The 72,089-nt window shown below is 37.4% G+C and overlaps 1 protein-coding gene across 3 annotated transcripts; it reads left to right on the forward strand.

The window, feature by feature from the left end:
* The first annotated feature begins 31,440 nt into the window (after positions 1 to 31,440).
* Positions 31,441 to 47,076, forward strand: LOC122015791 (rRNA-processing protein FCF1 homolog). Of its 3 annotated transcripts, none has more exons than XM_042572825.1 (11): positions 31,441 to 31,683; positions 31,742 to 31,830; positions 43,106 to 43,188; positions 43,257 to 43,322; positions 43,405 to 43,510; positions 45,408 to 45,450; positions 45,571 to 45,643; positions 45,738 to 45,825; positions 46,498 to 46,554; positions 46,630 to 46,708; positions 46,791 to 47,076. In XM_042572825.1, exons 3-11 carry the CDS (start codon positions 43,118 to 43,120, stop codon positions 46,802 to 46,804), a joined length of 597 nt encoding a protein of 198 aa, XP_042428759.1. In that variant the 5' UTR covers positions 31,441 to 31,683; positions 31,742 to 31,830; positions 43,106 to 43,117; the 3' UTR covers positions 46,805 to 47,076. The 3 variants fall into 3 exon arrangements, with proteins under 3 accessions (XP_042428759.1, XP_042428761.1, XP_042428760.1); XM_042572827.1 differs by having other exon boundaries at positions 31,774 to 31,830; XM_042572826.1 differs by lacking the exon at positions 31,742 to 31,830.
* The last annotated feature ends 25,013 nt before the right edge of the window (positions 47,077 to 72,089 follow it).

Here is a 72,089-nt window from a genome sequence, read left to right on the forward strand (position 1 = left end):
CAACTGTGCTATCGAGCATGGTCATGTTAGCTTCTGAGTATATGAGTCGTCTTTTCAACAATTTCTACCTTGACAAATATTCACCCCTTCAGAGAAACACAACCTTCTGAGAAGAACTCCATATGGAACGTCGAGTTCGAATTGCCTCCCTTTAACAACTAGAGATATAAATCAAGTTCAAGCAATGATTGAACTTCTTTGTAGTAACTAGTTTTATCAACATATCTGCAACATTTTCAGAAATGTGGGCCTTCTCAAGTAGTATTTTCTCGGAAGATATCAACTATCTGATCTTGTTGAATCTCACATCAATATGTTTGGTCCTTGCATGATACGCTTGATTCTTTGTCAAATATATAACACTCTCACTATCACAATACAACTTGACTCTATCTTGTTGAGCATCCAGTTTTCTGACTAACCATGTAAGCCATAATGCTTCTTTTGCCACTTCAGCTACTATAAGCCACAATACTTCCTTTGCTACTTCAGCTACTATAACTCATGAAAATCACCCAAGTTGTCGTTGATGAATTTCGTTTGTTTCTTGTGAAATAAGAAAAGAAGCATCACTTTAATTTATATAGATGGGTACCCGATCAAGTTTCGGGTAGGAAAAATTCTACCGAGCCATACCTGACAACAACAAATTACTTGAACCTAACTTTTTAAAATAATTACTCGACCCGTCAGAGTAATACCCGATCGAATCAGGTCAGGTTTTAAATACCCAAATCCGAATTTTCACCACTAACTATGGGTTGTATTATTTACTTCTAACAAATAGGTCATCATGTCATAGTAAACATATACCTGTAGCAGACATTCTGTCATCAATACCCTCTGCATAGTCTGCATCTATATATCCTATAACTGAATGATCACCTTGTTGTCTGTTGAACATAATGTCATAATATATAGTATTCCTCAAGTATTTAAAAATTCATTTGATTGCATCTCAATGTTATCGATCAGAATTTGAAGAAACTTGTTCATCATACTAACAGCTTACACCAAATCAGATCTTGTGCAAACTATGACATACATCAGACAATCAACTACACTAGCATATAGAACCTTTAACATGTCTTGGATCTCCTCATCTATCCTTGGGAATAATGCAAGAGATAATTTGAAATGATGAACTAGCTAAAAGTGTACTTACAAACTTCACATTACCCATGTTGAATATGTTCAATACCTTCACAATGTAACTCCATTCAGATAGGCATAATCTCTTAGAGATTCTGCCTCTATGTATCTTGATCCTAAGAATCTTTTTCGTCACACTCAAATCTTTCGTGTCAAATTCCTTACTCAATAGATTTAACTTGTTGACATCTTTCATACTCTTCGCAACAATCATCATATCATTCACATATAGTAACAAGAAGATAAATGAATCATTGTCAAGACTCTTCATATAAATGCATCGGTCATACTCACATCTTCTATATCCATTCTGAATCATTTATGAGTCAAAACGCGTGTTCCACTTGTATAATCGTTTGCATGTGAGAGGGGGTGAATCACGTAAAAATTTAAAATTCTCTTTTTTCAGTTTTAAAATCACTTATCTAAAATCGAGTGTGTAACGAAAGAAAATAGAGTAAGAAAAAACATAAAAGCAGCACACAATCAGTTACTTGGTAGGCTCATGCTCCCTTGGGGCATTTCTGTTTGACAATCCACTAAAATTCTCTTTCGAAGAAACTTCGAACATAGATGTCGAATACAAGGATGAGGAAACTATAACAATCTATACTTTCCTTTATAAAAATAATAATAATTTAACAATTAAATTTTTACTGACACTAGGAGCTCAATGTCATTATGGTTCTTGTTGTAGAAGCTTGCTCGAGCATAAATTCGACGTAATAGCAGTTATAAGGAGATGATATAGTAGAGTCGAGTTGAAGCTTGTAATAGAATGGATAATCAGAGTTGTAGGTAGGGGTGAGCAAAAGTTCAGTTAAACCGAATAAATCGACTGAACCGATCAAAATTAAAAGTATGGTTTGGTTAATTAAAAAATTTAATTTTTTCCCTTAAAATATCGAGTACATCAATTTAATCGATTCAACTTCAGTTTTGAAAATCAAAATTCAGTTAAATCGATTGAATCAATATTATAAGTGTCCAATCGATCAATTAGTGATAGTTCCTTCGCCACGACAAACCACGAATGGAGGCATCCCCCCCAATCAATTGGGGGCATTCCCTAATATGTCCCAAATCTATTGGGGCTAGTTCTTTCTCGATTCCTTCATGACAAATTCATTCCCAATCGATTGTGATGTCGGAATCGATTGCCTAATCTATTCTGAATAAAAAAAATTCGGTTATTTCGATCGAAAATCAAATTAATCGATGTTTTATCGGTTCGGTAGGTTTAGTTTTCTTTTTTTTTTTTGAAAAGTTTAGTTGGTTCGAAACAAATTCGATTTGTTTGATTATTGGTTTAATCAGTTTGGTTTCAACTGATTACATAACCCTAGCTGTGGCCAAAGACTTTTCTTATAAGGCATTGGGGAGGGGGGTGCATTAGTTCATTCGGGGCACCTCCATGCATGCTCATATGATCTGAAACTTCGACATTTATCCTCTTTAGGACGCATCCAATGGAGCTAAGACACCTCCAATGCGTCGAAGCTCATCCTTCATGCTTATCACCTTCGGGTTGCCTCTACTCATCTGAGGCACCTCCACTACTTTCTCTTCAGGGCGCCCTCCTTCACTTGAGGTGCCTCTAGTCATCTGAGGCGCCTCTAATCATCTTAGGTGTCTCTAATGAATTTTCTTGCATTTGTTAACTTAAAAATAATATATCCCTGCAACACATAGTTAGAAGCACAAATGCATGAAAATGTATTATGTTTGTGAATTAGATTCTATCTAACCAAGACCAGGATCTAGTCTTAGTCTCAACTTAATTTCTAGGTTAGATCTAAGTTGGACCAACGTCTATAGTCCCACTAGGACTTATTCTCACTAGAACTCTCTATTAGAATTTGATGGATATCCTAAGGCAATCGCCTTATGGTTTACTATTTATTGGATAAATATAGATTCACTTTTTGAGTGCATATTATATGTTTGAAGGTATTAAACTCTTTTACTGAATGTCTGCAATACAATTCATAGCATGAGAGAATTTATGATTGGATCACAACTTGTGATTATCTCTATATGTGTAATTATGAACGTATTGAAATTTTCTTAGTCGTCGAATTGATGCATTTAGACATTAATAATTCTGTAAGACTAGTACAGGTTATACTCTTTGGTTCGGCCAAGCAGCTATTTTCTCACTAGCTAAAGACATTGGGATGTTGAGAATTAAACGTGGATGCTAGTTATGGTAACTAGTTCATTGGAGTGATTTGCTGTAAGACTTCATATGGTTATCTGCATATATGGATATGTTTGTGAAGCTCTTACTGCAGCTTGAGTGCAAGTTTCCTTCGACTTGAGGTATACAAGTCATCTTGGTCATGGAGACTTATAATTTGACATTTTAAGCAAGCATCTCATTGAGGTGTGGATCCGGGATGATTGGGTATAAGTTAAAGTACCCGAAGGTGTTTGGATAGCCCACAGAGGATTCACTGCTCCTTGCAAGGAGGCGTATATCCTATGACCACTCGTTAAGATTATTACTCAAAGTCTTTGCCCAAAGCATCACATGTAAAGAGTATGAGACTCTTGTACACATGTACGAGTAATTTGAATCTGCAACAAGGAAGTATTACTTGGGCTAGGTGTAATATAGTTAGTCTAGTGGAGACAGACTCATAGGTCATGTCCTGAACCAAGTGGGTATAAAACGAGTGAAAGGAATGAGGCATGACTCACTGTAGCTGCTGAAGGGTTCGGAAGTAATTCTAAAATCAACTATGATTTTCCGACTAATTAGGGATCATGATGTACTACTAGGTGCCACTCATGATCGTTCCATAATTAAGTAGTTAATTATGAATGACCAAAATAAACTAGAAACCTATTGGGTCATACACACTAATGAGTCTATAAAAGACGTAAAACAAGTTAAAGAATGAGATTCTTAGATCAAGAGATAAATATTTGGTTGGATCATTCATAAGACAAATATGAAAATATTTATCATAGTAGAAGTGCGGATGGGTCACATCTCTTATGGAAGAGTTGGACCATGTTTGGTTTAACATGAATTAGTTATGAACCAATTTAATTTAGTTGTGAATCAAACCAAGGAGTTGATGAGCTAATTTTTTTATTAAGGCATAATAGGTTGGATTTGGACTTTCTAATCCAACTCATTAATAAGGGTTATATATTGATATGGTTAAGAGAGAAACATACATAAGCATCATTATTTAGTTGATTGAGTTTTGGAAACCTAATCCTCCTCTCCCTCTCCCCTCTCTTTGCCGCCAACAAGAGGGGCTTCCCTCTTATTGTCGTGACCACCACAAGGGAGAAAATCTCTCCCTTGTGTGCTTCTCTTTTTCTTCCTCTCGATCCCTTTTCTTCGCTCGTGGCTAGTAACTTCTGAATCAGAGGCTTGTACTCAAGAAGTTATCTTGAAGAGCTCGGCGTGGATACGAATAGAGGCGAGGTTTGACAACGTCGCTTACGGTTGATGCTCTTCTTGTTACAGGTCATCCGTAAGGTACATCTAGCATAAATTTACTTTTCGTAAAAATTTTAATTATGTGATAATGTTTGGCATGATGTTGTATCCTTGTATGTGTGTGGTATGTGTTTTGTAATAAATTAGTTTATTTACATTTTTCTTCCACTGCGTATATTTATGGAACGTGTTTTAGCACACACCGACATCGGACATATCCCAACAGTGGTATCAGAGCCTGATCGTGCTTCGACATGATTGTAAAATTTTTTTACGATTTGTAATTAGTGTTGTAATTAATTTTAGATTTTTTCTAGAATTATTAAGTTTTTTTATTTTTAGAAAGTTTCCTAAATTGTCTGGAAATTCCACTTTTGGAAAGTTTCTGATATAATTTCGAAAAATTAAATTTAGAAATATTCCGTTAATTTAGAAATTAACATTTCTGAAATTTTTTTAAATTAAAAAAATTCTATTTTTAGAAAATTTTCTAATTTGTTAGGTAATACCAAATATAGAAAGATTCTGAATTTTTTAAAAAATACATATTTGAGATATTCTAAATTAAATTATAGAATTAATCTTTTCTAGAATTTTTGGATTTATTAAAATATTTTATTTTTGAAAAATTTCCTAAATTTTTAGGAAATATCAAATTTGGAAAGATTTAAAAATCATAAAAAAATTCAGATTTGAGATATTCTAAATTAAATTATAGAACTAATCTTTTCTGAAATTTTTAGATTTATTAAAATATTCTTTTTTTTCGAAAGTTTCCTAAATTATGAGGAAATATCAAATTTGGAAAGATTTAAAAAAATCATAAAAAATCTAGATTTGAATTATTCTATAATAAATTAAGAAATATTAATTATTTATTTCTTAATTTTTAGGAAATTAATTTGAAAATTTATTTTCAAAATAATTAAAGATTTTTTATTAATAGAAAGATTCTAGATGAGATATGTTAATTAAATTTGAAAATTGGTTTCCTAATTTGATTAGATAAATCTTTAATTATTACAATCATATTTATAACATATATTAATTTCTAAAATAAAATTATAACATGTATAAATTTATGTCATGTTCATATCATATTGTATCTCATGTAGATGCATTAATTATGACATGATTAGATTTTGTCATGCGTATGATGTGATTAGATCTTACCATATGTGTGATGTGTCATACTATGCCATACATGTGATGTGTCATGTCATCATTTATGTCATGTGTGCAACGTGTCATGTCATCATTTATGACATGCATGTGATGTCATGTAGATAGAATTTTGCATGATGTAGATAAGACATAAATCTCTTACTTAATATTAAAACTTACACCTTTCGTTAATATGGTAAGAACCAAAGTTTTTCTTGTTTGAGTTATTAGCCAAAGTCAAGCTCAACTTGAAATTAAATATGTTCAAACCATTGAGATGCAATCTCATGATTAACGGGTCGATTTTAAACTTGAAGCATTGATTTGTTGTGCCAACACCATGATCAATGTGAATAGAGGTGAAGTTGGGGGGCATGCATTCGATGTATACTTGTTAATGTGTTAACAACCCGATGTTTATGCGAAGATCAATTATTTGTTAGCATAATGTGATAGTTACATATAAGTGATATGCAATCGATAAACATGTTACCTACCACTAAGCTAGGAATGACTTGTTGACCAAAGTCAAGGTTGTTCTTATCTATGGTGGATATCAACCCACTTGGAGAAAATCTACCATCTCCCAAATTCAAAATAAGGGTGTTTGAATTTGATAAATAAGCGAGCTTTTATTACATATAAATTGTTTACATAAATAAAATTGTGTCTCTTATGCATTCTCATTTTTTGTATTTCTAAGTTAATCATTTGATTATGACTTTTGTTAATTTGCGTTCGATTTTGGACTCGAACAAACTGACTGAGCTGAACTTCTTGGACTGGTTTCGATGTTTGAGAATTATTCTCAAAGTTGAGAAACTAGCTTATGTTCTTAATCAACCTCTTCCCACAAGTCTTGGTGTCGATGCAACTACGAACCAATTGTTGGTCCTTCAGAAACATAAGGATGATTCAGTACTTGCAAGTTGCATCATGCTAACGACTACATAGAGCGTTTAGCATCACTCGATTTTATGATGGATCATGAGCTAAGTATTGACTTAATTCTATAAAATTTGCCGAAAAGTCATTCACAATTTGTGATGAACTATCGGATGAACAATTTAGAATCGACCATCCCCGAGATGATTAACATACTCAAGACTGTGGAGCCTTCTATTAAAGGTGAACAAAAAACTATGATGTTAGTAGACTCCTCCAAGAAAGGTTCTAAGTGGAAGTGAAAATATCATGCTAAAGGGAAGAACAAAAAAGCCAAGATAGTAGAATCGACACAAAAGGGTCCATGCCATTATTATGGCAAGATGGGACACTGGCGAAGAAATTGCAAGATTTATCTTGAGTCTGTGAAGAAGAATAAGGCATCCCATGCCCATCCTCTTAAGGTATTTTTGTTATTGATTGTCATATTATTTCCTTAGACACTTGGATATTAGATACGGATGTGACTCATATATATGTAATGACATACAGGGGCTAAGGAATATCAAAAAACTCGTCGAGGGAGAAACAAGTCTGCGAGATGAAAATGGAGTAAAGGTTGCTACAGTCGCTATCGGAACATACTTGTTAAAACTTCTTAGTGGACTTATCTTAGAACTAGATAATTATTATTTTTTTATTTCTATATTAATAAAGAACATTATTTCTATTTCTTACTTAAATAGAAAATATTTTCATTTGACTTTTAATAATAATTGTTGTTATATAACTTTAAATAGCATTCTTTATGGCACTGGAACTTTATGCAATGGTACCTACGTATTAGATATATCTAGTGATGTACTCAATATCTAAATGAGCAATAAACATACCCAATTAGATAATCAATTAACCTCTTACTCGTGGCATTGTCGCCTTGGCCATATAAGCAAGACACGTATGCCCGAATTGCAAATGATTTTAGTTCTCGAATCATTTGAATTAGATACATTTGATATATGTGATTCATGTTTGAAAGACAAGATGACAAAGTTACCTTTTTCTGGAAAGGGTGAACAAGTTGATGAATTACTTGATTTCATACATACCAATGTATGTGGACCAATGTCAACTCATGCATTAGGAGGTTATAGCTACTTCATTACTTTCATTGATGACTACTCTTGTTATGGGTATGTGTATCTAATGAAACACAAATCTAAAGCATTTGAAAAGTTTAAAGAATTCAGAAATGAAGTAGAGAAATAATTTAGTAAAGATATTAAGATATTTTAATCCGATCGAGGTGGTGAATATTTATGCCAAGAATTTCAAGATTATCTAAGGGATAATGGCATATTGTCACAATGGACTCCGCCTTATACACCACAATATAATGGTGTATCTGAAAGGCATAATCAAACCTTGTTAGACATAGTTAGATCAATGATGGATCGTGCAAATCTTCCCAAAATCTTTTGGGGTTATGCACTCATGATAGTTGTTTACTTGCTAAATAGAGTTCCGACGAAGGTAATCTCAACTACTCCATATAAGGTATGGACTAGTAAGAAACCCCTCGTATCTTATTTGAAGATATGGGATTGTTCTGTTTATGTGAAGAGGACTGTATCAGACAACTTAGACACTAAGTCTGATAAGTGTTTATTTGTTGGATAGCCTAAGAAAACTAAGAATTATCAATTCTATCATCCCTTGAAACAAAAGATGTTTGTTTCAAGGTATGCTACCTTCTTAGAGAAAGAATTTCTCTTACAGAAAGTGAGTGGGAGTATAGTTGAATTTGATGAAGTTCAAGAGATTCCAATAGACACTAATGAGATGTCAAGTCAAGAAACACAACTGATTATGACACAATCTCCTCATAAATCGGGTAGAACACACAATATTCCTAAGAGATATGGATCTTTTGTAAGAGAATTGAATGACATGCTACTCATTAAGGATGAGGAATCTACTGGTTACGAAGAGACTCTGAATAGTTCAAAAAAGGACAAGTGGCTTATAGCCATGAAATCGAAAATGAATTCCATGCATGAAAACCAAGTTTAGAATTTAGTGGACCCACCTAAAGGTATTACGCCTATAGGGTGCAAGTGAGTTTTCAAGAAGAAAACCGACATGGATGGCAATGTAATTACCTACAAAGCTAGGTTAGTGGCGAAAGGCTATCGTCAAAGGCAAGGTATTAACTATGACGAAACCTTCTCACCTGTAGCCATGCTTAAATCCATTCGGATACTCCTGGCCATATCAGCTCATCATGATTATGAGATATGACAAATGGATGTAAAAATAACATTTCTTAATAGGAATCTACTTGAGGATGTGTATATGACACAACCTGAAGGTTTTACATCTGTTAACAAAAATAAAGTATGCAAGCTTCAACGATCCATTTTTGGACTAAAGTAAGCATCCAGGAGTTAGAATATCCATTTTGATAAGGCAATCAAACAGTTTGATTTCTCACAAAATCCAGACGAGCCTTGTGTGTATCAAAAGGTTAGTGAGAGTGTGGTTGTATTACTAATATTATATGTTAATGACATATTACTTAAAGGAAACGATGTGCCAGTTCTACAGTCAGTTAAATTTTAGTTGTCCATGACGTTCTCCATGAAAGATATGGGAGAAACAACTTACATCCTCGGTATGAAAATGTATAGAGATAGATTTAAAAGGTTGCTTGGTCTTTCACAATCGATATATATAGACAGAGTGCTAAAATGGTTTAGCATGTCTGAATCCAAGAAAGGTTTCATACCTATGAGGCATGGAATTCACCTTTCGAAGTCTATGTGTCCATATACAGAAAACGAGAGGATTTGTATGGATAAGATATCTTATGCGTCCGTAATATGATTTATCATATATGATATGTTATATATTATACCCGATGTATCGTATGCTCTGAGTGTTACGAGAAGATACCAGTCTGATTCAGGAATGGATCATTGGGCGGCTGTCAAGACGATCCTTAAGTACTTAAGAAGAACTAAGAATATGTTCTTAGTATATGGAGATGGTGATATGATCATACGTAGGTATACATATGCAAGTTTTTAGATAGACAATGATGATTCCAAGTCACAGTCTGGATTCATGTTCATATTAAATGGAGGCACGGTTAGTTGGAAAAGTTTCAAGCAAGATGTTGTTGTAGATTCTACCTGTAAGGCAGAATACATTGCAACTTCAGAAGCAGCAAAAGAAGCAGTTTAGATCAAGAAGTTCGTTATCGAACTTAGTGTGGTTCCATCTATTATTGAAGCATTACCTGTTTACTATGGCAACACTGGAGCCATTGCACAAGCAAAGGAACCTAGGTCTCATCAGTGATCAAAACATGTGCTTTACCGCTATCATTTGATCAGGGAGATCATTAGTAGGAAAGAAATACAACCCGAGAAAATTCCCACTGAAAGGAACCTAGCGGGTCCTTTGACAAAGGCTCTATGACAAAGCAAGTTTGAGAGTCACGTCTGTGCTTACGGTTTAGGACACCGTGGTGATTGGCTTTAGGCCAAGTGGAATTGTTAAAATTTGAGGGATGTTCTAAGGCAAAATCACCTTATGGTTTTATTATTTATTGGATAAATATATATTCACTTTTTGAGTGTATATTATATGTTTAAATGTCTTAAACTCATTTACTGAATGTCCGTAATACAATTATAGCATGAGCGAATTTGTGATTGGATCACAACTTGTGATTATCTCTACATGTGCAATTATGAACGTATTGAAATTTTCTTAGTTGTTGAATTGATGTATTTGGACATCATCAATACTGTAAGACTAGCACGGGTTATACTCCTTGGTTCAGCCAAGAAGCTGTTTTCTCACTAGCTGGAGACATTGGGATGTTGAGAGTTAAACGTGGATGCTAGTTATGGTAACTAGTTCATTGGAGTGACTCGCTGTAAGACTTCATATGGTTATCTACATATATGGATATGTTTGTGAAGCTCTTACTGCAGCTCGAGTGTAAGTTTACTTCGACTTGAGGTATACAAGTCATCTTAGTCATGAAGACTTATACTTTGACATCTTAAACAAGCATCTCATTGAGGTGTGGACCCGGGATGATTGGGTAAAAGTCGAAGTGTCCGAAGGTGTTTAGATAGTCCACCGAGGATTCATCGCTCCTTACGAGGAGACGTATATCCTATGGCCACTCGTTATGATTATTACTCAAGGTCTTTGGCCAAAGCATCACATGTTAAGAGTGTGAGACTCTTATACACATGTACGAGTAATTTGAATCTGCAGAACGAGGAAGTATTACTTGGGCTAGGTGTGACGTAGTCAAGCTAGTGGGGATAAGACACATAGACCATGTCCTGAACCAAGTGGGTATAAGATGAGTGAAAGAAATGAGACATGACTCACTATAGCTGCTGAAGGATTCAGAAGTAATTCTGAAATCAACTATAATTTTTCGGCTAATTTGGGAGCATGATGTACCACTAGGTGTCACTCATGATAGTTCCATAATTAAGTAGTTAATTATGGACGGTCAAAATAAATCGAGATCACACGCACTAACGAGTCTTTAAAATACATAAAACAAGTTAAAGAATAAGATTCTTAGATCAAGAGATAAATATTTGGTTGGATCATTCATAAGACAAATATGAAAATATTTATCATAGTGGAAGTGCGGATGGGTCACATCTCTTATGGAAGAGTTGGACCATGTTTGGTTTAACATGAATTAGTCATGAACCAATTTAATTTAATTGTGAATCAAACCAAGGAGTTAATGAGCTAATTTTTGATTAAGACATAATAGGTTGGATTTGGGCTTTCTAATCCAACTCATTAATAAGGGATATATATTGATATGGTTAAGAGATAAACATACATAAGCTTCATTATTTAGTTGATTGAGTTTTGGAAACCTAATCCTCCTCTCCCTCTCCCCTCTCTTTGCCACCAACAAGAGGGACTTCCCTCTTGTTGTCGTGACCACCACAAGGGAGAAAATCTAGCCCTTGTGTGCTTCTCTTCTTCTTCCTCTTGATCCCTTTTCTTCGCTCATGGCTAGTAACTTCTGAATGAGAGGCTTGTACTCAAGGAGTTATCTTGAAGAGCTCAGCGTGGATACAAATAGAGGCGAGGTTCGACAACGTCACTTACGGTTGATGTCCTTCTCGTTACAGGTCATCTGTAAGGTACATCTAGCATAAATTTACTTTTCGTAAAAATTTTAATTATGCGATCATGTTTAGCATGTTGTATCCTTGTATGTGTTTGGTGTGTGTGTTGTAATAAATTAGTTTATTTACATTTTTCTTTCACTGCGCATATTTACGAAACGTGTTTTAGCACAAACCGACATCGGGCATATCCCAACACTCTCTCCTCTAGTTGCTTACCTAACTTAGCATTTGTAGAATTACTTTATTTGACGTCTGATCTCCTGACCTACTAGCTTTTTCTGTCAGATGTCTGATCTAGACTTTAATCAGTTGTCTGGTCCTGCAAACCTAAATGGATTTCCTGCCAGATATCTAGTCCCTCTAACCTATCTGGGCTTATTGCCAGTTATCTGGCCTTCTTGATCTAACTGAACTTCAGTATGGTGTCTAGTCCTCTAGACTCGTCAAGTCCTTTAGTTTGCACACTTGGTAAACATATTACACACAACATGACTTAACTTTGAACTTTTAACAATATCAAAACATAAGTTTAATTTTGGAGTTTCTTACACCAACAATCTTTCCCTTTTTTATATTTGACAATCTAGTTCAAAGTTAAGTTTAAATAATTACAACTTCTTATTAAAATATCTCCCCCTCAAATTTAAACTCTCCTATTTTTAAGAATACAAAAATATTTCAAAACTTAACTTTTAACCCTCATTTCTCTCCTTTAACACATGAAAGAATGAGATTATTGTTTATAATTTTCAAAGCAAATTAGAAACAAACAATGTGTTTTCAGGGATAAGAGTGCAAAGTATTTTCAAGATTTTAATATATTTTCAAAAATGTTTTTCAAACTTTTTATCAAGATGTATTATTTCAAAATATTTTTTAAAATAATAATTTTTTTCAAAAACAGTTTTTCAAAAGAGATTTCTAGATTTTTTTTTTCAAAAATATGCTAGGTAAAAAAATCTATTTTTCCAAAAAGATATTTTGGGTATATTTTGAAAAGAGTGCTTTCAAAATATTTTCCAAAGGATTTTTAAAATATCTTTCAATAGAAATTTTTCAATAGAAATTTCAAAATGTTTTTTAAAAAGTATTTATTTTCAAAAAACAAACTATTTCTGTTTTGAAAACTTTTAAAAATAAATCTTTGAAGGTATTATTTTTAAACATAATTTTGAAAATATTTTCTTAAATTTTTTTAAAAATTTTTTTTGTATTTTTTTAAAAGGAATTTGAAAATAAAAATTTTCAAATATATTTTTAAAAATATTTTATTTTGAACCTTTTTAAAAAATATATATTTCAATAGAATTTCTCCCTTAACACACTTTCTTAGGAAATCCTTGTTAACCATAATCAAGATATACCAATGTGTATGGATTAGAAATTCATGATTAACATAAAGGATCAAATACTAGTTGTTGGTTAACAATTACTCTCAAAAAACATATTGATTTTTGAAAGGTATATAGATAATTGTACTAAATCAATCATTAATTAAGTATCAGAATTTTGAAAATAATTTTAAGAAAGTAGATTTATGATTTTTTTAAAAAATATTTTCATTTATTTTTCCAAATATCTCACCCATATAAATATGGTAACTTTATGTATTTTGAGAGATGCCGGATTTGTTAGATTGATTTTTAATTAATTTTGAATTATTTAAAATTGTTTGTTAATTTTGGTTAAAATTAATTTTGGACTATTTAAGTAAGAATTAAATTTGGATTATTTAAAATTAGAATTTTTTATTAACTTAGAATTAAGTTTGATTAACTTATTTCGTATTAATTTAGTTAAAATAAAACTATTTAAATTAATCATTAATTAATTATTAATTATTTAAATTAATTTAGGATTGAATTATGACTGATTGATTAATTTTGGATTAATTAATAATGATTAGTTATTAGTTTATTATCAATTAAATTAAGTCATTTGATTAGTAATTTTGAATTAAATTGATTGATTTGAATTAATTGAAATGAGATTGATTTGGATTAATTAGGTTAAGTTAAACATTAATTATTTTCTGATTTTATATTAATTATTATTCAGATTTATATTAATTATTAATCACGTTAATATTTCTTGAATTTTGGATTAATTGATTAATTAAATTAAGATTGATTAATTAATTATTAAATTTAGATTAATTAGGGTGCGTTTGGTACGCACGTTTTTCATTTTCATTTTCTGAAAAACACGTATTTTTTGAAAAATGGTATTTGGTTTGCGTTTTTCGTGCTTGTTTTCTAAAAAAATAGTTAGTGTTTTCTAGGAAAACAGAAAATGATAAAAAGTCGTTTTCTAGAAAACGCGCGTTTTCTAGAAAATAAAAATGAAAAACGCACGTATCAAACGCATCCTAAGTTTGATAATTAATTATTGAATTTCAAATTAATTATGTTGATTAATTAATTTAGAATTATTTAGATTAAGATTGATTAATTTTTTTTATTAAATTTCAAATTAATTAGGTTGATTAATTAATTTAGAATTTTTCCACATTTGTTAATTTAAAAAAATATATCCCTGCAACACATAGTTAGAAATACATATACATGAAAATGTAATATATTTGTGAAGTAGATCCTGTCTAAGTAAAATCAGGATCTAGAGTTAGTCTAAACTTAAATTTTCAAGTTGGATCTAAGTTGGATCAATGCCTACAGTTCCAATGGGACTCGTCCTCACTAGAATTCTCTCCTTTCGTTGCTTACCCGACTTACCATTTGTAGAATTATTTTACTTGACGTATGATCTCCTGACCCACCAAGTTTTCCTATTAGATGTCTCATATGGACTTTAACCAGTTGTCTAGTCCTGCTAATCCAATTAGACTTCTTACTAGATATCTAGTCCTCCCTGACCTATTTAACTTCCTGTTAGTTATCTGGTCCTCTTGACATAACTAGATTTTAGCCTAGTGTCTGATCCTCTAAATTGGTCAAGTCTTTTAATTAGTTTGCACACTTGGCAAACATATTAGATCACAACAGGATTTATCTTTGGACCTTTGATAACTCAAAATATAGGTTCAATTATGGTGTTCCTTGTACTAACACTACTGTCTTGGAGATTGTTTTAACTCATAAAGTACTTCTTTAATTTAGAGACCAAGTGGTCCTACTCGAGCTAACTAAAACCTTGTGATTATGACATGTAAATCTACTCCTCTAAATCACTATTAAGAAATATTATCTTCACATCTATTTGCTCCGACTGTAAATCATAATGTGCTACCAAAGTAACACTGCCCTGATAGATACATGATTGATCACTGGAGAAAATATCTCATCATATTCAATCTTCTTCCTCTGTAAGTAACTCTTCGCTACTACCCAGGCCTTGAAATTCTCTTCCTCCCTTTATGAAATGACTTCTTTTTTCTCGCATACCCACTTACGTCCTATCATAGTTTGTAAAATCGTGATCTAGATCTTAGGATCGTACGATCCTATGATCCGGAAACCCAAAATCGATCCAAGATCGTGCAGAATCACTTTTTACAGTAGGATCGATAGGATTAGTAGGATCGGAACACGATCGGTGGAAGCTTTAAGAGGTTATAACTTTTCACTTGGATTGAACCACGTGCACTACAAGAAAAAAGCTAAACAACAACGCTTTTTTGGCGTTGTCGTATGTACTTAAAAAGTGATGTTGTAGATGGTGTTGTAGAAAGTCATATCAAAGACAACGCTTTAAAAGCGTTGTGGTTGGTCACAAAGACAACGCTTTTTAAGCGTTGTCTTTTCGTTCTTAAAAAGCGTTGTTATAGATGCTGTTGTAAAAATGCACATATCAAAGACAACGCTTTAAAAGCGTTGTGGTTGGTCACAAAGACAACGCTTTTTAAGCGTTGTCTATTCGTTCTTAAAAAGCGTTGTTAAAGATGCTGTTGTAAAAATGCCCATATCAAAGACAACGCTTTAAAAGCGTTGTGGTTGGTCTCAAAGACATTATTTTTTAAGCGTTGTCTTTTATTACTTAAAAACGTTGTCTTTTTAAATTTATAAAAATAGTGTTTTTCTTAATTAAATAGCAAAAATTATAAAAAATACTCAAAATTTACATATAATTGAATATCCACAACCACAATCATTTTTATAAGAAGACTATTTAACAAATAAATAAAACTTTATATTATACAAACAAAATGTATACATATTGATCCACAAATTAAATTTGTATCATACAAGTTATCCTTAACTTCATGACAATAATTTTTCAAACACACAAGTTTTACAAAACCTCATCATTGACTAACCCCTGTTGTTGGTGTCCATCGCATGGAATTGCTTCTTTAAGTCCAGCAATCTCTTCTTCTGAAAGGCTTTCAGCTATCACTCTTAGAGCCATCTTCTTCAACTTGTCATCAGCACACCTGGGGTTGTAGGCAATCAAGAAATTTTGTATGAAAACTTTCATACATGTAAATCTCGTACTAAATAATATGTCAATGTTATATATACATGTAATTCATACCGTAAGTGTGTTTATATCGTAACTGACAAGTTTTCTTTAGGGCCAACTTCTACTCAAGCTCTTTAAACACTGTATCAAAATAAAAAAATTGGCATTAGTTCTGTGCTAAATGAAAATCATATTTAAAGGAAAAAGCGGGAGTGCTGTAGATGGATATATTAACCAAGCATATTAATGTTTGACCTGTCTTTACAAGTTCTAAGCATATATATTAACCAAGCGAGAGTGCTAGCTGTAGACTCCGAACCAAGTAAAAATAAACTATGTTAGCAATTGTTTTTACTTAACTTATATTCTGCTGCATTTTACTCAATTGTTTTTAAACGAACGTGAAAAAGCAACGAGTGCTATTGACATTAATTTTGAACTAGAATTAATTTTGAACTAGAATTTCTGTAATAGAATCTAACTTAAGTTATACCATGAGATTGACAATTATTTACACAATTGAGCTGAAGCAAGGTAAAAGTTCAACTTGACATGACACATTCACAGTCCCAAAATCGAGGACGACATTCTATTCCCTTCCAACACCCATGCGTCATGGAAATATATATATTAACAAACTGTAGACATTATCCTACTATCAAATTCTCAGAAGTCAGAAGTTGGCAATGGAAATGTGAATGCAATTCAATTTATGAATAGCTAATGATCAACTAAGTTGATTTTGGTTAGCTTTCCAGCGAGAGCTTGAATAAGAAATCGCATGCAGTGTACAAGATTCTTAGTTCACGAAATTCCATAAAAACGGGTTAATTATAACAACATTAACTACCCATATTAAAAGATATATTGCATCTTTCAAAATAGGTTCACAAGAAACAAATCATCTAAAGAGGTCAATGCATGAAAACAAAATTCAAACAGCACACACCTAAGTTCGCTAACCATTGAACCAAGTGTACAATAAGCAAGTGGATTACATTTGTTATTTCAATTTTTATTCAAAAATACGATAATGATGAATAAGGAGAAATGAATGAAGTGCTGATAAAGATTTACAACTAGGCTTTTTTACCAAAAAAAAACTTTTAATTAAATGGATTTGCCTCGTACAGTAAAAAAAATCTTATTAAAAGGTTTTTCAAAAATAATCTTAACCATGGTAAATTACATTCACAATAACTTTCTAAATAATGAAAGTATGATACCTGATCCTCAAGGAATAATCTTGGCGGAGTACACCATGCACCGCGATGGAATTGATTGAAAGAACTGGTGCTGCTTAGTCCAGTAAAAGAGCTCACTTGGGACATTTGCGGACTTTGCTGCCCACCAACAGCAAGTTGCTCCTGCTCCTGATCTTGCTTCCTCAAAGCAATAATGTAATCATAGGTGCTGATTCCCTGTAAGCGCATCCATGTAGAGTAGCATGAGCTAGTTAAAGTGTCAATTTTCTCCAGAATTGATGAATAAACAACACCATATCGTTCAAATTCTACTATTTGTTTTCCACTATGGAAAATCTATCAGTTAAATAACAAGATGTAATAGTTCAGTTGGATAATAAGTTTCAGTAATGCTCAGTGTATGGATGAATGCAAAGAATTTGAAAATATAAAAGATATATTCCTTGAAATAGAGATATTTGACCGGATACATAGGTTTGTTTTATATAAATGTAGGAGCTGTGTAACTGGTAGTGTTTGCTGTGTCACAAGTAGAAATATGAAAGTAGTGTACCTTTTTTATTAAAAGAATATGGAAGAAGAAAAGTTGTGCAACTGGAAGAGTAGCAACCATGGCTAATAAAGTGCACACAGCCTGCATTATAGAGACATTATCAAATTAGTATCAGAACCTTGAAAAATCCTCATTATGATGTGTGATTTTCATTCATTTTCTCTTCTGAGTACTCACCACCACAATGATAAAGGGTGCCAAGGAAAAGCTACTACCCAGCTTTGAAACAATTTCAGCAGAAAATCTCCTTCTCTCAACAAAACACAGTATCAGCACAAGCATCCCAACAGCCCACTGCAGAATAAGCTGGCCCAAGGTGCACAAAGCATGGAGACCAATCAATAGTCAATCAGAATGAAAAGGACCTGACATAAAATGAATTCTATGTATCAGGTCCTTCACGTACTAAGAAAATAGTATCTTCTAAGTTGATGCACACAGATGATAAATCTACACTAAGAAAATAGTGTCAATCACTATGCATGATTAATGAATACAACTATTGGAATGGTAGGAAATATTTGTGCTTACCAAGAGAAGAGCAAACACCATGAGGATGAAGAACCTTTTGTAATTTTTTCTTCCTATGCAGTTATTGATCCACTACAAGGAAAGATGAATACTGCATATTACTACAAGATAACAAAACATATAAGGTTGTGAATGGAGAAAACCCTCACCCTGCAATGATGATCAAAGCCATCAACGCATTTGTCACAGACTCTACAATGCTTACTATATTTTAGAACCTGCAATACAAACAGATAGAAATCATTAGAGAAAAACCAAGTTAATATAAAGCACATAAGAACTTTATTTTCTTGAAAAGATTGTGTGGCTCATCGTAAATGAGATCTCTATCACCTTTCTCCCTAATAACCAATATTCTGAATTATCCATCTTTTATGGTTATGCATAATCCATCCCTAATCCATCCCTAATGCAGATAAGCTTTTCTTTGCATCATACAGAGATAAAGGCAATTTATTGTCATCTGGAAGTATTTCTCCTAACAAACTGAGTAGGTCAGTGAAACTTTTATCACTCCAACTATATTTGGCCTTCAAGTTGAATAATTTCACAATTGCAGATAACCTTGTAAATTTAGTGCATCCCGGATATAAAGGTGTCTCGGCATCTTCAAGAAGCTTATTGAATTGGGTTAGATTCTCAGCATAACTATCATATGCATCATGAATCATATTTATTGGTTCCTCACGAACATATTCATTTGGCCCTACTTGGTCACTTTCATTTTGTGAAATCCCTATCGTAGATCTTTCGCCGTGCCATATCCATGTATGATATGTCATATCTATACCGTTACAATACAGATGTGCCCTGATAGTTTGTATATTTTTCTTCTTTAGATTGCCACATTTTGCACATGGGCAAGATATTCCCATATTCGGATCATTAGTGTTTTCCATTGCAAATTGCAAGAAAGACTCAACTCCATTCTCATATTCACGTGATAGTCTATCCTTTGACATCCAATCTTTGTCCATTCTTTATAACTAATCAATCAACAATGAGCTAATACCTAAAAATATTAACACAAACAATAGTGTGAAACTATAACAAAATATTTAAACAATTAATCAAAATTGTATTTCTACCTGAAAATTTTTGACCATACAGGTTTCTCATCAAAATGCAATCCCAATAGCAATTTTCTCACTTGGGGAGATAACCTAGTTATCTATATTATCCATATGTACATGTTTGTTAGAGTCTACGTATAGGTAGTTAGGTACTTTTGCCTTGGTATAAATTGTAGAGTCATATAATATTGGAGCATTCACCAAAACATATTCTCTATTGAAACATGTTAACCTTTAGTTGAAAAATGAAACCATTCCAGGAAAATGCTTGAATTATAACTTATAATAAGCAACTTTGTTTCTTTAGCACTTGAGAATCTGCAACTTCCTCAAAGGGACATCAACATAAGCAACTCAATGCAATAGTGCATGATGTATTAAATCATACTTAAGCCATTAAGCTCTTAGAAGGCATGTGACATAAATATAACAATAGTAGTTGATATAAATTCAACAAACTGAGTAGGCACAAGTCACTGCCCAGAATTAAGATGAGATAATGCAGAACACAAGTTTTAGATACAATAAAAATGAGAGATATTCTCTGCGCATTAAGGGTACACAATAAAAATAATAGTAGAATAACACTAGAGATTGATTAATTTCAAGTTGCACATTATACCTGACGACAAAGAAAGGCTGGAATGTGAATAATATCTGCAACTTGGCCAACAGCTTCACACTGAATTTGAGAAAAAAGGATAGCATGTTATATGCTTCATGCTATTTTTAAGGATTAATACCTACTGCCAAAGTCTATAGCTAAACGTTTAAAAATTCCAGATTAAATCATGAGAAAATACAATCAGGGGAGGGGGAAAATTGATGCAGTATGAATCCGGCAAAATGGCTAGTTCGGAAAATAATCAAAAATAAACAAAATCTTATTCTAGAGGGATGGAAGAAATTTTACCTTTCTTTCTTCCGTTCCTCCTACTCTCGAATCTGCTCTGCGAGGAAGGAACTAAGATCGAAGGGTTCAGAGGAGTTGAGGAGCCGTGAGAAGATTAGGAAGGATAAGCTGACTTTGATTGAGGAGATGGGGAAATGCGAGATTAGGGATCTCGACTTGGAGGAGTTGGGCCGGCGTGAGGAGTTTTGCGTGAGGAGTTTGGGTCGAGATTAGGGTTCAGAGGAGATCACGCGGCAAGGAGAGGAGAAGGCGCTCGTGGAGAGGAGAAGGCGCTCGTGGAGAGGAGTGGAGAGGAGAAGGCGCTCGTGGAGAGGAGAAGGAGAGGAGAAGGCACTCGTGGAGACGCCATTACGAAGGGATGAGAGAGCGAAGTCGAGAACGAGCAGTGAAGGTAAGGAAGAGCAGAGAGAGGGAGGAACAGTGAGGGCAAGAGCAAAGATATCGAGGAGCCGGATCGAAGAACCGCGTGGCAGTGCTACGGCTCCGTCGGATAGTAGAAGAAATTGAGGGATCTCGGCTCCGTCGGCTCCGCCGTGAGAAGATTAGGAAGGGTAAGCTGACTTTGATTGAGGAGATGGGGAAATGCGAGATTAGGGATCTCGACTTGGAGGAGTTGGGCCGGCGTGAGGAGTTTTGCGTGAGGAGTTTGGGTCGAGATTAGGGTTCAGAGGAGATCACGCGGCAAGGAGAGGAGAAGGCGCTCGTGGAGAGGAGAAGGCGCTCGTGGAGAGGAGTGGAGAGGAGAAGGCGCTCGTGGAGAGGAGAAGGAGAGGAGAAGGCACTCGTGGAGAGGAGTGGAGAGGAGAACTCGTGGAGAGGAGTGGTGAGGAGAAGGCGCGCGCGCGTTGAGGGTTTAGAGTTTAGCAAAGCGAGGGCTGCGAATTTATTTTAAGTGAGTTTAGGGGAAACATACACAACACTTTAAAAAACGTTTTTTAAAAAAATGTTGTCTTTGACCATAAACAACAACACTAAAGACAACACTTCATTAAAAACCGTTGTCTTTAGTAAAAAGTAAATACCATAGACAACGCTTTTCACTAAAAGCGTTGTAAAACAAAGAACGACAACGTTTTTATTAAAAAGCGTTGTCTATTGGGTGTTGTTGAATGCAAAAATTCTTGTAGTGGTGGCCTATAATATATCAAATCAAAGTTTATTCAGAGATTTTTAATAAATTTCAAAGTTTATCCATAACCACCTTATTTCAAACTCAAAAAATATCATTTAAATCATTTTCGGATGTCTAGAAGATTTTATCTTTTTTTCATCTTATTAGAGTTTTAAACTATTTAAACATATTTTTAATTATTTTTGAGTTAGTTTTTTTATCAATAATATTCTGTCATTTCTTTTCCCCAAAATAATAAGTTTTTGGATGCATATTGTCTAGTATTGTGTGACATCAATCAATTTTATAAGATTATTTCTAACATTCATATTTGAATCAAATGATTCAGTAGCTTCTGTTATATACGTTAGGTGCTTTGTTGACTTTTAAATTGAATTATCTTATAAACCAAGAAAATATTTTTGACATTGAATGTGTTATTATTATTGTGTTAATAGAAATTTTATATTCTTTCATTTTATGATATGAAAATATAAATATTATTACTATACGAGAATGATAGTTGAATTACAAGTTAATTTAAATTTGTATATGTAGTAATGTAATTTGAGGTGTTGAGTGTAAATGATTGCATATATATATATAATTAGTTATTTATTTATATGTAAATGAGTTTTTTAGGTATTTTTCTAATTATTAATCATGTATGATAAGATTTTAAGGATTTTTGGTAGGATCGTACAATTCTACGATCCGATCCTGACCGATCCAATCCTGACCCTAAATCAATTCTGTGTAGAATCGCAATTCTACAAACTATGCATCATATAGTCCTCTTCTCTTCATAAAGTTTCACCAAATCTCATGTTTGGTTCTTATGTAACGAATCTCCTTCACCATATCACACATCCACTTGTCCTTCTCTGAGTTATGTACTGCCTCATGAAAAGTAGTTGGATCTTTGCTACTAGTGATAAGTGTATAAGATACCAAATCCTCAAAATCATACTTTCTAGGTGGTTTGATTGTACACCTAGTTCTCTCACCAGCTATAGTTTGATGTTCCATGTCCTTTGACCTACCATCATCAAAACCATAGTTTCTAGTTCCACCTACACAACATCCTTATCGTTGTTGCAATTTTTTAGATTTGTTTCTCTTACCCCTGAATACACTGTAATATGACTCTTTCATCAAATACGACATCATTGTTGATCACCACCTTGCTTGTCTTAGGATTCCAAAGTTTGAAGTCTTTCATCCCTTTTTGATAACCTAGAAAAATACATTGTCTAAACTTCGCATCCTACTTCGATATGTCTTCACTAGAATTCTATAAATATTCATGTAGATTGGACATCGAAATACTCTCGGACTAGAGTAATCAATTGGATTACATGTCTATACCTCTTCTAACATTTTGCCATCTAGTACTGCTCTTGGTGATCAATTGATTAGGAAACACGTTGATGTGGGTATCTAGTGGAGCGATCTGGAATGGGAATAATCTAGACCCTCCATCCAAATCTGAGTGATCTAGACCCTCCGTCCATATTTGGGATGATCTTGACCGTTGAATGTCATTAAGGAGGAGAAGAAGCCCTAGGTTTCTTCTCCTTCTCGATGGTAGACCATGGAGCAAGCTCCTTTGTCATCTCCGCCTATCGTCGGATCTCACGTAGCCACCTCCATCGGAGTTTCCTCCCGGATTTGGGAGGAATCATTCCTTATGCTTTTCCAATCGAGAGGGGCATCATGGTCGAAGCTCTCATCGATTGGAAGAGCTCTCCACCCATAAGTCATCTCCACCAACTATCGAATCTCACGCAGCCACCTCCATCAGAGTTCCCTCCCAGATCCAGAGGGATCATTCCTTATCCTTTATCGATCGGGAGGGGCATCATTGTCGAAGATCTCATCTAATTAGAAGAGCTCTCCACTTGCAAGTTATCTCCTTCAACTATCTTCATCGCTGCCCTCACCGAACACTCCACTCCTCCCCCCTCAGCCTTTCGGCCAACTGGATGCTCAACTCCTCTCCACTCAGCTCTATCGATCTAACACCTAGCTCATTTCTGATTAGCCCTACTATTAAGACTCTCTGACTCACCTCCACTTTAATCTGACTCCCCTTTACAAGTCAAACCCTCTGGCCAATTCATCCTAGTTGGTCAATTGCACATAGATTGTCAAAACATGTGGAGCAGCATGGTTGACTTAACGTGATTCCACACGATCTGCTATAATGCAGAATGTGGGCGACATAACCTTTTGATATGATGTGACATCTTAGCAATTAATACTTGAAGAGAGATACCATACTTTTCTCCTACATCAGTGATACATATAAAAAAGACCTGCTCCCACTGACAAAGGTACACGTACATATTTGTATACATCCATTTCCATTAATTTACTATCGTTTATCTTCTTCATTTCTCCCCCGTCGGAAACTAATTTGAGTGTCGGAGTGGCTAAGCCATGGTACCCTCTTAGTCTCCATCCTCTCTTTCCCTTTCTTTCCCTCTTACGACTGGCGAGCATCCTAAACGACCACTTTTGTTGGATCGAAAGCCCTAGGGGGGGGGGTGAATAGCGCTCGTGTCTTTCACTTTCGTTTCGAAAGAATCAGAAATAAACATGTAGCAGAAAAGTAATAACAATCACACGAACACCAAGATTTACTTGGTTCGGAGCTTGGGGCGACTCTTACTCCAAGGCCCAAGCTCGTTGAGCGTTTACTTTGGGCAATCACTATAAGCAAGGAAATTCTTTACAATTTAAGTACGATATTAGAGCAATAGTAAAATTTATACCGATAACAAAAAATAATAAGTTTGAAGCTCCTGGTCGTTGGGGTCTTGCTATAACTTTTCTGGATCATCTTTTGAGCAACACGGAGAAGACATATTGCAATTTCGTTGTTGTTCCAAGTTGCTGCTCGTGACTGCCTTTTATAACCTATGGAGGGCGCCCTCAAGCTCCATGAGGGTGCCTCCAACCCGTCGAGTCAACCACGTGCAGATAAGCTTCTGACCTTCGTTACTTATCCGCTCGAGGGCGCCTCCAGCCGCATGGAGGGCGCCCTCGTGCCAGTGTCCATGGTGCCCTCAAGCTCTACGAGGGCGCCCTCGCACCTTGCTGCGAGGTTGCTTCTCCAGGTTACTTGAGGCAAACACATTCAATTGACTTCCTACAAAATATGTTAGTCCAACATATCCTGCAAAACAAAGTTAGGATATAAAAGATAAAGAATTTGACAGTCATCAGACTATCCGGTTCTAACTTCGGATTCCCGATCGGAAACCCTAGGTCGAACCGACACTGTTCTCTCACTGGGGAACGCGTCCTCACATACTCCACTCAGGAGAATTTATCTGTTGCTAGTTGATCCTTCAGACCAACTTGACTTTTACTCAATGCCCGAGGCTCCAAGACTTTTCGCTGGACGTCCGCTGCACGACCCGCCCAGTCTTTCACCTGGTTCACGACACCAGGACTTTCCACCTAGAGTCTTCGACTCTAGGACTTTTGCCCGAAGCCCTCAACCTGCTAAGACTTTCCACCTAGGGTTACCACCCCCTAAGACCTAGGGTTACCTCCCCTTAGGATTTTCCACCTGCCTAATCACAGCTAGGACTTTAGCCTAAGTACACTTAGGACTTTCCTATAAGCTCATTCAAACACGTTAGATAACAAATAATCTTAACTTTGAACCCTTTGTCATTTTCAAAACTTAGGTTCGATCGTCGGATGCTTTCCGCACCAACAATCTTCCCTTTTTTGATTATGGTAACAAAATTCAAAGTTAAGTAAAACAAAAGTACTTAAAAAGTATAAATGCAATATTAAGAATCAAGTAATTGCAATAACTAGAACATGTTAAGTAATTATAGCAAATTGAACAAAATGTTCTAGTTTTCGCTTTAATTCATTTTTACTTTAACTTTCTTAATTTTCACTTTCCTCTCCCCCTTTGTCATATATCAAAAATATATAAAGTAGAGAAAGGGATGTAAAAAAAGATAATCTGCTCCCCCGAAAGATAGCTTGGAGTTAAAATATATCAAAAATATTCACCTGTTTGGATTTTTGAAAATGACTTATACATTTGAAAAACATTTAAGGAAGCTTTAAATCTTAGTAAAGTACTTAAATTTTTTAAACGATGGGAAAGAGAAGTTCAAATAAGTACTTTACTCAAAAGATATTTAAGATTTTTGATAATACTAAAAAATTTGATCATAATTTTGATTTTAGCTTAAAGAATCTTAAAATCCAAGAAAAACTTTAGTAAGATGTAGTAAAAATTCCAAAATAATTTTAAAAGGGTATTTTTAAGCTGAGTCAAAAATATTTATTTCAGAAATAAAAAATTCCAATACTCAGTAAAAAGTTGAGAAAAAACTATAAAAATGTTTTCAACACTAAGTAACATAATAATTTTTAATTCGAAAACTAAGTCAAAAGAAAATATCAATTTAGTTTTTTAAAAAATCCCTTGGTCACTCCCCCTTAATTAATGTCAAAATAATAAAAAATCCTAAAGTCCAAGCATGAGTAACTAACTTATTTACTAACAAACAACTGTCTAACCTTTAGTTACTAGCTGTTTACTAAGAGGTAGTAGCTTTCACTTGGTTAGTCAAATTAGGTAAATGGTCCAGTTAGTTTTGACTAAACATGGATACTTAATTTGATCAATATAAAATTTATATTTATTGCCCAGACTTATGTCGATGCACAGACATAAGCATTCTGAAGTCCAGGCAGTACCTTATGCATCTCACACCATTCTAAGTGTTTTTCATACACAAGCAGGGTAAACCTAGTGTGCTTATGAGATGCTCTGGCTAAGAATTAGGGGTACATGCTTTCTAGGGGGTAAATTTCTAGGCTAAATCCAATATTTTGAAAAACTAATAAAATTAGGATTTTAAAAATATTTTTCCTAGAATTTGAAACTGAGTAACAGACTGAAATAGCTATTTTAGAAAGTAGAACAAATCCAAGTCTATAAAGGATGTTTATCAAACAGACTAGAATAAACTGTCTATAGATAGGATGTCAAACATATACAAAGCATAGAGAAATATAAGGACTAATCAAGTCGGAGCATCGTCAGTAGGTGGTGGTAATGGTCGCTCAGGGCCCCGGAGCTAGAGTCTGAAGAATCTGGTCAAGTCTGGAAGTCACGTCATCCTGGAGAGCAGTCATCTCTCCCCGGAGTGTGCTGAAGCCATCCGAGACTGACTCTGTAAATGCGTGGAGGACTCCTTGAGATGAGTGAGGCGATCCTCGACGGACAGTGAAGTCGAGGGTTGGGTCGAAGTCGAGGGTCGGGTCGAGGTCGAGGGTTGTGCCGGAGGAGGATCCTCAAAGAGATCTGTCTCTATAAACTCTGACCACTCCTCTCCCTCGGCAGGAGTATAAAAATCATCTCCTACTAGAGCAGCTGTCTATGGCCCACCTCTCCAGGCTAGGATCCCCTGAGCGGTAATATCACATGCATTAGGGCTAACTGATGCTGTCCGAACTCATCGTAAGGACTAAGGGAAGTAACCCTCCCCTGGACCCGCCAAGACTTTCTGCATAGGGTTACCGCCCCCTATGACCTAGGGTTACCACCCCCTAGGGTTTTCCACCTGCCTAACCGCAGCTAGGACTTTTGCCTAAGTACCACTTAGGACTTTCCTGCAAGCTCCATGAACCTTGTTAGATAACAACATAACCTTAACTTTGAATTCCTTTGTCATTATCAAAACAACGGTTCGATCGTCGGATGCTTCCCGCACCAACAATCTCCCCCTTTTTGAATATAGCAACTGAGATTCAAAGTTAAGTGAAATAGATGCATAAATATTTTTCAAAATTTAAGCAAGTTAAAAAAAAATTAAATGCAAGCATAGTTAAGCTAAAACTAACTTAAACTTTATAAGGCTCTCTTTATAAATTTTACTTTTGAATTTTTCTACTTTGAATTTCCCTACTCTCCCCCTTTGCAATTTATAAAAAATGAGCAAGTTTGAATAATTCTAACTTTTCAAACAGATTTTATAGTTAGAAAAATAGAGAATTAAATAAACATTAGACTTTAAAGAGGGATAAAGATACTTTGATAACACTTAGCTTTTTGAAATTAATTGTAAAATTCTTAGTTAAGTGAAATAAGGGTCTAAAGAAATATTTTTCTTTCAACTGAGTTTAAAAGACTAATAAAATGTTGACTTTGAAAGATAATGTTAGCCAATTTTTGAAACTTAGTTGAACTCTTTGAAAAATATGTTGTAAAATTTGGAAAACATATTGAGGCATATTTCAGGTAAGTTGAAATACTTTGAAAGTCTTAGCTAAATTGGGAAAATTTGTTTAGAAGAATACTTAGCGAAATTTTGAAAATCTATTAAGAGATACTTAGTAAATTTTTTAAAAGCTATTGAAAGACTTAAATGAATTCGAAAGGTTTTGTTGGTAAATATTTTCTTAATTTTGAAAAAGCTTTTTGAACAAGAATTTTGAAAGAGAGAAAATTAAGAAAGGCTAAGGCCATTTAACAAAATATTTAACCGAATAAAGAATTCCAAGATACTTAAAGGCAAAGGAGGATTAGTAACCTTAAAATCTTAATGTCCAAGCATGCGCTGAGTTAAAGAGATTGCAAATTAATTAATTTCTTTTAGTAAGGTATCAGAGCCCTAATGTCTAAGCATGAACAAAAAAATTTAAAATCAAACACTTAAGTTCTTGGCCACATGTCTAACCATCTAGCTACTAGCTGATTACCTAGAGGACAACAACTTTCACTTGGTTAGTCAAGTTAAGTCAATAGATCCAGTTAGATTTGATTAGGGCTGGATGATTTAGCTTGATTAATGTATATAAAATATTTTAATGCCCAGACTCATTATGATGCACAGGAATAAGCATTTTGGAGTCCAGGCTAAACCCTATACATCTCACACCGTTCTAAGTTTTGCAAACACAGACAAGTTAAGCCTAGTGTGTTTGTGAGATGCTCTAACTGAAACTAGGGGAACATGATATCTAGGGGGAAGATCCTAGGCTAAGTCAAAATTTTGAAAAACTAATAAAACTGGGATTTTGAAAACAGTATTTTTCCTAGAATTTCTTAAAGATAATTTTGAAATCAAGTAAAACGTTTAGGAACAAGGTAGGGAATTGATTTGAAAATCAAGATCTATTCTACCCAACATATTCCTATTTGGTAGAATTAAGCAAATAAATCTGGTAAGCAGAAATAAGTAGAGTAACTGAGTTCTACTAAGCACTAGTACAACTAGACTAGAAAATGGAAGTGTCTGAGTAATATCCAAGGTACATGAAATGATAGTGTCAAAAAGCAGGATCATCAGCTGGAGGGTCGTCAGTTGAAGGTGGTACAAGGGGCTGCTCGGGTGCAAGCTATCCCTGACGACGTATCTCACCCCAGAGGGAAGCGAATCCTGCAACTATCTCGGATCGTAGGGATCGGAGGAAGCGATGACTATCTAGAACAGCCCGTCGCGTCTGAATGGACTAAATCTCGAGTCGAGCGATTAGGAATTCATTCCAATTCTCACGTTTGTATAGAAAATATACAAAATCTATATGCAAATAAGAAAAAAATTTAATTTTCTTTATTCGAGGAGCTCCAATGAACTGACATACTAAATAGATCGATTAGGAAATCGAACCCTGAATTTTATTCATTTTCCTCATTAGAATTGATCTAATTGGACAGAGATCTTCTATACCTATATTATGTTATTATTTAATCTAAGTTCTTTTAAGTCAATTTTATATTTATTGATTAAACTCAAGTCCATTTAATTATATCAATATTTATTGGATTAAATTTGTCTCGTTAAAATAAATTTAATCTATTTGATCAAAATTTACCTAATAAAATAAATGTAAATTTGGTCCAAACCTAATTAATTATCTAAGCCGGATTCAAATCAGATTTTACATGCTCAATTAAATGAAAAACAGTAACTTCAAAAACAAAATTAAGAAAACTGCTCATGCACCAACGCACGTTAAATGCATGAAGGCCGTTCGACGTCATTTTTCAGCACAACCTAATTAACTGAATTGAAATATAAACATGTAAAAAAAAATTAGTTACCATACATTAATAAAAAAAATTAAGGATGTATTTAATTAAGGATTATTTTTAATAATCTTAATTATTTATTTGAAATTATCAATTAAAATTTTATTTAATTTAGATAATTAATGATTTCTAAACATGAGATGGACAGAGCATAAACGTATTCATCTTTTATCATATACTAGTGTAATCGTGCACACGCGTTGCATATGTAATATAATAATATATAAATTATTTGGGTCTTTGAAAATCTGAATTGTTTGTATTTTCTAGTGTCACCCTTATAAATCAAGAATTAATTATTTGGGTAAGATTCATTATATCCATACAATAGTGACCACTAAAGAATCTCAGCGACAAACTACTGTAACAGGTTTCCCTATGCAAAAAATTATTTTAATTTAATATTATACTTGTCTTAGTAAAAAAAACTAAAAAAAGTATATTTTTTAACATCGTCGGCCTAAAATATTTATAAAAGCTTCTTTGATCATAGTGTTGTCAATTCTAAGATATGAGACTAAAGAGAACTATATTTTTTTATATAAAACAACCAGAGAAAATTAATGATGAGAAAAATTCATAATAATACGCTGTAGCTGAGTCTCGAACTCTAGATCACTGATTGTTTCGCTTGAGGAATTACTAATAAACCTTGGAATTATTTTTAGTGTAAATAGAAAAAATGACATTAACGTAAATATATTTTAGGCTTCACCAAAATTAATTAGTAAAGGGGGGAGATTTTTAATAAAATAGTAATATATATATATATATATATATATATATATATATATATATATATATATATAGAGTTTTGTTAAAATACGGACCTTGGCATGCGGATTCGTCCGCAACCACAGAATTTGATTTTTTTTAATATTTTGTTTATTTTTTAAATACAACTTCTTCTCTGTTTTTTCTCTTCGTTCTCGCCGAAACGAATGTGCTCACCGCGCCTCCTCGCGCGCCCGCCACCCGCCCTGCCCACTGGCCATCTGCCCACCGCCGGCGGCCTCCGGCCGCCTGGACCCACCCACACTATAGTCCAAGGGGTGAACCCATCGAGGATCGCGACCGGACTCCGGACGCGACCGAACTCCGGATGCTATCGCAATTGGACGCTCGTGACTGGACGCGATCGTGCTAGATTCCGGCGAGATCACAGCCGGAATCCGGCGCGGCCGCAATCGCGACCGGAATCCGGCTGCGATCGCGCCGGAATCCGGCAGCGATCGCGCGCCGGAATCCGGCAGCGATCGCGCGCCGGATTCCGGTCGCGATCGTGTCCGAAATCTGGTGTGATCGCGGCCGGATTCCGGATGCGTCACGACCGAATGCGAGGCGCCGGGCCAGTAGCGGGGGCGGTCGATCGGCGACGGGGCGCGAGGCCAGCTGCGGGGCTGCCGGCCGGCGGCGGGGCGCGAGGGTGGAGCCGAGGTGAGCTTCGGTTGCAAGAACTAAGGAAAGAGAAAAAGTTTCATTAAAAAAAATGGAAAATAAAAAACGGTATTAAAAAAAATGACGTGGTATATATATATATATATTTTGAGCCTATAATCCGGAATTAAAAATATTAAAAAAAATAGATTTTTCTTGATTCTGATATAATAAAATTTTTAAATCAAAATTATCCCTTTTAGATTTACCTTTGAGATAAAATAAACCTAAACATTTTTTAAATTTCATTCCCCTAGATATAATCAAACCCGAGTGGGTTACCGCGTCACATAAAACCCTAGCACAAGCAGCGATCCTCCTCTCGCGCACACGCAGCGATTCCTCCCTCTCGCGGCGATCCTCCCTCTCGCGCAGACGCAGCGTTCCTCCATCTCGCGGCGATCCTCCCTCTCGAGGCGATCTAGCGGCTTTCCCCCTCGCGAAGAACCCTAGCGGCTTCCCCCCTCGAAAGACGTCCCATTCGCGAACATCCCCACTCGCCTTCTTGGAAAAGGTACGATCTTATACACTGTTAATACGTACCTTAGACTTTTGATCATTTTTTTTTACAGTATTATGGGGTAAAGCTCACGAATATTGGCAGAGGGTGGAGAGCAAGAGTGTAGAGCTTGTGAATGGGTGGGAAATAATTCTAGCTAAGGTAGTTTCCTTTAAAAAGTTCACATTTAATTGTTGATCATAATACAGGAGTTGCTTTTACCTGTATTTGTTTCCATAGCAAATCCCATGATGGATTTTGTTGTAAGGTTGCATTGAACAAGTTCAACAGTTCAAAATCTGGTCTACTTGTTAATGATTGTTGCATCATGAAAGACCTGTTTTTTTTCCCATGAAAGAACCCTACCGACATTCGTCATGTTTGTTTTAACATTGTCTTGTTGCCCTTTTGTTTTATGTTCTGTTTAGTTCTTGATGTTTAGTTGCTGTTTAGTTCTTGTTTAGATCTTGCTGTTTAGATCTTGTTGTTTAGCTCTTGCTGTTTAGTTCTTGCTGTTTAGTTGATGTTTAGTACTTGTTTTGGTGCTGTTTAGTTGCTGTTTAGTTCTTGTTTAGTTTTGGTTTAGTTCTTGCAACTTGTAAGTTGAACCTACAAAATCTCTTTCAACTGTTTAATTTTTGTGCAGTTCTTGCTGTAACTTGTTTGTATTGATGATAGTATGTTATTAAGTTTTGTTGTTATATTTATGTTTTTCAGTGTAGTTCTTTTACTTTGACACTGTCCTTACCCAGCATTGGTACATTGCATTTTAACATGCTTGTTATTAAGTTCAATTGGTTAGCATTAAAGGGGCGAAAGAATGGGAGATGGAGAACTCTACTTAATATATTTAGAAGTGATTACAATAATCACAGATAAAAGCTTTGGCTCTATGTGTTCTCACACACAAGTTCATGCTTCATTCATGGACTATTCCTTTTGTCACAACACTTGAAACTAAACACAGGCCCTAGTTATTGACTCACTTATTTCTTGTGCTTCATCTTTATCCGTGGAGCTGTGGAGGTGTTTGATTAGGTGTGTTGGATGGATCAAGTTATCAACCATAACCTTAGTTATGTGATTACCAGGTAATCACCTAATCAATCTGAGACCTGATAATCACACAACTAAGGTTTGCCTCGATGGTAGCTTCACTCACCGTGCATGAACTGTAACAAATATATATATATATATAAGCTAACAGTTGACTACATGCATAGTAATTTCCACTAGTGTTATGTACATATCTCAGCAATTAACTTATAAGTCAATGAAAGGAGAGTGAGTATAAAGTGGAAAGTGGAGATAAGAGAGAGACATGCATGATATTATAATCAAAGAGGGCAACAACAGAATTTACAATTTATATTTTCATGTCATTTGTCTCTTAATTAATGTCATCAGTTTCCTTAATTACTTATTTTTCAACATTTCACACATTATAATGTACTTTATCTAACAATTCAACATAGTTTATTAAGTGGGTGAACGACATGCAATACACTCATCAAGAACGTGTCATATAAGTAAAGGTGAACGACCTGCAATCCCCCTATTTTGAACACATCATGTATAAATATAAATATAAAGGTGAGTAACTGACAACCCACCCGAGAAGGATGCATCGTATATGAGAGTGAATGACTTGTAATCCACTCATAATGAAATGCATCGTATGTATGCACCTATACATAACATAGATCGGGTGAATGATTTGGAATCCTCCCGAAAGAGATGTATCTTATATACATGGGATGAACGGTTTGCAATCCACCCAATACGAAAATACATCAAGTGAATGCACATATACAAGTACATATATAAGTGAACGACTCGCAATCCACCCTAAAAGTGCCTCACAAAAAAGATGAACGATCTGCAATCCATCTTGTGAAGTAAATTTGAATTGGACTCGTCGGGTTGACAACCCCACCAAATAATTTAAGCAGGTTGGGTTGAGATTTCATCAACCCATTTTAAGGTGAGACCAGATGGGGCCTAGACCGACCCTCCTAAGCCCGGGTGGGTTGACAGGTGGGTTGAGAAAAAAATTCTTCTAAAATTTAAAACTAAAGTGGAAAACTCAATGGGTGGAGCTTGACCTGCCTAATCCACAATTCAAACTTCAAATTTTCAACCTTTTCTATATGTATATTTTTTATTTTTTGAAGAGCTCATGGCTTGGCCTGCTTAACCTGCAACCTGCCTTGGATTGAGGATTTCCCAACTTGGCAGGATGGTTGGCCGACCCACCTCACCTCGCCATAGGATGGATTTTTGGTAGGTCGGTCCACCCCACCACGGGTTGACTCGTTTGACAACACTAGATGCCTCACATAAGATTAAGGAGAACGGTCTGCAATCCACTTCGTGAGGAAAAATCATCTCAATTTGGCCAAAGCCTATGAACGCACAGAAAGAATCAAAAGTCCTTTTTAAAGCACAAAGCAAATGCTCTATATTTATATAGAAAAATATTTTTATTACTAACCTTGTATAAATAATCTCATAATTTTTATAAAGTAGAACTGAAATTCACACAAGGTTTTACATTTGTTTCTCCGTTTACTTAGTTGACAGTTATGTAATTTCTTATTAGCATTAAGCTAGAGCCCTCTCATATTTCTCATAACTATATTGACATAATCATTTATGATATTAATCCACTCTTAATTTCTCAAAATAATCTAAGTTATCCCTTTTAAGGCTCATTAATAAATTTTGGAAGAGTAACAACAAAAAGGCTATGAAAAGACAAGCAAATATAAATGACAAGATTAAGCAAATAGAGATATATAAAAGCATGCAATTTATTATTTCCAACAGATATACTGAAATTATTAGTTATTTATTATCATAAACCCTTAGATGACTTGTAACAGTAACCAACATTTGAAATAAAATTTTAATATACTTTCTAATCCAATAGAAAGATCCTTTGAATCGAATCAGAATCAAGTTTAAGTGGGGCATTCCTTAAGTAATTTAGCACCGCATATATTCAAGTTACACTGAATGATGTATGTTAATCATGCACTAATGTGAAGGGATCAAGTAAGAAAACTCCATCTGAATTGAAGGGTATTTGCAGTGAAAGGCAAGGAGAGGGATAAAGAGGGATCAGGCGAGATCTCATCTGAAATTAATGAACGACGAGTGTGAGAGCACCGATTGGGAGAGGGAATTGGAAGGAGTCAGGGATTTGGAATAAAATCTGGCGAGCGGGGCGGCGCCGGTTGGTAGAGGGATTAGGAAGGGGGAGTCGGGGATTTGGAAAAAATAAAAACTCTAATTAAACTCTATATATAAATCAGTTTTAAAATTGATATATATATATATATATATAAACCTATAAATGAGCTTCTATTTAATTGTAAAAGCAGTGAAGATGACGAGTGACTGAGAACCCAAAACAATCGGAGACAAAAGTTTGCCTAAGTAACGAGCACAATGACCAATGCGCCAAACATTACTCACCTTAGAACATCGTCGAGAACATCGTCGGAGACAAAGTATAGTTTTCCTTAGTTATCCCTACTAGCTCTGACTTCGATATGTTGCAGTAGCTCAGGCGGCCCGTAATTCTTCCAATCATCCTAAGGAAGTCCTGGAACGAACTTATCTATGTTTTCCTACTTGTAGGTTCTTGAATAACTCTGGCAGAGACGATGACTGGTTGAGGAGATGAGTAGTGGACAACGCCGAAGGTTCCAGGCGGTGAGGACATGGGCTGAGGCGGCGACGACAGAAGGAGATTTGAAAAGAGAAAAGTCCTAAGGTTTAGGTATATGATGGGGTTGAATTTGAACCGGCTTTATTTTGCAATGACTAGTTTGACCATAAATAGCTTTGTTTATCGGGGAAAAAATCATCTAATATTGTTCTTTAATTAGCAAAATGCAAAAATTCGAAATTTGATTTGAAATATTTTAATTAATTCAGTAGATTTTAAATTAATATATATTAATTACCATGAAAATGATAAATAAATTAAAATAATTCTAAAATTATTATTTTCCCTTTAATCAGTCATATAATTTAATATTTTATATGATTTATTTATTAATTTCTTCTTATTTTTAGTTTTTTACTATTTAATTTTCTATTATTAATATACACTTCTCTTTTATATGTTTTTATTTTTTATAAAATATCTTTTTAATAAAAAAATAAATTTTAAGTATTTAGGTTGAACTTGGCATACAGACACATAGTAGTCATGCCCAAGGCTAAGACCTAGCCTAGTTCGGCACAATCTTAGAGCGGGATCAAGTTGTGCTTGACTCAGCCCATGGGCAAAGCCTCCCTTGCCTTGCTCACGGACCAAGTAGACTAGGCATGATATGATCGAAATATTATTAGGTTAACTCAAAAAATTGAAACATTGAATTTACTCTGATCCAAATAATAAAATCCTTGTTCTTCCTTTTGTCATTGTTGTCCTTATTAGAGGAAGAAATTGGAGTGGGAGTAGGGGGATCCATCCTGACTCTATTCTAGTACATTTCATTAACAATTCTCTAGTGGTGTAATCATGTCTTAAATGATGTAGTTCCCATGGAATATCCAATTGGTTAGAGGGTGGCAGGCTTGTTACAATAGGGCAAAGGATCAATTTTCGACGGATGCATGTCCTCAGGGAAAAATACCTCTCCCGCCCCTAGCTAACTTGACAGTCGGCTATAAGCTGATCCTGTAATTTATCTCCCTTTATATAACCTAGGACGGATTGTGAGAGGTGCCTAAGATGAGCGTAATCACCTTTTGTTATAATGTCTTAAATGACTAAATTTGACCATGTGGATTTGATGAATTTTGTAAAGGTTTAAAGTTAGGTTCATATGGATTTACTCATATTGTGTGTCAAATTACTTGACAGTTACATTGTATGAGTGATGGATGAAGTTCAAGTTGATCGAAGTCGACCGAACATTAGGTAAAAAAGAAAGTCCAACAAAAATTGATAGATGGGTGAAGTTCAAGTTAGTCAAGATCAATCGAACATTTGGTAATTTAAAGTCCTATGGGTACTTGCAAATTTTAAAGTAAATAAGCCTTTGTTTGGATGGGGTGAGGGGAGGTTTATTAATGGAAAGGAAAGGAAAGGAAAGGGAGGGGAAGGAAATGAAAAGGATGGTAACTTCCTTATACCTCAATTTGGGGTATAAGGAAATAAGCCATTTGAGGGATAAGGGAGGGTAAAAGTTCTCTTTCCCTCCCCTCACCTCCTTCCCTCACCTTCTTTCAAAAAACAAAGTGTAAAAGTTACTTTTCCATTACTTACCCTTCCCTTACCTTCTCCCAAACAGACCATAAGAGTTAGCAAATAACAAAGACTTGAAGGTGAAACCTCTTGACAGATGAGAAGACTTGGTAAGTGAAGTTTAGTCAAATACCTGGCAAATAAGGAAATATGGAAATAATGCCTCTTAGCAAATGGGAAGACACAGTAGATTAAGGTTGACTAAGATCATATCATGTAAGTTTCTAAAGGTAAACCCCTAGGGCGTAGCGTAGATGGTGGGCGTATGACATCTCTAGCGTATTGGCCAGTGGTTGATTATCAGGAAATGATGACCACCATGCACCTAATGCATATGTACCTGCATTTACCTCTTTCCATATCTGTAGGACCAGTCCGAGGGGAGCCGTTATGGTAGTGGTTCTACCTTTTTTCTAAAGGTAAACTCTTGAAATGGAAGTTTTGAAAGACTAGTTTTCTTACTTAGGTGAAGACTTAATTGAGCCAAAAACTAGGAGTTAATCAACTATTTTACAATCATTCGATTGATATGATTAGTCAACTAGAGAGTGTACTAAAGGTAGAAAACTTTTGATAGGAAGAGATGTTGCCAAAAGTTTAACAACTTCAAATGTGAGGAACAAAGGATAAAGTTTATGTCACAAATCAATGAGTTTTCATGCCCCCTTCAAATTTGTTGTCCTTTCGACAACAAGAAAGAATAGCCAAGATTTGTGGGAGATCACTGTAAGCTTTTACATGCTTCGAATTTTGTGTATTTTATGCATTAGAAATGCTACAATGGTATCAGAGCAAATTTTAGTTCTAAAAGCATGAAACTCTCGGAGTTGGCTCTGTCATGTTCTTTCGTCGCCTATTGCCGCGCCAGGCGAGATAGTGGCAGAGATTTATAGGCGTCTCTGCCACTATCTCGCCTGGCGCAGCAGCAGGTGACGGAAGAACATGATAGAGCCAACTCCGGGAGTTTCATGCTTTTAGAACTAAAATTTGCTCTGATACCATTGTAGCATTTATAATGCCTGAAATGCATAAAATTTGAAGCCTGTAAAAACTTATAGTGATCTCCCACAGATCTTGGTTCTTCTTACTTGTTGTCAAAAGGACAAACCAAACTCCAACTCACCTTGAATGTTCACGGCCAATTACTAAAACTAGCCCCTCTCTCCAGTAACTCCAACCAACCCTTGGGACGCACGTGCCTATATAGGCACTTGTGCAGTCACTGAAACTTGTGCACAAAATGCAGAAGTGGGTGGTAACCGCAACCACATTTGCACAACGTGTAGACGTGGGTGCTATTGCCAAGAGTATAGCCCTGGATCGATTCTCAACGACAAAAAGTCTAGATCCTACTTAATAAGATCCGCGACACCCTTACATAGAGGTCTCAGAGATCTTTGAGGGGGCATGAAAACTCCTAAATTTGTGACTCATAAACTTTATCCCTTGTTCTTCAAATTTGAAGTTGTTATACTTTTGGCAACATCTCTTCCTATCAGAAGTTTTCTACCTTTATTGCACTCTCTAGTTGACTAATCATATCAATCGAATGATTGAAAAATAGTTGATCAACTCCTAGTTTTTGGCTCAATTAAGTCTTCGACTAAGTAAGAAAACTAGTCTTTCAAAACTCCCATTTCAAGAGTTTACCTTTAGAAAAAAGGTAGATCCACTACCATAACGACTCCCCTCGGATTAGTCCTATAGATATGGAAGGAGGTAAATGCAGGTACATATGCGTTAGGCGCATGGTGGGGTGAATCCAGGTCATCATTTCCTGAGAATCGACCACTGACCATTATGTTAGAGATGTCATACATCCACCGTCTGCGCTACGCCTTAGGGGTTTACCTTTGTAGAGTTACACGGAATGATCTTAGTCAACCTTAATCTATTGAGTCTTCCCATTTGCTAAGAGGTATTATTTCCAGATTTCTTTATTTGCCAGGTATTTGACTGAACTTGACTTTCCAGGACTTCTCATTTGTCAAGAGGTTTCACCTTCAAGTCCTTGTTATTTGCTAACTCTTATGGTCTCTTTGGGAGGAGGTTAGGGAAGGGTAAGTAATGGAAAAGTAACTTTTACCCCCTTTTTTTTGGAAGAAGGTGAGGGAAGGAGGTGAGGGGAGGGAAAGAGAACTTTTACCTCCCTTATCCCTCAAATGACTTATTTCCTTATACCCCAAATTGAACTTTAAAATTTGCAAGTACCCATAGGACTTTAAATTACCAAATGCTCGATTGATCTTGACCAACTTGAACTTCACCCATCTATCAATTTTTATTGGACTTTCCTTTTTACCTAATGTTCGGTCGACTTCGATCAACTTGAACTTCGTTCATCACTCATACAATGTAAATGTCAAGTAATCTGACACACAATATGAGTAAATTCATTTGAACCTAACTTTAAACCTTTATGAAATTCATCAAATCCATATGGTCAAACTCGGTCATTTAAGGCATTGTAACAAAATGTGATTACTCTCATCTTAGGCGCCCCTCACAATCCGTCCCAGGTTATACGACGGGAAGTAAATTACGGGATCAGCTTATAGCCGACCACGAAGTTAGCTAGGGGCGGGAGGGGGTCCTGAGGGCATGCGCCCATCGAAAATTGATCCTTTGCCCTATTGTAACATGTCTGCCACCTTCTAACCAATTGGGTATTCCATGGGGACTCCATCATTTAAGACATGATTATACCACTAGAGAATTGTTAATGAAATGTACTAGAATAGAGTAAGGATGGATGCTCCTACTTCCACTCCATTTTCTTTCTCTAATAAGGAACAACAATGACAAAAGGAAGAACAAGGATTTTATTATTTGGATCAGAGTAAATTCTATGTTTCAATTTTTTGAGTTAACCTAATAATATTTCGATCATATCATGCCTAGTCTACTTGGTCCGTGAGCAAGGCAAGGGAGCCTTTGCCCATGGGCTGAGTCAAGCACAACTAGATCCCGCTCTAAGATTGTGCCGAACTAGGCTAGGTCTTGGCTTTGGGCATGACTCACATTTTGAATCCGTTGCCAAGTTCAACGTAAATACTTAAAATTTATTTTTTTATTAAAAAAATAAATTTTAAAAAATAAAAACATATAAAAGAGAAGTATATATCAATAATAGAAAATTAAATAGTAAAAAAACTAAAAATAAGAAGAAATAAATAAATAAATCAAATAAAATATTAAATTATATGACTGATTAAAGGGAAAATAATAATTTTAGAATTATTTTAATTTATTTATAATTTTCATGGTAATTAATATATATTAAGTTAAAATCTACTGAATTAATTAAAATATTTCAAATCAAATTTCGAATTTTTGCATTTTGCTAATTAAAGAACAATATTAGATGATTTTTTCCCTGATAAACAACGATATTTATGGTCAAACTAGTCTTTGCAAAATAAAGCCGGTTCAAATTCAACCCCATCATATACCTAACCCTTGGGACTTTTCTCTTTTCAAATCTCCTTCGGTCGTCGCCGCCTCAGCCCAGGTCCTCATCGCTTGGAACCTTCGGCGCCATCCGCTACTCATCTTCTCGACCAGTCATCGCCTCTGTCGAAGTTATTCAAGAACCTGCAGTAGGAGAATGTAGATAAGTTCATTCGAGGACTTTCTTAGGACGATTGGAAGAATTACGCACCGCCCAAGCTGCCGCAACATATCGAAGACAAACCTAGTAGGGATACCTAAGGAAAACTGTACTGCCTCCGACAACGTTCTCGACGAAGTTCCAAGGTGAGTAATGCTTTGCGCATTGGTCATTGTGTTCGTTACTTAGGCAAACTTTTCTCTTTGATTTTTTTAGATTATCAGTCACTCGTCATTTTCACTGCTTTTATAATTAAATAGAAGCTCATTTATAGGTTTTCGTGTATCTATATATATATATATCAATTTTAAAACTGATTTATATATTGAGTTTAATTAGGGTTTTTATTTTTTCCAAATCCCCGACTCCCCCTTCCTATTCCCTCTACCAATTGGCGCCGCTCACCTCCGCCCTTGCTCGTCGGATTTTATTCCAAATCCCTGACTCCCCTTCCAATTTCCTTTCCCAATCGGCGCTCTCACACTTGTCGTTTGTTACTTTCAGGTGAGATTTCGCTTGGCCCCTATCTATCCCTCTCCTTACCTTTCACTGCAGATACCCTTCGATTCAGGTGGAGTTTTCTTACTTTATCCCTTCACCTTATTGCATGATTAACATACTCCATTAGGTGTAACTTGAATATATGCGGTGCTAAATTATTAAGGAATGCCCCCACTTAAACTTGATTCTGATTCAATTCAAAGGACCTTTCTGTTGGATTAGAAAGTAGATTAAAACTTTATTTCAAATGTTGCTTACTGTTGCAAGTCATCTAAGGGTTTATGATAATAAGTAACAAATATTTTCAGTATATCTGTTGGAAATAATAAATTGCATGTTTTATATATCTCTATTTGCTTAATATTGTCATTTATATTTGCTTGTCTTTTCATAGCCTTTTTGTTGTTACTCTTCCAAAATTTATTAATTAGTCTTAAAAGAGATAAGAAATATGAGAGGGCTCTAGCTCAATGCTAATAAGAAATTACATAACTCTCAACTAAGTGAATGGAGAAACAAATGTAAAACCTTGTGTGAACTTCGGTTCTACTCTATAAAAGTTATGAGATTATTTATACAAGGTTAGTAATAAAAATATTTTTCTATATAAATATAGAGCATTTGCTCCGTGCTTTAAAAAGGACTTTCGGTTCTTTCTGTGTGTTCATAGGCTTCGGCCAAATTGAGATGATTTTTCCTCATGGAGTGGATTGCGAACCGTTCTTCTTAATCTTATGTGAGGCACCTAGTGCTGTCAAATGGACCAATCCGTGCATCCTATGGCGAGGTGAGGCGGGCCGGCCAACCATCCTGCCAAGTTGGGAAATCCTCAATCCAAGACAGGCTGTGGGTTAGGCGGGCCAAGCCATGAGCTCTTCAAAATATATATATATATATAGAAAAGGTTGAAAATTTAAAGTTTGAATTGTGGATTAGGCAGGTCAACCTCATGAGCCCATTGAGTTTTTCACTTTAGTTTTAAATTTTAGAAGATTTTTTTTCTCAACCCATGCGGGCTTAGGCGGGTCGGTCTAGGTCTCGTCTTGTCTCACCTTAAAATGGGTTGATGAATTCTCAACCCAACCTACTTATATTGTTTGGTGGGGCAGTCCAACCTGACGGGTCCAACTCAAATTCATCTCACGGGATGGATTGCAGATCGTTCATCTTTTTTTTAAGGCACTTTTAGGGTGGATTGCGAGTCGTTCACTTATATATGTACTTGTATATGTGCATTCACTTGATGTACTTTCGTATTGGGTAGATTGTAAACCGTTCATCCCATGTATATAAGATATATCTCCTTTGGGTGGATTCTAGGTCGTTCACCCGATCTATGCTATCTATATGTGCATACGTACGATGCATTTCATTATGAGTAGATTACGAGTCATTCACTCTCATATACGATGCATCCTTCTTGGGTGGGTTGTCAGTTGCTCACTTTTATATTTATATTTATACATGATGTGTTCAAAATAGGGTGATTGTAGGCCGTTCACCTTTACTGATATGACACGTTCTTGATGAGTGTATTGCATGTCGTTTACCCACTTAATAAACTATGTTGAATTGTCAAATAAAGTACATTATAATATGTATCTTTATTGATATGACACGTTCTTGATGAGTGTATTGCATGTCGTTCACCCACTTAATAAACTATGTTGAATTGTCCGATAAAGTACGTTATAATGTGTGAAATGTTGAAAAATGAGAAATTATGGAGACTGATGACATTAATTAAGTGACGAATGACATGAACATATAAATTGTAAATTATGTTGTTGCCCTCTTTGATTATATTATCATGCACGTCATTCTCTTATCTCCACTTTCCACTTTATACTCACTCTCCTTTCATTGTCTTTTGAGTTAATTGCTGAGATATGTACGTAACACTAGTGGAAATTACTATGCATGTATTCGCAGTGAGTGAAGCCAAGCCTAGCTCGTACGAGGCATGACAAAAAACTCTCATGATTTTTTGAGTCTCATTAGATATATGTGATGCGAATAGATGCACAATTAGTTTTAATAAATGTTCTTCTTCAAAGTAGTGTACTGCAGTGATGGGGCGAGCGAAGAAAGGTCCTAAGTTTGCAGTCACAAAGAGGCTTATCGGTCCTAAAACCCTCAGGAAGTAAGTGAAAAGCTCATTTTGTTGTGCTCCTCTTTGTATGTTATAATATTTCTGAATTTTAATTTTAGATACAAGGAAGAGGTGTTGAATCCTAAAAAGAAGGATCTTGAAAAGGAGAAACTTCCTCGCAATGTGTACGCATATGTTATTCATTGTATCAATGTTTTTCTTCCTACAATTATTCTTTCTTATTATTTTTCTCTTTGTGTTTTGAAGGCCGGGTGTTTCCTCTGCATTGGTCTTCACATACAATGCTGCTATTTGCCCACCTTACAGGGTTATTGTGGACACCAATTTCATTAACTTCTCTATCCAAAATAAGGTGCCTTTCTTTATGCATTATGGCCTTCAATGTTGGTTTTGCCTATGTGTAATAAAAAGTAATATAATTTTGTTTTCTCAGTGTAAGCAAAATTATTCTGATTGATAGTTGGCTTGATATCCATCTCTCTGTTTTCTGTTGAGAAACTAGAATATAGTTTCAGTGCATGCTGGCCTCAGATTATCTCAGTAGGAGCTTGTAGATAATAATGAACCACTAATTGAGGGTTTCTTTACATAGTGCCAGTGAGAATGTCACATCCTAATTTTTGATGGGCTTATGGATGATGTCACTTGTTTACAACTTTCAGTAGTTATCCCAACATGAATATTTAGTTATTTGTGTTTTTTTTTGAAATCTTGTTTATATGTAACTGTAAGTTATTCCTTTTCTACTTTATGCCCCTCTCAACTTGGTAATTGATTAAGTTCTAAGGTTTCTCTTTAGAGTTTCCCATTATGCTCTTCACTCCCAATTGGAAGTTCCGTTGCAAAGGGAACATGGTAAAATGCATACCAAGTGGCATCCTTATCATTGAGAATACAAGATCCAATACTCTCCACATCACCAATCACCTTGTCTGACTATCCCATCTACAGTCTGGGATCCTTGACGAGCTTGATTATTGCATGCTAAACTCATCTGATTTCTCAGCAAGAGTGCACGTGCTTGGTTGCCTTGACCCAAATTGACAAGTACATATGCATCTCCATCGTCTTCACCAAAAATGTTTGGCTCAAGGTCTGAAAGGTCATCAGCCAGGTGGCTTACCACTTCATGCATGTTAGCACCAATATGGTCTATGTCAAGATCAATGAGGATACTATTATCAACAACCATGAGGCCTTACAGTTACTACCCACCAACTCCTACACTGCCTCCAAGACAAACACATAATCCTTGTCTTATCTTAGAATTAGTCCTATAGCCTTCCTTTCCTCACTACGTGCGACAACAATGTCTATAATTCCAACCAATTTTAGAGAAATTGGTCCCTAAGTTAATTCTCAAGGACAACACGTCACCATCCCAAAAGTATCCGTCTCATGCAATAAACAAATGACCCATAAATGTAGTCTCCTCCCATCGGTACACATCGCTTGGCCTATATGTAGAGATCTTAGTCTCTTTTTGTTTGCAGCACTTCTATCAATTTCTTTATCCATTGCATTTTTTAAAAAATGGTTGTTTATTTTTCTCTTCTACCATGTTTCTCTGTCTTTCTCGCTTTTTCAAGTAAATGCTATATGGTGAAGTCATTGCTGTAGACCCTATTGAATCTAATTTTTTTTCTAATGCTATCTCTCATCTTGTTGTTATTAATATTATTTACATATTGTTATCAATATTATTTACATATTAATAGTGAGAACAAATTGATGCTTGACAGTGTCTGTTATCATTTCATCAGTTCTTAAATAGTGGTTGGTGAAACTTGAGGACATTGTGTTAGTTGGCATTGCCAACATTTCTTTTTTGCAATTAACAAGAATAACATTATTTGCTTGCTCAATTCAAAGATGGTAAATATAATTGTATTGTATATGGCCATTCTAGCTGAGACTACTAGGTGGCTGGAGAAATTAGTATTGTTAATTTTGCTAACTTTTCATTCAGTAGAAATATCTATCAGAACCTTGTTGAAGCACAATTTATTCATGTGTTATTTATTAATCAAAATGTCGACTGCTTGATAATTTCTTTCATATAGATGATATGTGTTGGCTCTTCAGGAATGTTTGTGATAGTAGTAGAAACATGTATAGTTGAAAATGCTCTAGTTCATCTTTGCAAATCTTAATTTCATGTTATGTTTGTAAGGGATCTTATTCCTCTAGAATATATGATATTTTTCTTTATTGGTTATCTTTGCTGATTGCTTTGTTAATGGTTCTAGTTGGATTTGGAGAAAGGCATGATGGATTGCCTCTATGCTAAATGTAAGTTGTCTTTTAGAGAGGACCGTGCCTTCCTATTTTGTTTATATTAGGATTATTTGGTCATCTTAGCACCTTTATCTATCTTATAAAGAAATTGTTACACTCATGTTTGTACTGTAGGCACTCCATGCATCACAGATTGTGTTATGGCTGAGCTTGAAAAGTTGGGACAGAAGTATCGTGTGGCTTTAAGGTAACTTCTTTTTTTTCTTCATCAATTTCCTAAAATATATAATTCAATTTTACCTATGTAATGGTTAATTAGATGTATTTTTTTTCTTTTAAAGGATTGCCAAAGATCCTAGATTTGATAGGTTACCATGTACACATAAAGGGACTTATGCTGATGATTGCATCGTTGACAGGGTTACTCAGGTTTGCAACAAACTAATTTATAGCACTTAGAATTAGATCACTCAATTTTTAGCAATATTATTTCATGGACTCGTTATCTTCTTGCTATGTTTGTACAAAGTTGCAAGTTCCGATACATATTCTTGTAAACACCAATTTCTGCTTCCTTTTTCCATTTGAAAGTTCATCAAATGTTTCAGTTATTTGTTAAATTTAGTAGTATTTGGCTTAGGCACTGAGCCCATGTTAACCAAATCTCTTCCTGTCTAAGTTTACTGCCGACTTGTTTAGCTAAGTTTATCAATTTCCTTGGCACTACTGCACCATAGGGTCTGAGTCGAATTGAACCATCCCTTAGGTTTACCCAGTTTGATCTTGTCAACCAATGCGACTATTACAAACCTGGTATTTTCAGTGTTTAAGGATTCAATTGTATTCAGGATCTGGTATTTTATAGATAGACGAGGATATTGTCATTCATCTTATTGTGGCATTTGATATGCCAAAATGTGTTTCTAAAGTCTCACCAATTTGCCCTACAGAAAGTTACTGTTTCTATAAATTTTTATAAAATTGATCTCCATTTTTGTCGGAAACCTCTCCTGGCTTTAATATCCTTAACTGTTTTCTCCCTTGTATATTCTCCACCCTTTTTATCTTCTTGTATTGAGGATTCCACCTTATCATGTACAGCACAAATGCTATATTGTTGCAACATGCGATAGAGACTTGAAGCGAAGGATACGCAAGGTATAGGCCTAAAATTGTATTTGCAGTACTGTTTTACCCTATTACTATGCTCTAAAAAGTGCAAGGCTTAAGCAGATTCCCGGAGTGCCTATCATGTACATTACCAGACACAGGTATTCGATAGAGAAACTACCTGAAGCAACTATTGGCGGAGGTAGAATTCTTTTAATGTTTAATTCATTCTTCATTTGAGCACTGAACATGTCTTAAAAATGGCTCTTTTATCATCGACACAGCGCCGCGGTATTGAACAACTTCTTTCAGTACATGGGGCTTCTTCCTGAGTCAGATAATTTTATGCATTGGCCATTACGAATAAACAGAGCCAACCTGTGGGTCTTTGGGTTGTTTGTAGCTAGTAAAGCCTTGAAGGCGTTCATGTATCAACTTATAGTTAATCGAAATGTCTGACACTAAGCTATGCGGAGATTAGGAAAAACAATGGTGATTACCACTGAAACTGAACTAAGCTTATTAATTATGTGGGTTATGATTATGAAAGTGTTTCAGAATTGGATTGAATCGTTTGGTTGAAACGTCTGTCTCAAGACATGAAAGCCAATTTGTTTCATTTTAAAATTGGAGTTTCCCCATCATTCCCAATTTGAATGTTTCTTGCGGTGTACTATGGTGGTACCCAGCCATGGTCCAATAGCTTAAAGGGCCATTGTCGACTTAGCTCGGAAAGATTGCATCAGACTGGAAAGGTTGCATTAAACTCTGACACCTAGCCAACTACACTAAGTGAGCTTGGTAGCTTGTTATGATAATAATGGCCATAGTCCAACAGCTTAAGGTTCATTTTCGACTCCGAGTTCGGTTGCATCCAACTCTTGAAACTCTATTGATTAAACATCTTCAGTTAATTACGATTAGGTGTATTGTTTTTAATGGATGGTGGATCTAATAATATTGGATTGATGGGCTATTAGCTGTGAGTATTTTCTAATTTACTTAGATAGCTGGTGAGAAGTTTTTGTAGGGTGAGACTGGTCACTCGTATGATTAGTCGACATAAGTTGAATATTTGATGCCAACTAAATAAAAAAAAGGTAATCAATCAAAGGACATGTTCTTGAGCTCCTGGGTTACAGTGTAATGGCAGAACACTTATGCAGTCTCCCAAGTACTCACGGTTCAATTTCTAGTTACGACGCATTATAGGATATTTCCTTTCAGTGAGATGAAAAATCTAGGATGTTGGGTTGTTCGTTACTTGCACTTTTGGATTTATTTTAGTGACAGGTGAAAAACTTTTATAGGGCAAGATCGATTACCATTGGATTTATTTTAGTGACAGGTGAAAAACTTTTATAGGGCAAGATCGATTACCAGTAGAATTAGTTGATTCAAATTGGTTGGGTATCTTATGTTCTCCAACATTGATGATGGAATAAACATGGTTGATCCTGTCTGAGAGCTGGAGAGATGGCGACTGGTTTCGGTGATTGGTTTTTTGATCGGCGGAAGACCTCTCGATCCAGGATGACGAAACTCCTCAACGCTCCTGCATACACTCCGATGATCCGATAAAGCGTTAGTGACCAAAGCTCGGGATGGAGATCCTTGGCAAGGCTCTCCAATGCTCAAATCAATACAATTCCGGTGGAAAAGGAAGAAGAAACAGTAGTGGGAAATTCGTGCGAAAGTAGAGTTACAGATGCAGAGTTTACGTACCTTATCAACGGAGAAGATCTCCCTTTTATACCACCTCACATGCCTCCGTGATCATGAGGTGGTCCCCGGTGTCTCAGAGTTTGTTAGGTGTTGGAGAAAGTACATCATGGGCAATGTGCAATAATTGTTCGAGGAATCTTTCTTCTACCCATTGATATACCTCTTTTGTCGCTTATGTCTTACGCCTTTGTTGAGGCAGTTACGAGAATATGCTGTTATGCTTAGCTGGCTTCTGAGGGACATAATAACCTTCGAAGAAGGTTTCGAGGGAATATTCCCGACAAGTTCTGATAATCTGTTATAATACTGTTGGATGTTGTCTGCTGAGTATATCTCGACCGACCCTTAAGGCTGGCCATATTCAAGTCTATCCTTCCTTTAAGTTGCTTTATTATGTATTGAGTGCTGTCGGGAATCTGCTCAAGAACTAATATGATGCATAGAGTATACTAGTAATTCATTCAAGGAGCTGTCTAACCAATCATTTATGTTAAAGAACTAATATAAGGCTAAGTGCCCTTATGCCCGACCGGACCCTTGCTCGACTGAGCGCACACACAGAACCTTATATTTGACCTATCTCTATCCAGCTGTTCGTATATTAAGAGCTTTATAAAACTATGTGCCCTTGAGCCCGGTTGGGCCCTTGCCCGACTGAGCGCACACACAAAACCTTATGCTTGACCTGTCTCTATCCAGCTAATCGTATATTAAGAGCTTTATAAGGCTAAGTTTCCTTAAGCTTAGCTGGACCCTTGCCCGACTTAGCACACACACAAAACCTTATGTTTGACATGTCTCTGTCTAGCTGATCGTATATTAAGAGCTTTATAAGGCTAAGTTTCCTTAAGCTTAGCTGGACCCTTGCCCGACTTAGCACACACACAAAACCTTATGTTTGACATGTCTCTGTCTAGTTGATCGTATATTAAGAGCTTTATAAGGCTAAGTGCCCTTAAGTCCGGTCGAGCCCTTGCCTGACTGAGCGCACGCAGAATCTTATGCTCGACCTGTCTGTCTCTATCCAGTTGATCGTATATTAAGAGCTTTATAAGGCTAAGTGCCTTTAAGCCCTGTCGGGCCCTTGCCCGACTGAGCGCACACACAGAACCTTATACTTGACTTATCTCTATCTAGCTGATCGTATATTAAGAGCTTTATAAGGCTAAGTGCCCTTAAGCCCGATCGGGCCCTTGTCTGACTGAGCGCACACACAGAACCTTATGCTTGACTTGTCTCTATCCAGCTGATCATATATTAAGAGCTTTATAAGGCTAAGTGTCCTTAAACCCGGTCGGGCCCTTACTTGACTGAGCGCATACACAAAACCTTATGTTTGACTTGTCTCTAACTAGTTGATCGTATATTAAGAGCTTTATAAGGCTTAAGTGCCTTTAGGCCCGACCAAACCTTGTTCTGTCGGGTCCATGCAGAAAGGCTTATCACTGGGTGATTAAAGTAACCAAATAAGGGATAACCCTTACCTACCACTAACTGTCATCCTATCATGACTTTGATCATCACGTCACTTTGACCTGGACGACCACATCACTCTCGAGATCCGCTTGCTATAACTCGTATCACTAGCCTCCCCTTTAAGTCTAGTCGAAGGAGGAGTAGCCAACTGACTAGACTCAAATCTTAGTCGCGTTTGCTCACCTATCGTGGACAATATTTTCTTTGAATTTTGACTGGCCCAACTATCCTTGCACCCTAGGCCTTTTTGAATAATAAAATATCAACTTCTATTTTCTATCTTAACCGATTAAACTTGAAACCTTCCCCTTCAAATCTAGTCGAAGGAGGTGTAACCAGCTAACTAGACTCAAATCTTAGTCTCATTTGCTCACCTCCCGTGGCCAATATTTTTTTTGAATTTTGACTGACCCAACTATCCTTGCACCCTAGGCCTTTTTGAATAATAAAATATCAACTTCTATTTTCTATCTTAACCGATTAAACTTGAATTCTGGATTCGTCGAGTACTTAACAATTTTCAAATTTGCGAGTTGGTATTTGGTCCTTCCCCAAAAAGAGAGAGAGAGAGATGAAGATGTGATGAGGGATGATGCTTTGACATCGAAATGATTTGGTTTGTCTCATCTATCATAAATGCCCATTTATGGGTGAATGTCACGTGACACTATTTCTCTCTCTTTGAAATGACTTTTGACGTACGCTTCTACGTGCGCCTTAGCGACACCTCTCCCTTTATGGATCAATAGTCCTCTAAGCGTAAGCCGTTTTGATCCAAGGGTGCATATTATTGGATTAATCCTTATAAAAAAATCCTAAACAATCTTCAGACTTGACATTTCATCTTTTATGATTTGTTCTTCGGTGATTTTTCTTTTCTGTAACACTCCGCGTTTCCTTGTTCTCACGGAACTTTCTTACCGTCTTCTTCTCTTAGGGTTCCAGTAAGTCGTTCATCTTTTAGCTATTTTTGTGTGTCCTTATGGCGGAAGAATCATTAGCTCCTTATTACACTCATTTTCTCTTAGATTTTGATAACTCCGACAGAGCTGCCATACACCTTCGATACGAAATTCCTAAGGATTACCGTATCGTCATTCCCAAACCAAACGAGCATCCTTATCATCCTCTTGCTAATCATATTACTTTTTTCAAGTACCAGCTAATAGACGGTTTGCGCTTTCCTATCCTGTCTTTCATGGTGGAAGTAAGTCAATATTTTAACATTCCCCTTCAACAGTTCGCCCCCAACGCCTTTCGCTATCTATGCGGGCTGTTCATGCTATTTCGCTCGTTCGAGATTCCTCCAACACCTCTCAACCTTTTCTTTTTTTTCTTACCCTAAGAAGTCAGACTCTGACGTTTTTCTCTTTCAATCTCGCCCTCAAATGATCCTATTCGAGGATATGCCATCTTCGAATAAGGGTTGAAAATCTCATTTTTCCTTCATAAAATTACCTAAACCCGCCCCTTGGTCAATAGAATGGCAGTCCTCTTTCTCTCATCTTCCTGACTTTAAGAAGCTCAAACAAGATCCTACATTTCTTGACTATTCTAATAGGCTGAGTCTTCATATTCATAAGTGGATGCGCGAAGACCTCCTATATTTGTTTGGCTTAAGCCCCATTCAAAAGAGGCTATCTTGTTCCTTCGGTGAGTTGCTCTAACTTGTCCACTATCCTATTACTAACTAAAGTATTTTTCATTTTATGCAATGGATGCCTACTTTGATGCATTGGTAGACAAGGTAATTGGTCGAGTAGAAGAAGGAAAATTTCTTGCTAAAGAGCAAGAGCTATTAACTGAACGGGGGCTTACAACCAACTGCCCCATTCGGTGAAGCTTCCAGTGGTCAAGCAACCGCATCTAATGCGGCCACTGCTTCTGAGGAATTACCTCTAATTTACCTATCCTGCTCGAGGATATTCCTCTAGAAGAGACTGCCCCTAAGAGAAAACGTAAAGGACGTAAACTTACTTTGGCTCCTTCTCTCAAGAGGCAAACACTATCTGCTCCAGATGATTCTGCCCAGGGAGGGATACGAGAGCAGCCCCTTGAACCAACTTTGTTGGCTCTTTATCCTGCCCTCTCAACTCCCGTCTGTGTTCCAACTCACAAGGATATTTCTATGCCAAGTGCTACTTCCGACCCTAGCTTCCTTATGTCTTTTTGGGGAAAACTCCCCTTACCTACACAAAAATCGTCTGGCCCTTCCCCATTTTTTCCTTACCATCTGTGCAATTTTCCCTTTCTTCTTCATCCACTTCCTCCGCTACTATGCCTATATTAACATGGGATCCTTTAATAGATGATTGGAAAGAGGCACAGAATAAATTTAGCGAGCGGATCTCTATAGAATTTGCAGACAAATTTTCATATGAGCGAACCAAGGTAACTTAATTTTTAATTGATTATCTTTTATCTATTTTAGATATTAATAATTATGCATCTCTTGCAGCAATGGGTAATGGATATGAGCGTAGCTCGATAGTTATATGATTTGGCTTAGGAAAACGAGTTGCTGAAACAACAAATTCCTGAGGTAACTTCTGCCTCTACTCTTAAACGGATAAAGGATCTAGAAACTCAACTTCAAGAGGCTCATAAGTTGGCCCAAGTTGAGCTCGAGAAAGCCAATCAGTGGAAGACTGCCACAGAAAGTTTCGAAGCTCAACTCAAATTAGAAACTAGTATTCGGTTAGATACCGAGACAAAATTGAATGAGCGAACTACAGAATCTGTGCAGCTGTCCACTCAATTACAAGAACTGAAGGTTGCTCATGTCACCGAACTAGCTACTAGAGAATCTGAGTGAATAGCTTAGAAGGCTGAACAAAATTCTCTATTGGAGGAAACTCGAAAGGAAGTATCAACAGTTTAAGCAGAATTGGTAACCTACCAGGCGAGGGAGGATAAACGATTTGAGAAGAAGAAAACAACACTCCTCAAATCAGACGAAATCAACACTCCCATTGCTGAATCCGTCGTTAATGCCCTTACTCTTGGAGCTAAGGGGATAATAGAACAGTTAAGGGAGGGAGGTTACCTAGCATTCGAACCTCCTGATGGCTTTATTGATCATCGGAGGCTATTAAAAAATCATCCTCCCAACTTTTCCCCCAAATTAATATAGTTTACTGCATCTTCATTTTTCAATTGCATTGTTTAAAGAACTTCTTAGCAATTCTTATATTAAGACTTCCGTGTCTGCTTATATCTTGTTTCTGTCGAGCGAGAATTTAGTTGGGAAAGTAAGACATAATCAATTTTCGTTGGACTGTGTTCGACCTAACACTCGTTCAACCCTTATTGATCGGACGGATTTACATTCGTCTGGGTCTATTTTCGTTCACCCAACCCTTTGTGACTGAATGACTTAACCTTTGTTCAGGTCTATTTCCGTTTGTCTGATGACCCCTGGTGTCCGACCAACATAAAAACTTGTTTACATTTTAGGATGGGGCGAACCATAACTTCTATTTACTGTTTAAATAAAGGCTTCCCATATTGATCAACGCTACGTCTCCTTGCCATTAACTTGGCTCAGAATTTGAAACCTTTTTTGGTAATCACGCCGATGCTTTGAGATACCAACCCTTACATCCGTTACTTGTATACTTCCTTTATTAGTGACATGTGCGAACATGATGTCATAAATGTACACGATTCCCCATACCCGCCATCTCACTCAACCATCCCACGATCCACAATTAATCTCGCTTCTTCCTCACTTACAATTTGACGACTTTACTTGAAATGCACTTTCACAGAGTTCGTATAAAAGTTCTGTGAAAAAAGGGGAGAAAACCCTAAGGCTTTCTTGTTGTCTTCTCCTTTATTATCCCTTCTTCCATTTACTTCTCTGTTCTATTAATCCTTTCCCCCCTAACATGGCTGAGGGTGATGAGTGGAATAGTTGATGTTCCTCCCACTTAACTGTTGAGGACACTTATGAACTCGAATTCAACTATGGCGTTCCTCTCGGCATAGTCATTCCTAACGAAAAGGATCGTCCTCATCGCCCTCTACTCGAGAGCGTTGCTGTCTTCAGAGAGCAAGTTATTTCTAGCCTTCATTTTCCTTTACATCCTTTCTTTATTGCTTTGAGCCGATATTTTGGTGTTCCCCTACATCAACTCCTTCCCCAATCTCTTCAAATCCTAAGTGGTGTCACTATTGTCTTTCGTTTGCTCAATATCCCTTTATCCCCTCGTCTCTTCCATTATTACTTCCTCACCAGGTAGAGACTGGCTTATTCAAATTTCAAGCTCGCCCTAAAGTGATTTTATTTAATAGGGTTCCAGCTCAGGAGAAATAGAGGGATAAATATTTTTTTATTCGTCTTCTTTCTTCTTCGTCTTACCCCACTATTTGGCTACAACAACTTCCCACTATTCCTACTCTAGGCAATCTTCACACGGACCTGACCTTAGGTCCCGTTCTAGAGTATATGATAGGTCTAAAGTTTAGTCTGTCCCAGTTGACCGTAGAGGGCTTATTATATCTTTTCGGACTTGCTCCGATACCTATTGAGTTAGGCGCCTCTTGCAGTAAGAAATCTTGACATCTATCTTAGCTATTCGTTATAAGAACTTATGATGTTTCCTTATTTTCATAGCTAAAGCTATTAGTATGGCCTTCCTTTTCAAAAATCCCCAGATAACGAAAGAGACCTTAACCAGGATACATGAGGATTTACGAAAGGAGTGCTAGCTCGCACAACTGTCCAACTCCACCGGTCCACCCCCATGGTGGAACCTATTTCTAATTCCTCCTCAAATTTAAATGATGTTCCCTTGATCAGACGCACGCGGTCCCAGTTCACAACCCTAGGGTTGTCAGAATCTACCCCCAAAGAACAAACTCCTATTACTAAGACTGAGGATCTATTCGTTTGAGGGAAAGAGCCTGCACCACTGGTACATCGTCGGTATAATCTTCAACTTGCTATGATGCAACCAGGTAAATTGATCTCTACATGTTACAAGGCCACACAAGCTTCCAAACCAATCGGGATGGTTATAGAGGCAGTCGGGGCTTCATTAGAACTAATCAGGACAACTCCTAGATCTCCTGTTCTAGGAGCATTAGATCTGAATTTGCCCGAGCTTCCTTCCTCGACACATATTTCCCTTGGTGTATCTGACATCTTTGCTATTCGGGGGACCAAATCTGGACCAACGAAGCGTCCGCGGTCTCTCCTAAGGCCACCTAAAAAGAAGTTGGCCGGTACTATTCCTCATGTTGGAGGCTTTGTCCGATCCCCTAAATTATTCCAGACAATCCCTGAGCATTCTCTTCTTATTTCCTCATACTCCACTCTGTCAGGATCCACTCCTTCAGGTGGTCCCTAACATCTTTTTCGGTAGTCTTATATGTTACCTTCTCAACAAGGACCGGAAATGACTGATTCCTAATCTTTCGGGACAATTAATGTAAGAGGTTCATTGGCAGATTGTTGGATGCAAACTTACAGGCGCTCAAGAGGGGCTACCATATCTGAACGTGCTGATGAGCATGCTCAACACATTTTTGCGGTAAATCCCCAACTGATCTTCTTTATAATTTTTCTTACCAAGCTATAACCTTATCATTATTTTTTTTAGTTTTGCGCTTCTGGAATGCAAATAAACCAGTTGGCCGTGGATCTCGAGCGAGCCAACAAAGTTTTGAAGGATTGCGAACAAGAGTTAGAAGTCGCTTCTACTGCTCCAAGTGCTGAAATAACCCTCTTACGAGAAGAGGATACAACTCAAACTGAGCTTCTTTTGGGTATGGAAAAGACCCTACAAGAGTATCAACTGACGAAGTCCCACCAAATAGCTAAACAGAAAGTTAGAGCTTCTACTACAAACCAGCGAGTCCAAACTTCGAGTGGAAAGTGCCTTAAAAGATAAAGCCTCTCCGACCTAGCTCACAAAACTACTCAACTAGAGGAGCTATGCTTATCCCTTAGGTCTAGATATCCTGAATTAATTCAAGAGATAGCCGCTAAGAACTTTTTGCTATTGAACCAATAGGAAAAACTGAGAGCCTGAGACGCGCAGCTGGCATCCTTATTAACGGAGTTAGAGGGTGTAAAAATTGATCAGGATAATATCAAGGTTGAGCGAGACACTATCCAAGCTGAGCGAGATGCTATTCACTCTAAGTTACAAGCATATAAAGAGGGGGAAGATGAACGTCATGAAGTTGCACGAAGATCCTATCTAGACTCTCCTAAATTTGGTAAAGTATTTGCCACTCGCATTGTGAGGACTTTTTCCCAAACAACTGGAGGGGTTATTCAACAACTGCGAGAGGGTAGCCACCTATCATCAAAATCCCCTTAACCTTCTATAGATCTTCGATGCCTCCATAGAGAACTCACAAAAGATCTCTTATGTAAGTTTGATTGACTATGTTGCATTATTATATTATCTAGTTGTAACACACAGAAATATATTATCTAAGAACATTCAGAACAGTAATTAACTGGTACCTGTCATCTTGTGTAGCTTCTTGCATCTTCAGAACCACCAATTTTATTTGTGAAATTTAATTCTTCACCGTATTTAGGATACGCCCTCCAGAGAAACTTTTCATAATAGAATGTTGTCTCAGGTAGAGTAGTTAAGCCGGATGACATGATTCATAATTTTATTAATGCCCGGACGAGATAGTATACTGGACGACTTATTTGCACTGAGCGAAGAGTCAGACTGAATGTTTTTGCCTTTGATAATAAACTTTCGGGACTGAATAATAGGCCGAGCGAAAACATAATGCCGAGCGAAATTATTCCAGATATGTAATGGTAAGACCCTGGACTGAATAATGGGTTGAGTGAAAACATAACGACGAGCGAAATTAAAACAGATATTTGATAATAAAGTCCCATACTAAATAATAGGTTGGGCAAAAGCATAACGCAGAGCGAAATTAAACCAGCTATTTAATAATAAGGTCCCTGACTGAATAATAGGTTGGACAAAAAGATAATGCCGAGCGAAATCAGACTAGATATGTAATGGTAAGACCCCGGACTGAATAATGGGCTGGGCAAAAACATTGTGCCGAGCGAAATCAGGCCGGATATTTGTAGCTGTGTTTTTAGAATCTCTCTGAAGTGCCCACCGCTTGGGGGCTTATAATAGACCCGATCACTCGAGGGCTAAGAACAGATCTGATTGCTCATGGGCTAAAAATTTGTAGGCGTGAGGACACGCTTACATACATAATCAGGCTTATAGCTGAATTATATTATTCAAGGGTTTATAGTCAACGCTCGACTATGCTCTCTATTTATTATTCAAGTGTTTATAGTCGTCGCTCGACTATGATATCTATTTATCATTCAAGGGTTTATAGTCGTCGCTCGACTGTATATATTAAAGTTTAAAGTCGTTGCTCGGCTGTATATATATGCCTTGTAGTCATGAGATCACGCTTACTTATAACCCAGCTTGTGGCTTAGGAATTTGTAACGAGCCCGATCGCTCGGGAGCTAAATAGATTTTCTAAGTGACTTCGTCTAAATTCATAAAAAAATTAAACATAAGACATGAACCACTTACCAATACATCCTTTATAATAATTTTTTGAACTGAAAAATAGACCACCAGAGCTATATATGAAAGCCAAGTGACATAATCAGGCCGAATGAATATAACTTCTTGGTATTTACGGAATGACCCTCGCAGATGATTTTGATAATAGATTTTTGGGCTGACTAATAGGCCACACACACTATAAAGGCCAAGCAGAATAATCAGTCCAGATAATTATAATTTCTCGATATTAGAATCCATCCGGAGCGCATATTTGCTTATAACCCAGTTCGTAGCTCGGGAGTTCAATGTAAACCCCATTACTCGAGTGCTGCATATACTTTTTAGATGGATTCGCCTGCATCTTTATTGAGTATATAGAAAATAGAACAAAATACACGAGTAAGTTATAGATGTACTTGTTAAATTCTATAAGGTTGAAGATGATTTGCGCTTCAAGGTTGTTCCAGATTCCTCTCATCTGTGTCCTGAAGATAATAAGAGCCAGATGCAAGTTTCTGCACCACCTTATATGGTCCCCCAATTATGGCTCTAGCTTGTTGATATCTCCCACTGGTTTGATCCGCTTCCAGACTAGATCGCTAATCTGAAAAAAATCTAGGGATAACCCTTCTATTATAATTTTGCCTCATCATTTGGCGGTATGATATGAGCCGAGCCGTTGCCTTGTCCCGGATTTCATCTATCAAGTTGAGCTCCATGAAACGTCAGTCGACATTGTCCTCATTATATAAACGCCTTTGATCGGATTCCATGCCAATTTCGACCGGGACCACTGCTTCACCACCATAAACTAGATGGAAAGGAGTTATACCTGTCGATTCTCGAGTGGTTGTGCGATATGTTCATAATACACTGGGTAATTCGTCCACGCAACTACCTCCAATGTGATCCAGCTTGGTTTTAAGTCCTCTGATGATTTCTCGGTTAGTCACCTCAGCCTGACCATTACTCCGTAGATAAGCCACAGATGTAAAGGCTTGTGTAATGCCATAACCTGAACACCACTGATGTATTCTTCTACCTTGAAACTGTCGACCGTTATTTGAAACTAATTTATGAGGAATTCTAAATTTGTAGATGATATATTGCCATAAAAATTTGATAACCATCTGCTCAGTTATTTTTGCTAATGACTCAGCTTCTACCCATTTGGAGAAGTAGTCTACAACCACAATCAAGACTCTTCTCTGGGTGGATGCTAAAGGAAACAACCTCACTATATTCGTGCCCAATTGATCAAAAGGGCAAGATACAATAGAGGTTTTCAATAGCTCTGTAGGATGGTGAGGAATATTCTGATGCTTCTAACAAGATAAACATGTTTTTACTAATTATGCTGCATCAGTCTGTAAAGTAGGCCAAAAATACTCAACCAATAATATCTTTGGAGCTACAGAACGACCCCTAGCATGACTTCCACAAGAATCCTGATGTACTTCTTGTAAAATATACTGCACGTCATCCGGACCAATGCATTTGAGCAAGGGACATGAGAAAGCTCGCTTATAAAGGCGATCCCCAATCATAGTGAATCGACCCGCTCTCTTCTTAAGCATACGTGCTTGTTCCATCTCAGTTGGTAAAATGCCCTGCTGCAGAAACAAAATAATGGGCGTTCTCCAATCACTTTGGAGTTCCAGGTCAGCTTGCCTCTCAATACAAGCTACTAGTAGTGTTTGTTCCATAGGCTTATCCAGATTCCAGGGAACTATAGTAGAGGCTAACTTAGCAAACTCATCGGCTGTTTGACTTTCTGACCGGGGAATCTTATGTATAGCTACCTCCGGAAATTTATCTTTTAACTTATCAAATGCTTCCGCATATCATTTGATCCGTTCATTATTGATCTCAAAGTGACCTGACAACTGTTGGGCAGCCAACTAAGAGTCAAAATAAATTAAAACTCAAGCAGCTCCTACATGCCGAGCGGCTTGCAACCCATCTATTAATGTTCATATTCAGCTTTATTATTGGTAGCTCGATAATTTAGGTGGGCGGATAATTGCATTCGGTCTTCTCTGGGAGATACCATTAGAATGCCTATCCCACTACTCTGTCGAGTGGATGATCCATCCACATATATTTTCTAAGTTTCTTCAGGCTCGGGGTTTTGTACTTCTGCTATAAAATCTTTTAATGTCTGAGCTTTGATAGTCACTCGGGGTTGATACTGTATATCATATTCACTGAGCTTCATGGTCCACTTAATCAACTTCCCGGACACCTCAGGGTTAGTAAACACTCGACCCAAAGTACTGTCAGTTAGTACGATGATCGGATGAGATAAAAAATAAGGACGTAATCTCCTAGCGATTAAGATCAATACTTATTCTCGAGTGTGGTGTAGGGCACTCGGCTCCTTTTAATAAATGATTGAAGAAATATACAGGTTGTTGTTCTTTTCTCTCCTACCTCACTAATGCATCCCTAACAACATGCTCATTGGCTGACAGTTAAACCCATAAGGTCTCCCCTACTGTTGGTTTAGCTAATATAGGCAGGGCAAATAGATAATTTTTCAACTCTTCGAATGCCTTATCACAATCAGTGCCCCATTAAAATTTGATCGCCTAATGGAGGATTTTGAAGAAGGGTAGACTCTGGTCAACCGATCTTGAAATGAAGCGCGATAAGATAGTGATTCATCCGGTTAGTTTTTGTGCTTCCTTCAGACTACGTGGCGGAGCCATATTTTGTAGAGCTTGTACTTTGTTGGGGTTAGCTTCAATTCCCTGCTCGATGACTATGTATCCTAGAAACCGACCACTCTTAGCCCCGAACAGACATTTGAGAGGATTAAACTTGATCCCATATTGCCTTAAAGTAGCACAAGTTGCTTCTACATCAACACATAGATTCATCGCTTGAAGGGATTTGATGAGGATGTCATCCATATATACTTTCATATTCCGCCCAATTTACCTCTTGAAAACCTTATTCATAAGGCATTGATAAGTAACTCCTGTATTTTTTAGTCCAAAGGGCATAACATTATAGCAATAAGTATCTTCGGCAGTGATGAAGCTAACCTTTTCTTGGTCCTCCTTGGCAAGGGGGACTTGATGATATCCCTGGTAAGCATCCAGCAAGCAGATGAATTCACATCCAGAGGTGGGGTCCACCACTTCGTCAATGCGAGACAAAGGATAATAATCTTTTGGAAAGACTTTGTTGAGATCTCTGAAGTCAATGCAAACTCTCCATTTGTTTCCGGACTTGGACACCAAGACTACGTTTGCCAGCCAGCTAGGAAATTGAACTTCCCAAATGTAGCCTGCCTCCATTAGCTTATCTACTTCTTCTTTAATAATCTTGTTTTGGTTGGCCCCAAAATCCCGCTTTCTTTGCTTAACCGACCGGTCATCAGGATAAACATGAAGTACATGCTCCAAGACTGTTGACAACATGCTCGTTACTTCTTTGGGCATCTAGGTGAACACATCGTTGTTACGTGTCAGGCACTTAAGCAGCTCGGCCTTTAGCCTAGGAGCCAGGTCGGACTCAATTTGAGTGATGGCTTCTGGTCAGAGCTGTTAGACGGGCCAACCCGTGGCGGGGAGGGTTGGCCCGTGGCGAGCCAACCATTTGGCGAGGCGGGCCAACTCGTCGACTTAGCGGGTTGGCAAATTTCCAACTCAATCCAATCCAAGGCGGGTTACGGGTTTGGCGGACCAACCGCGGGGCGATCAATTTTTTTTTTTTTTAAAAAAAAAATAATTTATATCTTCAACGTTTTACTTCGAAAAAATTTCATCAATCAAATATATCCATAAATATGTATTTTAAATATAAATGAATACAAACAAGTACTTATGTCAGATGAAAAATACTATTTTTATTTTAAAATTATAACAAAAAAGATAATAAATTGACATAAAACTTAGTGTATATGTGTTTCTCAACCCGCGGGCCAACCCAAGCCCGTCGTGGGCTGACCCGCGTGGGTCGCGAGCCTTGGCGGGTCAGTCCACGGCGGGCTTGGGTTGATAAAATTCCAACCCAACCCGCTTAAATTATTTGGTGGGGCGGGCCAACCCGCGGGCCTAACCCAAATTGACGGCTCTACTTCTGGTCGACCGAGCTTTATTTGTACTTCTTCTTTTTCTTCGTAGACCAGGATGGACGATGCTTCCAGGATAGTATTAACTTCCATCCTTTGCGTTTTCCTGGTGGCATTGACCTCCGTCTTGACTATCTCCACGTAGCACTTGCATGCTACCAACTGATCGCCCCTGACCTCCCCAACTTGGTCGTTCACAGGGAATTTTATTTTCTGACAGAAGGTCGAGATGACCGCCCGAAATTTATTTAATGTTGGTCGGCCCAAATTGACGTTGTAAGCTGAGGGCGCGCCCTCTACCATGTACTGATGTACATTGATCAACGCGTCCTCATTAGGGACTCCTCCCCTAAAAATATGACCAATTTTATTTGACCAAGTGGTTGAACTTTATTTCCAGTAAACCCAAAGGTGTTGCCATGGGTTGAAGATCGCTTGGATCTATTTGCAACTGCTCAAATGCTTGTTTGAAGATTCTATTAATTAAGCCTCCTGTATAAATGAAAGTACGAGAGATGTTATAATTGGCTATAACATCCTTGATTATTGAGGCATCGTCGTGGGGTATTTCCACCCCTTTCAAATCTTTGGGCCCAAAGCTGATCTCGAGTCCTTGCGCCCTTTCTTGGCTGCAATCAACAACGTGGATTTCCAGCCTGCATACGTACGATTTTCTCGTCGGGTTGGAATCCCCATCAGTTGGTCCTCCAACAATCATGCCTATGTCACTTCAAGCCGCATTGAGGCGATTTTATTCTTGCCGACTTGGGAGTTGTTCTTGTTGAACCCGAGCAGGAGCTTGAGCTTGCTTGGTCTGGGGTTGGATTGCCCCTTGTTGCTTCTCGACTTCTCGGTACTCAATCCTGAGCGGGTCGTTCGGGCGTTGATAGGGTCCTATTAGATCTACGTAGAGCTTGTGCTACTTGAACAGGTTGTTGCTCCACAATTTCTTGCGGTGTAACAAAATCATGATTCACAACATCTTGTGGTACCTGTTCAATTTCCATCAAGGCTTCGGTGTTAGTTTGTGTATCTTGAATTTCTTCTAGATTGACTTTACTTCCACTAGTTTTTCTAGAAATAAACTCCCTTTCTAGAAAGATACTATTTCTGGCAATAAACACTTTACCTTGTGTGAGATTATAAAAGTAATATCCCTTAATTTCCTTGGGATATCCTACAAAATAACACTTGTCTTATTTGGTTTCTAGTTTATTTGAGACTTGTCATCGAATATAAGCCTCGCAATCCTAAATCTTCATGAAAGGCATCTTGAGACTCTTCCCAGCCCATATTGTATATGTTGTCTTGATGACGACCTTAGATGGAATGTGATTAAGTGTGAAAGCGGTTGTCTCTAGAGCATGTCCCCAGAAGGAAGTAGGAAGATCTATTTGACTCATTATCGATCATACCATATTTAACAAAGTACGATTTTTCTTTTTTGATACACCATTTCATTGTGGTGTTCTAGGTGGAGTGAGTTGAGATATGCTCTCACACTCAACGAGATAGTCATGAAACTCTTGGATAAGGTATTCCCCACCTCAATCTGATCGAAGTATCTTAATACGCTTACTAAGTTGGTTTTGTACTTCATTCTTGAATTCTTTGAACTTTTCAAAGGATTTTGACTTGTGTCTTATCAGATACACATAGTCGTACCTACTGAAATCATCAGTAAAAATAATGAAGTAATGATAGCCTCCTCTAGCTGCTATTCTGAAAGGTGTTAGGACCAAAAGTAGCTAGAGGGGGGGGGGGGGTGAATAGCTCGTCGCGTGCTCGTCGCTTGGCGTTGCTTGTTTCTTCAAGGATATGCAGCGGAAAATACAGAAACAAATACAACCACGCTAACACTAGGATTTTACTTGGTATCCACCTCCAAAGGAGGTGACTAATCCAAGGATCCACACCACACACGCACCCTCCACTATGAAACACTCCTTTTCGGTAACTACCGAGGGCGGAGAAGCCCTACAAGACTCTCAGTACAAGAAGAAGAAAGGGAAATACAAGTTAAGCAAAAGCTTACAAGATGTGCAGTAAAAACCCTAACCCTAACTTCTTCCTCTTGCAATAGATCCGCCTCTTGATTTGGAAAGCCTCCAAGAACCTTCAAGAACTGGCGATCACGTGCTTGTAGAGAGCTGTGGAGGAGCTGGAATGAATATGAGAAGAGCTCGTAAAGCAATGCCGAAGACCACGCTCGCCTGCGGCTTTAAACCCGACGCAACGGTCGGATCCCGATCGATTCGAATGTTCTGAATCGATCGGGGAGGCTTTGGATCGATCCACGGATCGATCCGGGAGCGATTGTGGAGACGCACCGGATCGATCCACGGATCGATCCGGCTATTCCGAGACCGATCGTGAGCCGCGATCGGGGACCTGATCGATCCACGGATCGATCCGAGCTGTCGGCCGGAAGAATGCGGATCGATCCAGCGATCGATCCACGGCTGATCGATCCACGGATCGATCCGAACTTGGTTTTGCCCAAAACCAAGTCCCAAACCTCTAACCAACATCCGGTCAACCTTGACCTATTGGTACATCATGCCTCGCATCCGGTCCCCTTGACCTGCTAGGACTCCCCACCAAGTGTCCGGTCAATCCCTTTGACCCACTTGGACTTTTACTCGTCGTGCCAAGTATCCGGTCCATTGACCTACTTCGGACTTCCAGATGTCCGGTCAACCTTGACCCATCTGGACTTCCTTCCTTGCCAAGTATCCGGTCAATCCTTTGACCTACTTGACTTCCCAACACCGGATGTCCGATCATCCTCGATCCATCTGGATTTCCTTTCTTGCCAAGTATCCGGTCAATCCTTCACCTACCTGGACTTCCCAACACCAGATGTCCGATCATCCTTGATCCATCTGGATTTCCTTCCTTGCCTGGCTTCACTCACCAGGACTTTCACCTAGCTTCACTCACTAGGGTTTTCCATCTGCCTAGCTTCACTCACTAGGACTTTCACCTGGCTTCACTCACCAGGACTTTCACCTAGCTTCACTCACTAGGATTTTCTATCTGCCTAGCTTCACTCACTAGGACTTTCACCTGGCTTCACTCACCAGGACTTTCACCTAGCTTCACTCACTAGGATTTTCTATCTGCCTAGCTTCACTCACTAGGACTTCCTTCTGCCTAACTTGCCAGTTAGGACTTCCTAGTCAAGTATCCGGTCAACCTTGACCTACTTGACTCTTCTTCGATCAATATCTTATTGTCAAACATCTAAACCCAAACCAAGACTCAGCTTGGTTAACCAGGTCAACCTTGACCTGAGGGATGTTGCACCAACAATCTCCCCCTTTTTGATGTTTGACAATACTACAATCACACTTACAATACCACATGTAAGTTAGGCTAATCCCATAGCCTCATTCTTCATGCCACAAGGTAATGAAAGCATAAGTTAAGCTCTTCATTCTCCCCCTAAGAGGGCAAACTCCCTCTAGGTAATGAAAGCCTAACTTACTCCCTTTCACAAGCCCTTTCATTCTCCCCCTATTGGCACACATCAACCCCTTACTAATAAAACACATCAACCCATCTTTGGACACACATCAACCGATGCTCCAATTTTGGGCACACTTCAACAACTCCATTTGTTGAAGACTCTCCCCCTGAAGAGTTGCTCATCGTGATCACAATTTCACTCATTGTGATCAACTTAATATCGAAGGTCCCATACCCTTCATTATCCTTAACTTCTCCCTCAATGTTGACAAATACCCAACCTTGAGCATTTTCAACCACTTGAGTTGCCACTTGAAATGATGAGGATATCCACTCCCCATTTTTCCCCATTTCAAATTTAAATGCTCAACCTTGAGCAAGTTCACAACAGAAGGTTAACCACCTTCCAAGGTTCATGAAAAATAATTTTCATGTCTTTAAAGAGTCCCTCCCCCTAAAGACATGGTGGAAACTTCTGTCATTGCACCAACAATGACTTGGAATCCCTAAACCTTTAGGAAACCCAGATTTAGAAGTTTTGAGGTTCAAATGTTCAAAATTTGAAACAAACCTCAACCTAAACTTCAACTTAGCCTTCCTTTACCATTCCATCCTTGTTTTCAACACGAAAACACCCTTTTTATGTATACAAATGTATTTTAAGGGTTTGGAATGAGTACCTAGACTAAAAATAGGTTCAAAGTGCTGAAATCAGGCTTTCCCAGCCAAAATCAGCAACTTGGATCGATTGGAGTTGGGTTCCAATCGATTGAACCTTTCTGAATCGATCCACTGATCGATTCAGACTACCTGGATCGATCGGCTGATCGATCCAGCGAGCTACTGCTCGCGTGATTTGCCTTCTGAATCGATCCATGGATCGATTCAGGCACTCCAATCGATCCATGGATCGATCGGAACTCTGATAGTTGCTGAAATTCCATTTCAGTCAACTTCAGAAACCCCTAGAAAATTCTACAAAAATCCAAAAATTATGAAATTTCGTGTAGACATTGTTTAGGGCATATATTATCAAGGAAAAATAGTTTTCTATGAAAATACATCATATTTTCAAAGATTGACACAAACTTGAAAACTTGCAAAAACTTTAGTGTTTTCTTCAAGTTTGTGTCTAACTATTCAATGGTGATTACTATCAAAAGATAGCCTTCACCAAGGTTTTCCAAAATCATTTTAAAAACTTTTTCAAAACCAATATCCCACCATATTCCTTGGGCTTAATGCACATGACTTGTACATTAGCTTTCCCAATGATGGGAAAACACATAACTATGTGTTTTGATGAACTTAAAAACTCAAATGAATGCACTAAATCAACATCTTGAGCTTTGTTCATCATCCTAACATCTCACTTGTATCTAATGTGCACTAAAGCACATACAAGTCACCTTATAGTCTTTGTGAGATGTAGATTTTGGTTTTGCCCTAATCTAGGGATCATGCATATCTATCTAGGCATTTCAAAGATATTAGACATCCACCTAGGATGTCACTTGTTAATAAGTGTTGTTAAATGCCATTTATCCTTAATTACAAGGAATTAAACTAATGCATGATAATGTTATGGCATACATCAAAAGGAAATAATTTTCAAAAGAAAATATCCTATAACTACATGATGTATGAATGTCATGACATGGTATTCTTGTATTTTTCATAATAAGTCATGAATGCAAAAGTAGACATGATGTCATGGCATATGATGGGCAAACAATCATGGCAAGATTTAGCATAAATAAAATATACCTAGATTAACTATCTAAGTATCCTTAAAACCTTAGCTAAACTTACAACTTAAACCTAGATTGCCCTTAAGTGCGTCAAGAAAACACCAAAACCTAAATTGGCATTTCTAATTCCCTTGATTAATTTATGCCAATTGAAATTAAGCATATTCCTCAAATGTTGGCATATTTCATTTCTCCACAAGAGTAGCACTTTAAAGTTAAGGCCCGGATTGCCTTAAATTTCCTAAGAACATACCAAAATCCCAACTTGGTAGCTCTTATGAATTTCCCAATATGTGCCTTTTAAGATTAAAATCAACTTTTCACCACTAGACACATTTTACTCTTTCAAGGAGTAAATAATAGTTCCATTTCATTTTCAAAGGTTAACAAAAAAAAACCTTGAAAATGCTCCTTGAGTGTCAATTTCCTCAAAGTTGGGTTAACTACCCTTCTAATTGGAGTTGACACTCTCTAACCCATTTATGGGGTAGAGAAGATGCTCCTAGGAACCCAACACCTATTGGTGCTCCTTGGATGCTCTAGGTACTCACTAGGGATAACTTCCCTAGATACCTTCCTAGTGACCTTGTTGGGCTTCTTAGAAGCCTTGGTCACATTTTCTAGGTCAACCCTAGGGATAGCCTCCCTCGTGACCTTGTTAGTGACTTTCTTAGACTTCTTAGAAGTCTTAGTCACTTTGGTTGCAAAAATACTCTTAGGGATGACTTCCCTAGTATTCTTGACTTGACCATTAAACCTAGGGTTTGTTCCATAACTATATGGAACCCTATGATAACTAGGCACATCCTTCTTAGCCTTTGGTTTGTATCCCAAACCTCTATGGCTATTTGATGACTTTGACTTTCCTAGCCCTAGGTTTTGCTCATTTTGCCCTTTTAGGATATTTTCCATCCTTTTTAGGGTCTTTTCCATTTTATCAAGTCTTGATCTCAAGACTTGATTTTCTATCATTAAATCCTTAGAATTTGGTTTTTCATTAAGTCCATGAGCATTTTGGTTTCTAGGCTTGTATCTAAAATCCTTAGAGTTATTGCCTAGACTTTTACCTACATTCCTAACCCTAGGAGTGATAGTCTTAGCATGTAGGGCCACATGCTTTTCCTTAAAGCCCTCGTGCTTTCTATTCTTATGGTAAATTGCATTAAAATGATAAAAATTTGAACTATCATGCTTTTTACCATTTTGCAAAGGAATAGGCTCAATGAAAGTTACCTTCCTTTTTACCTTGGAGGCTCCCCCTTGACTAGTGCCTCCTTGAGCCTTGACCTTCTTCTTCCCCTTGGGGCATTGACTACGATAATGCCCCTTTTGATTGCAAGAGAAGCATATAATATGCTCCTTGCTCTTCTTTGTGTTGGGGATGGTCTCCTTGGGCTTCACTTGCCCTTTTGTGCCACTTGGCCCTTCTTCTTGGCTAATTTAGGGCACTTGCTCTTGTAGTGCCCATGTTCCCTACATTCAAAGCATATAATATGATTTTTATTATTAATTGAAATATTTATACCTTTGCTTGTAGGGGTGGCATCTTTTCTTTGGATCCGGAGGTAGAAGCTTCCTCTTGATCGGACCTTGATTCTCCTCCATTTGATTTTTCTTGACTTGTGGAGGTAGAAGCTTCTTCCTCCTCTTCTTCTCTTGACCCGGATGTAGAGGCTTCTCCTTCTTCTTGATCCGGTGTCACCAAGGATTGCTCCCCTCAATCCTAGAGGTGGAGGCTTCATCATCTTGAATATGAAACAAGGAATATGCTCCCTCCTTGTTCCCTTCGTTGCATTCCCTTGAGGATGAAGCTTCTTGGATTTCCTCTTCTTCGGAGGTTGAGCATCTCTCAACCTCGGAATCCTCCTCTTGGTCTTGCTCCACAGAGTCTCCCTCTCTGGATTCTTCTTGATCTCGTACAGTGGAGGGGATCTCTTCATGAAGCTTGGCCAATTTGCTCCAAAGCTCCTTGGCATCTTCGAATTCTCCAACTTGAGCCAAGATGTGGCTAGGCAATAAGTTGACCAAAAGCTTGGTCACTTTGTCATTTGCCTCGCCCCTTTGAATTTGCTCCGAGCTCCATCTGCTTTTCTTTAGAAGCTTGCCCTTGGAGTTTGTTGGAGCTTTGAAGCCTTCCATTAGAGCAAACCATTGCTCTATCTCCATCATAAGAAAGGTTTCGATTCTTGATTTCCAAGAATCGAAGCTTGTGGATGTGTATGGTGGAGCCACCCTTGTGTCAAATCCAAGTCCATCTTGGAATTGCATCTTGAAGTTGAGCTTGATAAAATCTTGAACTTGAAGAATTTGCTCCAACTTCTTCACCCTCTAGCTTTTCTTGATATGCTTGACCCTTCCGGCGATGATTCCGGTGAAGAGCAACCTTGCTCTGATACCACTTGTTAGGACCAAAAGTAGCTAGAGGGGGGGGGGTGAATAGCTCGTCGCGTGCTCGTCGCTTGGCGTTGCTTGTTTCTTCAAGGATATGCAGCGGAAAATACAGAAACAAATACAACCACGCTAACACTAGGATTTTACTTGGTATCCACCTCCAAAGGAGGTGACTAATCCAAGGATCCACACCACACACGCACCCTCCACTATGAAACACTCCTTTTCGGTAACTACCGAGGGCGGAGAAGCCCTACAAGACTCTCAGTACAAGAAGAAGAAAGGGAAATACAAGTTAAGCAAAAGCTTACAAGATGTGCAGTAAAAACCCTAACCCTAACTTCTTCCTCTTGCAATAGATCCGCCTCTTGACTTGGAAAGCCTCCAAGAACCTTCAAGAACTGGCGATCACGTGCTTGTAGAGGCGTGGAGGAGCTGGAATGAATCGAGAAGCTCGTAAAGCAATGCCGAAGACCACGCTCGCTGCGGCTTTAAACCCGACGCACGGTCGGATCCGATCGATCGAATTACGAATCGATCCGGAGGCTGGATCGATCCACGGATCGATCCGAGTTTCTGAAGCCGCTGGATCGATCCACGGATCGATCCAGCGCTTATCGCGCGAAGCATCGTCGATTGATCGATCGGGACCTCGATCGATCCACGGATCGATCCGAAGCTTCACGGGAAGAATGCGGATCGATCCACCGATCGATCCACGGCTGATCGATCCACGGATCGATCCGAACAATTTTGCCCAAAACCAAGTCCCAAACCTCCTAACCAACATCCGGTCAACCTTGACCTATTGGTACATCATGCCTCGCATCCGGTCACTCCCTGACTGCTAGGACTCCCCACCAAGTGTCCGGTCAATCCTTTGACCCACTTGGACTTTTACTCGTCGTGCAAGTATCCGGTCACTCCATTGACCTACTTGACTCCACCGGATGTCCGGTCAACCTTGACCCATCCGGACTTCCTTCCTTGCCAAGTATCCGGTCAATCCTTTGACCTACTTGGACTTCCCAACACCAGATGTCCGATCATCCTTGATCCATCTGGATTTCCTTCCTTGCCAAGTATCCAGTCAATCCTTTGACCTACTTGGACTTCCCAACACCAGATGTCCGATCATCCTTGATCCATCTGGATTTCCTTCCTTGCCTGGCTTCACTCACCAGGACTTTCACCTAGCTTCACTCACTAGGGTTTTCCATCTGCCTAGCTTCACTCACTAGGACTTTCACCTGGCTTCACTCACCAGGACTTTCACCTAGCTTCACTCACTAGGATTTTCTATCTGCCTAGCTTCACTCACTAGGACTTTCACCTGGCTTCACTCACCAGGACTTTCACCTAGCTTCACTCACTAGGATTTTCTATCTGCCTAGCTTCACTCACTAGGACTTCCTTCTGCCTAACTTGCCAGTTAGGACTTCCTAGTCAAGTATCCGGTCAACCTTGACCTACTTGACTCTTCTTCGATCAATATCTTATTGTCAAACATCTAAACCCAAACCAAGACTCAGCTTGGTTAACCAGGTCAACCTTGACCTGAGGGATGTTGCACCAACAAAAGGGTCGTATACATTAGTATGTATGAGTCCTAACAAGTCATTAGCTCTTTCGCTGTGTCTACTAAATGGAGTCTTTGTTATCTTGCCTTGAAGACAAGATTCACATACCTCACATGATTCAAAATCAAATGAGTCTAAAAGTCCATCCTTATGGAGTTGGGATATGCGATTCTCATTTATGTGACCCAAGCAACAATTCCAGAGATATGTTTGATTTATATCATTAGTTTTGAACCCTTTGGTATTTATGTTATAGATTGGGTTTTCAAAGTCTAGAACATAGAGTCTATTCATAAGATGTGCACTGCAATAGAACATTTTATGAAATAAATAGAACAATATTTGTCCTTTATTACAAATGAAAAACCTTTCTCGTCTAAACAAGAAACAGAGATAATGTTCTTGGTTAAAGTAGGCACATAACAACACTCTTCAAGTTCTAAAACAAGCCCAGTGGGCAAAGATAAGGAATATGTTTCTACAGTTATAGCAGCAACTCTTGCGCTATTGTCTACTCGTAGGTCCACTTCGCCCTTCGTCAATGATCTACTATTTCTCAGCCCCTACATATTAGTATAAATGTGAGATTCACACCCGGTATCTAATACCCATGAAGAAGAAATAGATAGATTGACTTCTAGGTATAACTTGCAGTTCCTCTAGGTATATACCTGAAACAGAAGTCTCATTTCTCTTCCTTTTCAGTTCCTCTAGGTATAACTTGCAGTTCCTCTTCCAGTGTCCAGCCTCACTACAGTGGAAGTAGGTTCCTTCCTTAGCAACGCCACCTTTGAATTTCAATGCATAGGTCTTGCCCTTGCCTTTGTCTTGGGTCTTACCCTTACCTTTGGGCTTCTATTTGCCTTTGCTCTTTGACACCATCAAAATGGTACTAGGATTTGCCTTTTTAAGGTTGAGTTTAGCAATTCTCAACATCTTAGGCAATGGTTTGCCAATTTCATTCATGTTATAGTTCATGACAAATTGACGGTATCTCTCAGGCAACGACTGCAGAATAAGAGCAGTGGCCAATTCTTGGTCCAGTGGAAATTCCAATCTTTGTATGTTCTTCACATACTAGATTATTTTGAGCACATAAGGCCCTATGGGACTGTCTTCTTGCATCTTGTATTGAAATAGAGCCTTAGAGATCTCAAATCTCTCATGCCTTGTCTGTCCTTGATATAATTGTATACGATGTTCAACCATATCATAAGCATTCATGTTCTCATGTTCCTTTTGAAGCTCATAGTTCATGGTGACAAGTATAAGGCATGATACATCTAATGAATTATCTTGATGCTTCTTATAAGCATCCTTATCAGCTCTAATGACAGTAGTGGGGGTGGTTCAGGAATGAGCTGCTCTAGGACGCATAGTTTTCTTTCTTGCTTGAGAACTATTCTCAAGTTTCTGTATTAGTTAAGGAAATTAGCTCCATTGAGCTTGTCCTTATCAAGGAAAGATCGCAGAGACAATATTTGTTGTATAAGACGACATGGTGATCTACAATAATAAAATATAGAAATAAATATCATAATTCAAATCATTTAATTAGACCTTTAATTAAATAATT

This window comes from Zingiber officinale, chromosome 8B (assembly GCF_018446385.1).
Source record: "Zingiber officinale cultivar Zhangliang chromosome 8B, Zo_v1.1, whole genome shotgun sequence".
Classification (NCBI taxonomy): Eukaryota; Viridiplantae; Streptophyta; class Magnoliopsida; order Zingiberales; family Zingiberaceae; genus Zingiber; species Zingiber officinale.

What these genes read in the sequence shown, in the direction of transcription:
- LOC122015791 (XM_042572825.1), top strand. Translation starts at nt 43,118, where the DNA reads ATGGGGCGAGCGAAGAAAGGTCCTAAGTTTGCAGTCACAAAGAGGCTT. An exon ending in GGTCCTAAAACCCTCAGGAA is followed by an intron (nt 43,189 to 43,256) that starts GTAAGTGAAAAG and finishes TTTTAATTTTAG; the next exon opens with ATACAAGGAAGAGGTGTTGA. An exon ending in TGAAGCGAAGGATACGCAAG is followed by an intron (nt 46,555 to 46,629) that starts GTATAGGCCTAA and finishes AGGCTTAAGCAG; the next exon opens with ATTCCCGGAGTGCCTATCAT.